Consider the following 72,089-nt stretch of genomic DNA (forward strand, 5'->3'; position numbering starts at 1 on the left):
TTGGAAAAAAAAATTATCCTCGTTTTTCATCATTTTTGAATCATGGGCTATAGCCCATATCGTATGGCATACTATAGCACGCCGTTTTTCATCGTTTTTGAGGATTTGAAAAAAAATCAAAATTTCAAAAAGTTGGGTTATAGCCCATCGTTTTTTGAATTTTTGAATTCATTTTTTATCCTCGTTTTTCATAATTTTTGACCATGGGCTATAGCCCATATCGTATGGCATACTATAGCACGCCGTTTTTCATCATTTTTGAGGATTTGAAAAAAAATCAAAATTTCAAAAAGTTGGGTTATAACCCATCGTTTTTTGAATTTTGTTTTAATCCTCGTTTTTCATCATTTTTGACCATGGGCTATAGCCCATATCGTATGGCATACTATAGCACGCCGTTTTTCATCGTTTTTGAGGAAATGAAAAAAAATCAAAATTTCAAAAAGTTGGGTTATAGCCCATCGTTTTTTGATTTTTTTTTTTCTTCTCGTTTTTCATCATTTTTGACCATGGGCTATAGCCCATATCGTATGGCATACTATAGCACGCCGTTTTTCATAGTTTTTGAGGAATTGAAAAAAATTCAAAATTTCAAAAAGTTGGGTTATAGCCCATCGTTTTTTGAATTTTTGAATTCATTTTTTATCCTCGTTTTTCATAATTTTTGACCATGGGCTATAGCCCATATCGTATGGCATACTATAGCATGCCGTTTTTCATCATTTTTGAGGATTTGAAAAAAAAATCAAAATTTCAAAAAGTTGGGTTATAACCCATCGTTTTTTGATTTTTTTTTAAATCCTCGTTTTTCATCATTTTTGACCATGGGCTATAGCCCATATCGTATGGCATACTATAGCACGCCGTTTTTCATCGTTTTTGAGGAAATGAAAAAAAATCAAAATTTCAAAAAGTTGGGTTATAGCCCATCGTTTTATTTATTTTTATTTTTATTTTTATCCTCGTTTTTCATCATTTTTGACCATGGGCTATAGCCCATATCGTATGGCATACTATAGCACGCCGTTTTTCATCGTTTTTGAGGAATTGAAAAAAATTCACAATTTAAAAAAGTTGTGTTATAGCCCATCGTTTTTTGAGTTTTTGATTATTATTTTTTATCCTCGTTTTTCATCATTTTTGACCATGGGCTATAGCCCATATCGTATGGCATACTATAGCACGCAGTTTTTCATCGTTTTTGAGGAATTGAAAAAAAATCTAAATTTCAAAAAGTTGGGTTATAGCCCATCGTTTTTTGAATTTTTGGAAAAAAAAATTATCCTCGTTTTTCATCATTTTTGAATCATGGGCTATAGCCCATATCGTATGGCATACTATAGCACGCCGTTTTTCATCGTTTTTGAGGATTTGAAAAAAAATCTAAATTTCAAAAAGTTGGGTTATAGCCCATCGTTTTTTGAATTCATTTTTTATCCTCGTTTTTCATAATTTTTGACCATGGGCTATAGCCCATATCGTATGGCATACTATAGCACGCCGTTTTTCATCATTTTTGAGGATTTGAAAAAAAATCAAAATTTCAAAAAGTTGGGTTATAACCCATCGTTTTTTGAATTTTTTTTTAATCCTCGTTTTTCATCATTTTTGACCATGGGCTATAGCCCATATCGTATGGCATACTATAGCACGCCGTTTTTCATCGTTTTTGAGGAATTGAAAAAAATTCTAAATTTCAAAAAGTTGGGTTATAGCCCATCGTTTTTTTTATTTTTATTTTTATTTTTATCCTCGTTTTTCATCATTTTTGACCATGGGCTATAGCCCATATCGTATGGCATACTATAGCACACAGTTTTTCATCGTTGTTGAGGAATTGAAAAAAAATCAAAATTTCAAAAAGTTGGGTTATAACCCATCGTTTTTTGAATTTTTTTTTAATCCTCGTTTTTCATCATTTTTGACCATGGGCTATAGCCCATATCGTATGGCATACTATAGCACGCCGTTTTTCATCGTTTTTGAGGAAATGAAAAAAAATCAAAATTTCAAAAAGTTGGGTTATAGCCCATCGTTTTTTGAATTCATTTTTTATCCTCGTTTTTCATAATTTTTGACCATGGGCTATAGCCCATATCGTATGGCATACTATAGCACGCCGTTTTTCATCATTTTTGAGGATTTGAAAAAAAATCAAAATTTCAAAAAGTTGGGTTATAACCCATCGTTTTTTGAATTTTTTTTTAATCCTCGTTTTTCATCATTTTTGACCATGGGCTATAGCCCATATCGTATGGCATACTATAGCACGCCGTTTTTCATCGTTTTTGAGGAAATGAAAAAAAATCAAAATTTCAAAAAGTTGGGTTATAGCCCATCGTTTTTTGATTTTTTTTTTTCTTCTCGTTTTTCATCATTTTTGACCATGGGCTATAGCCCATATCGTATGGCATACTATAGCACGCCGTTTTTCATAGTTTTTGAGGAATTGAAAAAAATTCAAAATTTCAAAAAGTTGGGTTATAGCCCATCGTTTTTTGAATTTTTGAATTCATTTTTTATCCTCGTTTTTCATAATTTTTGACCATGGGCTATAGCCCATATCGTATGGCATACTATAGCATGCCGTTTTTCATCATTTTTGAGGATTTGAAAAAAAAATCAAAATTTCAAAAAGTTGGGTTATAACCCATCGTTTTTTGATTTTTTTTTTAATCCTCGTTTTTCATCATTTTTGACCATGGGCTATAGCCCATATCGTATGGCATACTATAGCACGCCGTTTTTCATCGTTTTTGAGGAAATGAAAAAAAATCAAAATTTCAAAAAGTTGGGTTATAGCCCATCGTTTTTTGATTTTTTTTTTCTTCTCGTTTTTCATCATTTTTGACCATGGGCTATAGCCCATATCGTATGGCATACTATAGCACGCCGTTTTTCATAGTTTTTGAGGAATTGAAAAAAATTCAAAATTTCAAAAAGTTGGGTTATAGCCCATCGTTTTTTGAATTTTTGAATTCATTTTTTATCCTCGTTTTTCATAATTTTTGACCATGGGCTATAGCCCATATCGTATGGCATACTATAGCACGCCGTTTTTCATCATTTTTGAGGATTTGAAAAAAAATCAAAATTTCAAAAAGTTGGGTTATAACCCATCGTTTTTTGAATTTTTTTTTAATCCTCGTTTTTCATCATTTTTGACCATGGGCTATAGCCCATATCGTATGGCATACTATAGCACGCCGTTTTTCATCGTTTTTGAGGAATTGAAAAAAATTCTAAATTTCAAAAAGTTGGGTTATAGCCCATCGTTTTTTTTATTTTTATTTTTATTTTTATCCTCGTTTTTCATCATTTTTGACCATGGGCTATAGCCCATATCGTATGGCATACTATAGCACGCCGTTTTTCATCGTTTTTGAGGAATTGAAAAAAATTCTAAATTTCAAAAAGTTGGGTTATAGCCCATCGTTTTTTTTATTTTTATTTTTATTTTTATCCTCGTTTTTCATCATTTTTGACCATGGGCTATAGCCCATATCGTATGGCATACTATAGCACGCCGTTTTTCATCGTTTTTGAGGAATTGAAAAAAATTCAAAATTTAAAAAAGTTGGGTTATAGCCCATCGTTTTTTGAATTTTTGAAAAAAAAACATTATCCTCGTTTTTCATCATTTTTGACCATGGGCTATAGCCCATATCATATGGCATACTATAGCACGCCGTTTTTCATCATTTTTGAGGATTTGAAAAAAAAACAAAATTTCAAAAAGTTGGGTTATAGCCCATCGTTTTTTGAATTTTTGAAAAAAAAACATTATCCTCATTTTTCATCATTTTTGACCATGGGCTATAGCCCATATCGTATGGCATACTATAGCATGCCGTTTTTCATCGTTTTTGAGGAATTGAAAAAAATTGTAAATTTCAAAAAGTTGGGTTATAGCCCATCGTTTTTTTAATTTTTGAAAAAAAAACATTATCCTCGTTTTTCATAATCTTTGACCATGGTATATAGCCCATATCATATGGCATACTATAGCACGCCGTTTTTCATCATTTTTGAGGATTTGAAAAAAAACAAAATTTCAAAAAGTTGGGTTATAGCCCATCGTTTTTTGAATTTTTGAAAAAAAAACATTATCCTCGTTTTTCATCATTTTTGACCATGGGCTATAGCCCATATCGTATGGCATACTATAGCATGCCGTTTTTCATCGTTTTTGAGGAATTGAAAAAAATTGTAAATTTCAAAAAGTTGGGTTATAGCCCATCGTTTTTTTAATTTTTGAAAAAAAGAATTATCCTCGTTTTTTATCATTTTTGACCATGGGCTATAGCCCATATCGTATGGCATACTATAGCACGCCGTTTTTCATCGTTTTTGAGGAATTGAAAAAAAATCTAAATTTCAAAAAGTTGGGTTATAGCCCATCGTTTTTTGAATTTTTGGAAAAAAAAATTATCCTCGTTTTTCATCATTTTTGAATCATGGGCTATAGCCCATATCGTATGGCATACTATAGCACGCCGTTTTTCATCGTTTTTGAGGATTTGAAAAAAAATCAAAATTTCAAAAAGTTGGGTTATAGCCCATCGTTTTTTGAATTTTTGAATTCATTTTTTATCCTCGTTTTTCATAATTTTTGACCATGGGCTATAGCCCATATCGTATGGCATACTATAGCACGCCGTTTTTCATCATTTTTGAGGATTTGAAAAAAAATCAAAATTTCAAAAAGTTGGGTTATAACCCATCGTTTTTTGAATTTTTTTTTAATCCTCGTTTTTCATCATTTTTGACCATGGGCTATAGCCCATATCGTATGGCATACTATAGCACGCCGTTTTTCATCGTTTTTGAGGAAATGAAAAAAAATCAAAATTTCAAAAAGTTGGGTTATAGCCCATCGTTTTTTGAATTCATTTTTTATCCTCGTTTTTCATAATTTTTGACCATGGGCTATAGCCCATATCGTATGGCATACTATAGCACGCCGTTTTTCATCATTTTTGAGGATTTGAAAAAAAATCAAAATTTCAAAAAGTTGGGTTATAACCCATCGTTTTTTGAATTTTTTTTTAATCCTCGTTTTTCATCATTTTTGACCATGGGCTATAGCCCATATCGTATGGCATACTATAGCACGCCGTTTTTCATCGTTTTTGAGGAAATGAAAAAAAATCAAAATTTCAAAAAGTTGGGTTATAGCCCATCGTTTTTTGATTTTTTTTTTTCTTCTCGTTTTTCATCATTTTTGACCATGGGCTATAGCCCATATCGTATGGCATACTATAGCACGCCGTTTTTCATAGTTTTTGAGGAATTGAAAAAAATTCAAAATTTCAAAAAGTTGGGTTATAGCCCATCGTTTTTTGAATTTTTGAATTCATTTTTTATCCTCGTTTTTCATAATTTTTGACCATGGGCTATAGCCCATATCGTATGGCATACTATAGCATGCCGTTTTTCATCATTTTTGAGGATTTGAAAAAAAAATCAAAATTTCAAAAAGTTGGGTTATAACCCATCGTTTTTTGATTTTTTTTTTAATCCTCGTTTTTCATCATTTTTGACCATGGGCTATAGCCCATATCGTATGGCATACTATAGCACGCCGTTTTTCATCGTTTTTGAGGAAATGAAAAAAAATCAAAATTTCAAAAAGTTGGGTTATAGCCCATCGTTTTTTGATTTTTTTTTTCTTCTCGTTTTTCATCATTTTTGACCATGGGCTATAGCCCATATCGTATGGCATACTATAGCACGCCGTTTTTCATAGTTTTTGAGGAATTGAAAAAAATTCAAAATTTCAAAAAGTTGGGTTATAGCCCATCGTTTTTTGAATTTTTGAATTCATTTTTTATCCTCGTTTTTCATAATTTTTGACCATGGGCTATAGCCCATATCGTATGGCATACTATAGCACGCCGTTTTTCATCATTTTTGAGGATTTGAAAAAAAATCAAAATTTCAAAAAGTTGGGTTATAACCCATCGTTTTTTGAATTTTTTTTTAATCCTCGTTTTTCATCATTTTTGACCATGGGCTATAGCCCATATCGTATGGCATACTATAGCACGCCGTTTTTCATCGTTTTTGAGGAATTGAAAAAAATTCTAAATTTCAAAAAGTTGGGTTATAGCCCATCGTTTTTTTTATTTTTATTTTTATTTTTATCCTCGTTTTTCATCATTTTTGACCATGGGCTATAGCCCATATCGTATGGCATACTATAGCACGCCGTTTTTCATCGTTTTTGAGGAATTGAAAAAAATTCAAAATTTAAAAAAGTTGGGTTATAGCCCATCGTTTTTTGAATTTTTGAAAAAAAAAACATTATCCTCGTTTTTCATCATTTTTGACCATGGGCTATAGCCCATATCGTATGGCATACTATAGCATGCCGTTTTTCATCGTTTTTGAGGAATTGAAAAAAATTGTAAATTTCAAAAAGTTGGGTTATAGCCCATCGTTTTTTTAATTTTTGAAAAAAAAACATTATCCTCGTTTTTCATAATCTTTGACCATGGTATATAGCCCATATCATATGGCATACTATAGCACGCCGTTTTTCATCATTTTTGAGGATTTGAAAAAAAACAAAATTTCAAAAAGTTGGGTTATAGCCCATCGTTTTTTGAATTTTTGAAAAAAAAACATTATCCTCGTTTTTCATCATTTTTGACCATGGGCTATAGCCCATATCGTATGGCATACTATAGCATGCCGTTTTTCATCGTTTTTGAGGAATTGAAAAAAATTGTAAATTTCAAAAAGTTGGGTTATAGCCCATCGTTTTTTTAATTTTTGAAAAAAAGAATTATCCTCGTTTTTTATCATTTTTGACCATGGGCTATAGCCCATATCGTATGGCATACTATAGCACGCCGTTTTTCATCGTTTTTGAGGAATTGAAAAAAAATCTAAATTTCAAAAAGTTGGGTTATAGCCCATCGTTTTTTGAATTTTTGGAAAAAAAAATTATCCTCGTTTTTCATCATTTTTGAATCATGGGCTATAGCCCATATCGTATGGCATACTATAGCACGCCGTTTTTCATCATTTTTGAGGATTTGAAAAAAAATCAAAATTTCAAAAAGTTGGGTTATAGCCCATCGTTTTTTGAATTTTTGAATTCATTTTTTATCCTCGTTTTTCATAATTTTTGACCATGGGCTATAGCCCATATCGTATGGCATACTATAGCACGCCGTTTTTCATCATTTTTGAGGATTTGAAAAAAAATCAAAATTTCAAAAAGTTGGGTTATAACCCATCGTTTTTTGAATTTTTTTTTAATCCTCGTTTTTCATCATTTTTGACCATGGGCTATAGCCCATATCGTATGGCATACTATAGCACGCCGTTTTTCATCGTTTTTGAGGAAATGAAAAAAAATCAAAATTTCAAAAAGTTGGGTTATAGCCCATCGTTTTTTGATTTTTTTTTTTCTTCTCGTTTTTCATAATTTTTGACCATGGGCTATAGCCCATATCGTATGGCATACTATAGCACGCCGTTTTTCATAGTTTTTGAGGAATTGAAAAAAATTCAAAATTTCAAAAAGTTGGGTTATAGCCCATCGTTTTTTGAATTTTTGAATTCATTTTTTATCCTCGTTTTTCATAATTTTTGACCATGGGCTATAGCCCATATCGTATGGCATACTATAGCACGCCGTTTTTCATCATTTTTGAGGATTTGAAAAAAAATCAAAATTTCAAAAAGTTGGGTTATAACCCATCGTTTTTTGAATTTTTTTTTAATCCTCGTTTTTCATCATTTTTGACCATGGGCTATAGCCCATATCGTATGGCATACTATAGCACGCCGTTTTTCATCGTTTTTGAGGAAATGAAAAAAAAATCAAAATTTCAAAAAGTTGGGTTATAGCCCATCGTTTTTTGATTTTTTTTTTCTTCTCGTTTTTCATCATTTTTGACCATGGGCTATAGCCCATATCGTATGGCATACTATAGCACGCCGTTTTTCATAGTTTTTGAGGAATTGAAAAAAATTCAAAATTTCAAAAAGTTGGGTTATAGCCCATCGTTTCTTTCTTTTTTTTTTTTTTTTTTATCCTCGTTTTTCATCATTTTTGACCATGGGCTATAGCCCATATCATATGGCATACTATAGCACGCCGTTTTTCATCATTTTTGAGGATTTGAAAAAAAATAAAAATTTCAAAAAGTTGGGTTATAGCCCATCGTTTTTGAATTTTTGAAAAAAAACATTATCCTCGTTTTTCATCATTTTTGACCATGGGCTATAGCCCATATCGTATGGCATACTATAGCACGCCGTTTTTCATCGTTTTTGAGGAATTGAAAAAAAAAATCAAAATTTCAAAAAGTTGGGTTATAGCCCATCGTTTTTTGAATTTTTGAATTATTTTTTTAGCCTCGTTTTTCATCATTTTTGACCATGGGCTATAGCCCATATCGTATGGCATACTATAGCACGCCGTTTTTCATCATTTTTGAGGATTTGAAAAAAATAAAAAAATAAAAAAAGTTGGGTTATAGCCCATAGTTTTTTTTATTTTTGAAAAAAAAAATATATCCTCGTTTTTCATCATTTTTGACCATGGGCTATAGCCCATATCGTATGGCATACTATAGCACGCCGTTTTTCATCATTTTTGAGGATTTGAAAAAAAATAAAAATAAAAAAAGTTGGGTTATAGCCCATCGTTTTTGAATTTTTGAAAAAAAACATTATCCTCGTTTTTCATCATTTTTGACCATGGGCTATAGCCCATATCGTATGGCATACTATAGCACGCCGTTTTTCATCGTTTTTGAGGAATTGAAAAAAAAATCAAAATTTCAAAAAGTTGGGTTAAAGCCCATAGTTTTTTGAATTTTTGAAAAAAAAAATTATCCTCGTTTTTCATCGTTTTTGACCATGGGCTATAGCCCATATCGTATGGCATACTATAGCACGCCGTTTTTCATCGTTTTTGAGGAATTGAAAAAAAAATCAAAATTTCAAAAAGTTGGGTTATAGCCCATCGTTTTTTGAATTTTTGAATAATTTTTTTAGCCTCGTTTTTCATCATTTTTGACCATGGGCTATAGCCCATATCGTATGGCATACTATAGCACGCCGTTTTTCATCATTTTTGAGGATTTGAAAAAAATAAAAAAATAAAAAAAGTTGGGTTATAGCCCATCGTTTTTTTATTTTTGAAAAAAAAAATATATCCTCGTTTTTCATCATTTTTGACCATGGGCTATAGCCCATATCGTATGGCATACTATAGCACGCCGTTTTTCATCATTTTTGAGGATTTGAAAAAAATAAAAAAATAAAAAAAGTTGGGTTATAGCCCATCGTTTTTTGAATTTTTGAAAAAAAAAATATATCCTCGTTTTTCATCATTTTTGACAATGGGCTATAGCCCATATCGTATGGCATACTATAGCACGCCGTTTTTCATCATTTTTGAGGAATTGAAAAAAATTCAAAATTTCAAAAAGTTGGGTTATAGCCCATCGTTTTTTTTATTTTTATTTTAATTTTTATCCTCGTTTTTCATCATTTTTGACCATGGGCTATAGCCCATATCGTATGGCATACTATAGCACGCCGTTTTTCATCGTTTTTGAGGAATTGAAAAAAATTCAAAAATTCAAAAAGTTGGGTTATAGCCCATCGTTTTTTGAATTTTTGATATTTTTTTTTATCCTCGTTTTTCATCATTTTTGACCATGGGCTATAGCCCATATCATATGGCATACTATAGCACGCCGTTTTTCTACATTTTTGAGGATTTGAAAAAAAAATCAAAATTTCAAAAAGTTGGGTTATAGCCCATCGTTTTTTGAATTTTTGAAGAAAAAAAATTATCCTCGTTTTTCATCATTTTTGACCATGGGCTATAGCCCATATCGTATGGCATACTATAGCACACAGTTTTTCATCGTTTTTGAGGAATTGAAAAAAAATCTAAATTTCAAAAAGTTGGGTTATAACCCATCGTTTTTTTTTTTTTTTTTTTTATTTTCATCCTCGTTTTTCATCATTTTTGACCATGGGCTATAGCCCATATCGTATGGCATACTATAGCACGCCGTTTTTCATCGTTTTTGAGGAATTGAAAAAAATTCTAAATTTCAAAAAGTTGGGTTATAGCCCATCGTTTTTTTATTTTTATTTTAATTTTTATCCTCGTTTTTCATCATTTTTGACCATGGGCTATAGCCCATATCATATGGCATACTATAGCACGCCGTTTTTCATCATTTTTGAGGATTTGAAAAAAAAATCAAAATTTCAAAAAGTTGGGTTATAGCCCATCGTTTTTTGAATTTTTGAAGAAAAAAAATTATCCTCGTTTTTCATCATTTTTGACCATGGGCTATAGCCCATATCGTATGGCATACTATAGCACACAGTTTTTCATCGTTTTTGAGGAATTGAAAAAAAATCTAAATTTCAAAAAGTTGGGTTATAACCCATCGTTTTTTTTTTTTTTTTAATTATTTTCATCCTCGTTTTTCATCATTTTTGACCATGGGCTATAGCCCATATCGTATGGCATACTATAGCACGCCGTTTTTCATCGTTTTTGAGGAATTGAAAAAAATTCAAAAATTCAAAAAGTTGGGTTATAGCCCATCGTTTTTTGAATTTTTGAAAAAAAACATTATCCTCGTTTTTCATCATTTTTGACCATGGGCTATAGCCCATATCGTATGGCATACTATAGCACGCCGTTTTTCATCGTTTTTGAGGAATTGAAAAAAAATCTAAATTTCAAAAAGTTGGGTTATAGCCCATCGTTTTTTGAATTTTTGGAAAAAAAAATTATCCTCGTTTTTCATCATTTTTTAATCATGGGCTATAGCCCATATCGTATGGCATACTATAGCACGCCGTTTTTCATCGTTTTTGAGGATTTGAAAAAAAAATCAAAATTTCAAAAAGTTGGGTTATAGCCCATCGTTTTTTGAATTTTTGAATTCATTTTTTATCCTCGTTTTTCATAAGTTTTGACCATGGGCTATAGCCCATATCGTATGGCATACTATAGCACGCCGTTTTTCATCGTTTTTGAGGAAATGAAAAAAAATCAAAATTTCAAAAAGTTGGGTTATAGCCCATCGTTTTTTGATTTTTTTTTTCTTCTCGTTTTTCATCATTTTTGACCATGGGCTATAGCCCATATCGTATGGCATACTATAGCACGCCGTTTTTCATAGTTTTTGAGGAATTGAAAAAAATTCAAAATTTCAAAAAGTTGGGTTATAGCCCATCGTTTGAATTTTTGAATTCATTTTTTATCCTCGTTTTTCATAATTTTTGACCATGGGCTATAGCCCATATCGTATGGCATACTATAGCACGCCGTTTTTCATCATTTTTGAGGATTTGAAAAAAAATCTAAATTTCAAAAAGTTGGGTTATAACCCATCGTTTTTTGATTTTTTTTTTAATCCTCGTTTTTCATCATTTTTGACCATGGGCTATAGCCCATATCGTATGGCATACTATAGCACGCCGTTTTTCATCGTTTTTGAGGAAATGAAAAAAAATCAAAATTTCAAAAAGTTGGGTTATAGCCCATCGTTTTTTGATTTTTTTTTTCTTCTCGTTTTTCATCATTTTTGACCATGGGCTATAGCCCATATCGTATGGCATACTATAGCACGCCGTTTTTCATAGTTTTTGAGGAATTGAAAAAAATTCAAAATTTCAAAAAGTTAGGTTATAGCCCATCGTTTTTTTTTTTTTTTTTTTTTTTTTAATCCTTGTTTTTCATCATTTTTGACCATGGGCTATAGCCCATATCATATGGCATACTATAGCACGCCGTTTTTCATCATTTTTGAGGATTTGAAAAAAAATAAAAATTTCAAAAAGTTGGGTTATAGCCCATCGTTTTTTGAACTTTTGAAAAAAAACATTATCCTCGTTTTTCATCATTTTTGACCATGGGCTATAGCCCATATCGTATGGCATACTATAGCACGCCGTTTTTCATCGTTTTTGAGGAATTGAAAATAAAATCAAAATTTCAAAAAGTTGGGTTATAGCCCATAGTTTTTTGAATTTTTGAAAAAAGAAATTATCCTCGTTTTTCATCGTTTTTGACCATGGGCTATAGCCCATATCGTATGGCATACTATAGCACGCCGTTTTTCATCGTTTTTGAGGAATTGAAAAAAAAATCAAAATTTCAAAAAGTTGGGTTATAGCCCATCGTTTTTTGAATTTTTGAATTATTTTTTTAGCCTCGTTTTTCATCATTTTTGACCATGGGCTATAGCCCATATCGTATGGCATACTATAGCACGCCGTTTTTCATCATTTTTGAGGATTTGAAAAAAATAAAAAAATTAAAAAAGTTGGGTTATAGCCCATCGTTTTTTGAATTTTTGAAAAAAAAAATATATCCTCGTTTTTCTACATTTTTGACAATGGGCTATAGCCCATATCGTATGGCATACTATAGCACGCCGTTTTTCATCATTTTTGAGGAATTGAAAAAAATTCTAAATTTCAAAAAGTTGGGTTATAGCCCATCGTTTTTTTTATTTTTATTTTAATTTTTATCCTCGTTTTTCATCATTTTTGACCATGGGCTATAGCCCATATCGTATGGCATACTATAGCACGCCGTTTTTCATCGTTTTTGAGGAATTGAAAAAAATTCAAAAATTCAAAAAGTTGGGTTATAGCCCATCGTTTTTTGAATTTTTGATATTTTTTTTTATCCTCGTTTTTCATCACTTTTGACCATGGGCTATAGCCCATATCATATGGCATACTATAGCACGCCGTTTTTCATAATTTTTGAGGATTTGAAAAAAAAAAATCAAAATTTCAAAAAGTTGGGTTATAGCCCATCGTTTTTTGAATTTTTGAAAAAAAACATTATCCTCGTTTTTCATCATTTTTGACCATGGGCTATAGCCCATATCGTATGGCATACTATAGCACGCCGTTTTTCATCGTTTTTGAGGAATTGAAAAAAAATCTAAATTTCAAAAAGTTGGGTTATAGCCCATCGTTTTTTTATTTTTATTTTTATTTTTATCCTCGTTTTTCATCATTTTTGACCATGGGCGTAGCCCATATCGTATGGCATACTATAGCACGCCGTTTTTCATCGTTTTTGAGGAATTGAAAAAAATTCAAAAATTCAAAAAGTTGGGTTATAGCCCATCGTTTTTTGCATTTTTGAAAAAAAATAATTATCCTCGTTTTTCATCATTTTTGACCATGGGCTATAGCCCATATTGTATGGCATACTATAGCACGCCGTTTTTCATCGTTTTTGAGGAATTGAAAAAAATTCAAAATTTCAAAAAGTTGGGTTATAGCCCATCGTTTTTTGAATTTTAGATTTTTTTTTTTATCCTCGTTTTTCATCATTTTTGACCATGGGCTATAGCCCATATCGTATGGCATGCTATAGCACGCCGTTTTTCATCGTTTTTGAGGAATTGAAAAAAATTGTAAATTTCAAAAAGTTGGGTTATAGCCCATCGTTTTTTGAATTTTTGAAAAAAAAAATTATCCTCGTTTTTCATCATTTTTGACCATGGGCTATAGCCCATATCGTATGGCATACTATAGCACGCCGTTTTTCATCGTTTTTGAGGAATTGAAAAAAATTCAAAAATTCAAAAAGTTGGGTTATAGCCCATCGTTTTTTGCATTTTTGAAAAAAAATAATTATCCTCGTTTTTCATCATTTTTGACCATGGGCTATAGCCCATATTGTATGGCATACTATAGCACGCCGTTTTTCATCGTTTTTGAGGAATTGAAAAAAATTCAAAATTTCAAAAAGTTGGGTTATAGCCCATCGTTTTTTGAATTTTAGATTTTTTTTTTTATCCTCGTTTTTCATCATTTTTGACCATGGGCTATAGCCCATATCGTATGGCATGCTATAGCACGCCGTTTTTCATCGTTTTTGAGGAATTGAAAAAAATTGTAAATTTCAAAAAGTTGGGTTATAGCCCATCGTTTTTTGAATTTTTGAAAAAAAAAATTATCCTCGTTTTTCATCATTTTTGACCATGGGCTATAGCCCATATCGTATGGCATACTATAGCACGCCGTTTTTCATCGTTTTTGAGGAATTGAAAAAAATTCAAAAATTCAAAAAGTTGGGTTATAGCCCATCGTTTTTTGCATTTTTGAAAAAAAATAATTATCCTCGTTTTTCATCATTTTTGACCATGGGCTATAGCCCATATTGTATGGCATACTATAGCACGCCGTTTTTCATCGTTTTTGAGGAATTGAAAAAAATTCAAAATTTCAAAAAGTTGGGTTATAGCCCATCGTTTTTTGAATTTTAGATTTTTTTTTTATCCTCGTTTTTCATCATTTTTGACCATGGGCTATAGCCCATATCGTATGGCATACTATAGCACGCCGTTTTTCATCGTTTTTGAGGAATTGAAAAAAATTGTAAATTTCAAAAAGTTGGGTTATAGCCCATCGTTTTTTGAATTTTTGAAAAAAAAAATTATCCTCGTTTTTCATCATTTTTGACCATGGGCTATAGCCCATATCGTATGGCATACTATAGCACGCCGTTTTTCATCGTTTTTGAGGAATTGAAAAAAATTCAAAATTTAAAAAAGTTGGGTTATAGCCCATCGTTTTTTGAGTTTTTGATTATTTTTTTTTATCCTCGTTTTTCATCATTTTTGACCATGCCGTTGGCATAGCGTAGCGGCGTAGCCCATATCGTATGGCATACTATAGCACGCCGTTTTTCATCGTTTTTGAGGAATTGAAAAAAAATCAAAATTTCAAAAAGTTGGGTTATAGCCCATCGTTTTTTGAATTTTTGATTTTTTTTTTATCCTCGTTTTTCATAATTTTTGACCATGGGCTATAGCCCATATCATATGGCATACTATAGCACGCCATTTTTCATCATTTTTGAGGATTTGAAAAAAAAAATCAAAATTTCAAAAAGTTGGGTTATAGCCCATCGTTTTTTGAATTTTTGAAAAAAAACATTATCCTCGTTTTTCATCATTTTTGACCATGGGCTATAGCCCATATCGTATGGCATACTATAGCATGCCGTTTTTCATCGTTTTTGAGGAATTGAAAAAAATTGTAAATTTCAAAAAGTTGGGTTATAGCCCATCGTTTTTTGAATTTTTGAAAAAAATAATTATCCTCGTTTTTTATCATTTTTGACCATGGGCTATAGCCCATATCGTATGGCATACTATAGCACGCCGTTTTTCATCGTTTTTGAGGAATTGAAAAAAAATCTAAATTTCAAAAAGTTGGGTTATAGCCCATCGTTTTTTGAATTTTTGGAAAAAAAAATTATCCTCGTTTTTCATCATTTTTGAATCATGGGCTATAGCCCATATCGTATGGCATACTATAGCACGCCGTTTTTCATAGTTTTTGAGGATTTGAAAAAAATTCAAAAAGTTGGGTTATAGCCCATCGTTTTTTGAATTTTTGAATTCATTTTTTATCCTCGTTTTTCATAATTTTTGACCATGGGCTATAGCCCATATCGTATGGCATACTATAGCACGCCGTTTTACATCATTTTTGAGGATTTGAAAAAAAATAAAAATTTCAAAAAGTTGGGTTATAGCCCATCGTTTTTTGATTTTTTTTTTTATCCTCGTTTTTCATCATTTTTGACCATGGGCTATAGCCCATATCGTATGGCATACTATAGCACGCCGTTTCTCATCGTTTTTGAGGAAATGGAAAAAAAAATCAAAATTTCAAAAAGTTGGGTTATAGCCCATCGTTTTTTGAATTTTTGAAAAAAAAGAAATCCTCGTTTTTTATCATTTTTGACCATGGGCTATAGCCCATATCGTATGGCATACTATAGCACGCCGTTTTTCATAGTTTTTGAGGAATTGAAAAAAATTGTAAATTTCAAAAAGTTGGGTTATAGCCCATCGTTTTTTGAATTTTTGAATTTTTTTTTTATCCTCGTTTTTCATCATTTTTGACCATGGGCTATAGCCCATATCATATGGCATACTATAGCACGCCGTTTTTCATCATTTTTGAGGATTTGAAAAAAAATCTAAATTTCAAAAAGTTGGGTTATAGCCCATCGTTTTTTGAATTTTTGAAATAAAACATTATCCTCGTTTTTCATCATTTTTGACCATGGGCTATAGCCCATATCGTATGGCATACTATAGCACGCCGTTTTTCATCATTTTTGAGGATTTGAAAAAAAATCAAAATTTCAAAAAGTTGGGTTATAGCCCATCGTTTTTTGAATTTTTGAAAAAAAGAATTATCCTTGTTTTTTATCATTTTTGACCATGGGCTATAGCCCATATCGTATGGCATACTATAGCACGCCGTTTTTCATCATTTTTGAGGATTTGAAAAAAAAAAAAAATTTAAAAAAGTTGGATTATAGCCCATCGTTTTTTGAATTTTTGAAAAAAAACATTATCCTCGTTTTTCATCATTTTTGACCATGGGCTATAGCCCATATCGTATGGCATACTATAGCACACCGTTTTTCATCGTTTTTGAGGAATTGAAAAAAAATCCAAATTTCAAAAAGTTGGGTTATAGCCCGTCGTTTTTTGAATTTTTGATTTAATTTTTTAGCCTCGTTTTTCATCATTTTTGACCATGAGCTATAGCCCATATCGTATGGCATACTATAGCACGCCGTTTCTCATCGTTTTTGAGGAATTGAAAAAAATTCAAAATTTCAAAAAGTTGGGTTATAGCCCATCGTTTTTTGAATTTTTGAAAAAAAACATTATCCTCGTTTTTCATCATTTTTGACCATGGGCTATAGCCCATATCGTATGGCATACTATAGCACACGGTTTTTCATAGTTTTTGAGGAATTGAAAAAAAAATCCAAATTTCTAAAAGCTATAGTATGCCATACGATATGGGCTATAGCCCATGGCCAAAAATGATGAAAAACGAGGATTTTTCTTTTTTCAAAAATTCAAAAAACGATGGGCTATAACCCATGTTTTTTGAAATTTTGAAATTTTTTCAAATCCTCAAAAATGATGAAAAACTGCGTGCTATAGTATGCCGTATGGTAGGGGCTATAGCCCATGTTTAAAAATGATGAAAAACGAGGTTTAAAAAAAAAATCAAAATTTCAAAAAAACGATGGGCTATAACCCATGTTTTTTTAAATTTAGTTTTTTTTTTTAATCCTCAAAAATGATGAAAAATGGCGTGTTATAGTATGCCGTACGGTAGGGGCTATAGCCCATGTTTAAAAATGATGAAAAACGAGGTTTAAATTTTTTTCAAAATTTAAAAAAAACGATGGGCTATAACCCATGTTTTTTGAAATTTTGAATTTTTTTCAAATCCTCAAAAATGATGAAAAACGGCGTGTTATAGTATGCCGTACGGTAGGGGCTATAGCCCATGTTTAAAAATGATGAAAAACGAGGTTTAAATTTTTTTCAAAATTTAAAAAAAACGATGGGCTATAACCCATGTTTTTTGAAATTTTGATTTTTTTTTAAATCCTCAAAAATGATGAAAAACGGCGTGTTATAGTATGCCGTGCGGTAGGGGCTATAGCCCATGTTTAAAAATGATGAAAAACGAGGTTTAAAAAAAATTAAAAATTTAAAAAAAACGATGGGCTATAACCCATGTTTTTTTTAATTTTGAATTTTTTTCACATTCTCAAAAATGATGAAAAACGGCGTGTTATAGTATGCCGTACGGTAGGGGCTATAGCCCGGGTTTAAAAATGATGAAAAACGAGGTTTAAAAAAAAAATCAAAATTTAAAAAAAAACGATGGGCTATAACCCATGTTTTTTGAAATTTTGAATTTTTTTTAAATCCTCAAAAATGATGAAAAACGGCGTCCTATAGTATGCCGTACGGTAGGGGCTATAGCCCATGTTTAAAAATGATGAAAAACGAGGTTTAAAATTTTTTTTAAATTAAAAGAAAAACGATGGGCTATAACCCATGTTTTTTTATTTTTTTTATTTTTTTTAAATCCTCAAAAATGATGAAAAACGGCGTGTTATAGTATGCCGTACGGTAGGGGCTATAGCCCATGTTCAAAAATGATGAAAAACGAGGTTTAAAAAAAATCAAAATTTCAAAAAAACGATGGGCTATAACCCATGTTTTTTGATTTTTTTTTATTTTTTTTAAATCCACAAAAATGATGAAAAACGGCGTGTTATAGTATGCCGTACGGTAGGGGCTATAGCCCATGTTCATAAATGATGAAAAACGAGGTTTAAAAAAAAATCAAAATTAAAAAAAAAACAATGGGCTATAACCCATGTTTTTTGAATTTTGAATTTTTTTTCAAATCCTCAAAAATGATGAAAAACGAGGATTTTTAAATCCTGTAATATAACTGTAGGGAGTACAAACACAGTAAGGAACCTGGGGGTTATCTATGAAAAGGCAACACAATGAGCAGAAAATAAACCATGGAAATACAACAAATTGAGCAGAGCACCGCAGGGACTTGAACCCCGTTCTGGAAAACCAGGAAGTACCACACCAGTGCCTTGGTTTTTGTTTTGTTGTAATTTACAGGTCCATCTCGAATAAAACTAAAAACTCTAATAAAACTAAAAACTCTAATAAAACTCTAATAAAACTAAAAACTCTAATAAAACTAAAAACTCCAATAAAACTAAAAACTCTAATAAAAATCCTCACTCTCTCTCCCCCTCTCCATCTCCATATCTTTCTATCTCCCCCCTCTCCGCTCTCCCTCCCTCTGTCTCTCTCTTTGCCGTATATAGTTTCCCAAACAAACGATGCCTTCAGGGACTGCAGTGGTTCATAATGATCCAAAACAGCGTGCGTGTGTCCGTGCGTGTGAGCGTGCATGCGCATTAATCTGCTGACTTGTACTGTAGTGTGTCATTATGTCTAAAAAGTAGATCTGGCCCAATAGGACTACGCTATACCAACATTTGATTCGAATTTGAACGGAAAACGGAAAACGGAAAAACGAGAAAACGGAAAATCGAGAAAAACGGAAAACGGAAAAGCGTGACGAAAAGCGTGACGAAAAAGCGAGACGAAAAAGCGAGACGAAAAAGCGAGACGAAAAAGCGAGACGAAAAAGCTTGATGAAAAAGCGAGACGAAAAAGCGTGACGAAAAAGCGAGACGAAAAAGCGAGACGAAAAAGCGAGACGAAAAAGCGAGACGAAAAAGCGAGACGAAAAAGCGATGAAAAAGCGACGAAAAGGCGATGAAAAAGCGATGAAAAAAGCGATGAAAAAGCGATGAAAAAGCGATGAAAAAGCAATGAAAAAGCGATGAAAAAAGCGATGAAAAAGCGATGAAAAAGCGATGAAAAGGCGATGGAAAAGCGAGACGAAAAAGCGAGATGAAAAGGCGACGGAAAAGCGATGAAAAAGCGATGAAAAAGCGAGATGAAAAAGCGATGGAAAAGCGATGAAAAAGCGATGAAAAAGCGATGAAAAAAGCGATGGAAAAGCGATGAAAAAGCGATGAAAAAGCGATGAAAAAGCGATGGAAAAGCGATGGAAAAGCGAGATGGAAAAGCGAGACGAAAAAGCGATGAAAAAGCGATGAAAAAGCGATGAAAAGGCGAGACGAAAAAGCGAGACGAAAAAGCGATGAAAAAGCGATGAAAAAGCGATGAAAAAGCGAGACGAAAAAGCGAGACGAAAAAGCGAGACGAAAAAGCGATGAAAAGGCGAGACGAAAAAGCGAGACGAAAAAGCGATGAAAAAGCGATGAAAAAGCGATGAAAAAGCGATGAAAAAAGCGATGAAAAAGCGATGAAAAAGCGACGAAAAAGCGACGAAAAAGCGACGAAAAAGCGACGAAAAAGCGACGAAAAAGCGAGACGAAAAAGCGAGATGAAAAAGCGATGAAAAAGCGAGACGAAAAAACGAGACGAAAAAGCGAGACGAAAAAGCGAGACGAAAAAGCGATGAAAAGGCGAGACGAAAAAGCGAGACGAAAAAGCGATGAAAAAGCGATGAAAAAGCGATGAAAAAGCGATGAAAAAAGCGATGAAAAAGCGATGAAAAAGTGATGAAAAAGCGATGAAAAAAGCGATGAAAAAGCGATGAAAAAGCGATGAAAAAGCGAGATGAAAAAGCGATGAAAAAGCGATGGAAAAGCGATGGAAAAGCGAGATGAAAAAGCGAGATGAAAAAGCGAGACGAAAAAGCGATGAAAAAGCGAGATGAAAAAGTGAGATGAAAAAGCGATGAAAAAGCGATGAAAAAGCGATGAAAAAGCGATGAAAAAGCGATGAAAAAAGCGATGAAAAAGCGACGAAAAAGCGAGACGAAAAAGCGAGACGAAAAAGCGATGAAAAGGCGAGACGAAAAAGCGAGACGAAAAAGCGATGAAAAAGCGATGAAAAAGCGATGAAAAAGCGATGAAAAAAGCGATAAAAAAGCGAGATGAAAAAGCGATGAAAAAGCGATGAAAAAGCGATGGAAAAGCGATGGAAAAGCGAGATGAATTTTTTTTTCTCATTTTTTCAAATCCTCAAAAATGATGAAAAACGGCGTGCTATAGTATGCCGTACGGTATGGGCTATTAGACGAGCGTCTAAAAATGGGATTAAAACGTCTAAAAATAGATGTCTAAAACACGTCTAAAAATTTACGTGTTTTAGACGTCTATTTTTAGACGTTTATCCCATTTTTGACCTTGGGCTATAGCCCATACCGTACGGCATACTATAGCACGCAGTTGAGGATTTGAAAAAAATCTCAAATTAAAAAAACGATGGGCTATAACCCATCGTTTTTTTTTTTTTTTTTTTAAATCCTCTAAAATGATGAAAAACGGCGTGCTATAATAGCCGGTTATTGCTCAGTGGGAAATGATGAAAAACGAGGATTTAAAAAAAATGAAAAAAAGAAATAAAACGATGGGCTATATCCCATTGTTTTTTTCATTTTTTTTCAAATCCTAAAAAATGATGTAAAACGGCGTGCTATAGTATGCCGTACGATATGGGCTATAGTGCATGGTCAAAACCCACTGAGCATTTTTTGGTCTAACAGACGTCTAAAGGGCCGTCTAAAAATGGGATGAAAAACGTCTAAAAATAGACTTCTAAAAAAACTTAAATTTCTAGACGTTTTGTATCCCATTTTTAGTCGCACGTCTAATAGCCGGCTATTGCTCAGTGGGAAATGATGAAAAACGAGGATAAAAATAAACGAAAAAAGGAAAAAAACGATGGGCAATAGCCCATCATTTTCTTTCTTTTTTTTTTTCAAATCCTCAAAATGGTCCTTCGAGCGGGATGTAATGGCATTGAAAGAGTGGTGGCACTCGGAAATAGTTCGGATAGGTGGAATGGACAGTAATGGCGAGCAGGCTGGCCACCGGCCAGGCTGACCCCAGACGAGGCAGAGGAATTCCTATTCGGGGTTTTTTATTGGTGTGTGTGCTGTACAAAGGGAATATACAATGTTTGGCATCAGTAAACATATCCAATAAACCAAATCATAAATAGCAGTTAAATCCAATAACTTCAATAGTAAATAATATTCATATCATGAAAGAATTAATATCCCAATAAGTCATGATCATCAATAATGTAGGCCTAATGTGTAGTTTGAAAGCATATATATACAATATCAAACACATACACATATATATGAATATAATATGTCGAATACACAGTATATATGTATATATACAATTATACACACACACACATATATATATATATATATACACACATACACATACATTTGTGATCAAAAGTTTACATACGTTTGTAAAGGACATACTGTCATGATAGTCCTGACTTTCCAATAATTTGTTCAACTCTTATTTTTCTGTGATAGGTTGATTGGAGCAAATAATTCTTTGTCATACAAAATGAAAATCTTGAATTTATTTGTATTTTTATGAATGTTTAATTTAAGGGTTTTCTGAAAACGTGACCGGAGTACAAACACCGTAGATACCCTTGGGGTTATCATCCTAACTGTAGGGAGTACAAACACAGTAGAGAACCTTTGGGTTATCATCCTAACTGTAGGGAGTACAAACACCGTAGATACCCTTGGGGTTATCATCCTAACTGTAGGGAGTACAAACACCGTAGATACCCTTGGGGTTATCATCCTAACTGTAGGGAGTACTAACACAGTAGAGACCCTTGGGGTTATCATCCTAACTGTAGGGAGTACAAACACAGTAGAGAACCTTGGGGTTATCATCCTAACTGTAGGGAGTACAAACACAGTAGAGAACCTTTGGGTTATCATCCTAACTGTAGGGAGTACAAACACAGTAGAGAACCTGGGGGTTATCATCCTAACTGTAGGGAGTACAAACACAGTAGAGAACCTTGGGGTTATCATCCTAACTGTAGGGAGTACAAACACAGTAGAGAACCTTGGGGTTATCATCCTAACTGTAGGGAGTACAAACACAGTAGAGAACCTTTGGGTTATCATCCTAACTGTAGGGAGTACAAACACAGTAGAGAACCTTGGGGTTATCATCCTAACTGTAGGGAGTACAAACACAGTAGAGAACCTTTGGGTTATCATGCTAACTGTAGGGAGTACAAACACAGTAGAGAACCTGGGGGTTATCATCCTAACTGTAGGGAGTACAAACACAGTAGAGAACCTGGGGGTTATCATCCTAACTGTAGGGAGTACAAACACAGTAGAGAACCTGGGGGTTATCATCCTAACTGTAGGGAGTACAAACACAGTAGAGAACCTGGGGGTTATCATCCTAACTGTAGGGAGTACAAACACAGTAGAGAACCTTGGGGTTATCATCCTAACTGTAGGGAGTACAAACACAGTAGAGAACCTTGGGGTTATCATCCTAACTGTAGGGAGTACAAACACAGTAGAGAACCTTGGGGTTATCATCCTAACTGTAGGGAGTACAAACACAGTAGAGAACCTTGGGGTTATCATCCTAACTGTAGGGAGTACAAACACAGTAGAGAACCTTGGGGTTATCATCTATGAAAAGGCAACACAATGAGCAGACAATTAAAATAAACCATGTAAATACAACAAATTGAGCAGAACATTTAAATAAACCATGTAAATACAACACATTGAGCAGAACGCTGCAGGGACTTGAACCCCGTTCTGGTAAACCAGGAGTACCACACCAGTGCCTTAGTTTTTTTTTTTTTTGTAATTTACAGGTCCATCTTCTCAAATCCTGCAAAATCATGAAAAACGGCATGGGGTCCGAAACCATGGACTATGGTAGACTATAGTTTCTCAAATAATCGATCCCTACAATCTTAACAGAACACCAGTGCAAAAATGCTTACTGTCCCAGAAATATCAAAAGTTACAATAGGAGGCAGGGCGTTTAAGTCCAAGGAACCTTCTCTAGGCGTCGGTCCGTCACGCTCTGCACAGGCAAGACTAGATTAGAACCTCTAGCTAGTCTTCAGTACTCTGTCAGCCCACAAAGTGGTCCTGCCACCAGGGAGAGTTCATTACACAACCAAACGCTGTTGTATATCGTGTACACATAATATAAGCTAGTATTTTATATAGAAGTTTTATTATGTGAAGAGAGTTTAATTGTTCAAGTGCTTTGCATATATGACATGTCTTGTCGTAGTTTATCACCGTTTTGCCTCATTCCATGTATTCAGACCTGCACACAGGCGGTGCGCATGAGTCGTCAAAATGCAATCTGCGCTGTCAATCAAGCGCCGGGAAGCGCTTCTGCGCACCAACAGCTGGGGCCGCCCAGCATGATCATTATGACCAGAATACCATGTAGTCAATTCTGTGGTGAGAGCATTTCCCACTGACTGCCACTCAAAGTAGCCACTACTGGCCAATCACAGCACATCTTTCACAAGTGCACTGGGCATTGTGGCCAATCACAGCGCGTCCTTACTCAAAGGGAGGATTCCCTGCTGCTCGCTGCTGGGAGGAGGGCGGTTGACGGGAGGCTAGCAGTTTACTACAGAGACAACCTGACAAATGGTTCGGCTACTCAGTTTCAGATGTGGAGAGAACTAAAAAGTAAAAGTTGTAAAAGGGCATGCTTTGGATTCTTTGTGCTTGTGTTTGTTTCCCGCATTGCGGACTGGCACTGCTGCTGCACAACATGAAGCTCATCAACATGACAACACCGTGTCCCGACATACTGTCCCTTATTATCGTAAAGTCGGGTAGTGTACACTGTTCATTTATGTGTGTCTTGACTGTACGTCGCCTCGGCTAAAAAGGGAAGCCTGACGTATGCTTCGCCGTACGACATGGCATCGGGAGCCCCCCCAAAAAAAGAAAAAGTGTATGGTAGAGGGCTACCATATTGCCAAGTTTCACAAACGCCTAACAGTTCAGACAGAACTGCCATTTTTGGTGGAAGGAGAGAGAAATAACGGACAAAGAGTCCCTTCGGACTTGGTCCCCAAGTAGACCGTTTGTAATTACAATTAGATTTTTACAGTCCAAGTACTAATTCCTAAGTAGACTCTTAACCCAACTGTAGGGAGTACAAACACAGTAAAGAGCCTGGGGGTTATCTATGAAAAGGAAACAACGAGCAGAAAATGAACCATGTAAATACAACAAATTGAGCAGAGCACCGCAGGGAGTTGAACCCCGTTCTGGTAAACCAGGAGTACCACACCAGTGCCTTAGTTTTATAATTTACAGGTCCAAAAATCAGTCATTAGTTTCAAATTTGCAAAATATTTTTAAAACTTACTCTTGCCGACCTCCTGCAGCAAGATCATTTTTATCCTCATTAGCCTACACGCTCAATTTGAATCGTGACTATAAATGATAGCCATGATTATGTCTTTATACAATTGAAAACCGGAAGAAGACTCCACAAATACCTTAAGGAAAACTCCTCAGACATACCAAGAAAATATTTGTATTTTTCCGTGCTCATAAAGTGTTGCAAAGTGCTAAGTGAAAAGTGCAGCAGAAAACTTTTGGGTCATAGGCCCATCGTCAATGCCTCGCCTACTGACCGGCATGAATGAACACGTTTTAGCTGCAAATGGCAGCATAAATAAATCACATCAATACACACCACATAATGTGATGTGAACTGAAGCGATGAAGCGTCACTCGCACATTATAAAAGACATGCATCACAGCAACCAACATCACATACCTACCCTAACCTAACCCTATGTTCATTATGTGATGTGGGATGACATGATGAAGCCTTACTCACAAATGTGAAATGATACGAGACAAACACACATCACATACCGGGCCTGTGTTCATATGTGATGTGGGCTTACGCTTTACTCACAAATTAGATCTGATAATATAGCACCAACAATAGTCTTATGACCTAGAGGTTTGCTGCTGCACTTTTCACTTTAAGCACTTAGAGCGCTTTATGAACATGAACAAAATAAAATAGATTTTCTTGGTCTCTGCCCAAGCAAGTTGGCCTCAAGTTTGTGGCGTGAGTTAAAAAGGTTTTCAAAATAATTGCATACATTAAAAAAAAGAGATAGAAGACTGCCATTTGTGGACAATTGACATAAATTATATGAGGTGCAAATCATGCAATGGCAGCAGCATTCTTTGCGCCCCAGTATTTGTCAGCAATACAGCAACATAGTACACAAACACTATGGATGACATTAGAACACAACAGCAATAAACAAAATGTATGGCGTGAATGACGAGCTAGCCGCAATTGCTGTGAAATAATCACTATTAAAATCACATAAATGCACATCAGATACCGGCCTGTGTTCTAATCTGATGTGAACTGACGTGATGGTGCTTTACTGGCAAATTACGTGAAACGATACACACACGTGAAGAACTAGTGTCAGATAGGCAAGAAAGAAATAAGAAATTACTTATAAAAAAATAAAGCAAAATGCGATTAAAAACTCTGAGACCACAAAAAACAACTTTATTAAAGCAAAGAATAGAGAAGAGAAAGGAGAAAAGAACTATGGAGATACAAGGTTTCTGCCCGAAAGCCAAAGATAATAACTACGACCACTTACCTTCAATATCAGCACTAAACAAAACACACACACTAACCAAGGAAGCAAATGACACAACGGGCATCATTTGCTTCCTGTTAGGACCTACAGCATAGGCTGTAAACACAGTGTTAAGGGGCTACATGCTACCATAATGAGACGACAAATCACACACCTCCACATCACATTTGTATGCACAAAAACCACTAGTGAAAAACTAGGGCAATAGATAGGCAAGAGGAAATTACGTATACAAAATAAAGCAAAATGCGATTAAAAACTCTGACAACAGAAAATAACTTTATTAAAACCAAAGCATAGAGACGAGACACTAGAAGAAAACATACATATGTGATGTGGACAGACTTTACCCGTAAATGATGTTAAACCACAAAATGGAAGGAGGTAGGGAGGGCCCGCACTCCATTTTGGTAAAGAATTACTTTGAGTTAAACGACATTTCGATCTTCATCAGTTCAGTATGTCAGTACATCCTGACCTGACAACAATCTATCAAGATCAAAACGTTGTTGTTTAACTCAATAAAGTAATTCGTTACAAGAAGTGTGCGGGCCCTACCTCCTTCCAAAATTGTCTTATTGGCCCTGCACCCACTCTCGAGGTGCGTAAATAAGTATGCTCTGAAACGACAAATAAATCACATGCCTCCACAAACGTCACATAATGGCATGTGATGTGGACTGGCATTATACACACAAATTAAGTGGAACGATACAAACGTGAAAGACAACCTACGGTATGGTAGCATGTAGCCCACTTAAACAAGCAGCAGGAATCAAAAGGTTAACTAACCTTCACTGCACTGCTAACAGCACCCAGCAGTGGCAACAGCATAGAGTTCACCCAGCAGTGGCAACAGCATAGAGTTCGTAACTCCTGTCAGCTTCACGTTCTGAAATGGCAGGGCAGAAGAGAAGAAAATAATTAGTTGTCGGCCTACAGGATGACATTTTGGAAGTCATAACAGTCACTGACAGGGCTGTGTCACCATTATTTCCCTATATAGTCACAAATTGTGATTAACGAGTCAACCCATTAAAGAGCCGCTTCACCCAATTCCAAAGACGTGGAGTGAGATATTGTCCTCTAGGTTCACATCCATGTGAAAGTTCTGGGAAAAAACATGCATTTAGTCAAACATCCGGGCAAATGGGGTACAGAATAACAGCTGGATTGAATTTACCAAATCTTCCTCTGACCACACCCCCACCCATTGACCAGGGAAGCACACAATCGGCAGGTGCGTTGAGATAGGTGTTGGGTAATTAATCACACCACCTGCCAATTGTGCCCCAAACTTGCGTTTCCCTGATGACGTTTGTGATGGTCAAAGGAAGTTGAAAAATTAAGTCCAGCTGTCATTCCGAGTGCCTTTGCCCGGAGAGAAAGCCGTCTGGGTGCAGCTTGTGAAAAAGTGGAGATATTTGACTAAAACATTTTGATAATGACTCTCACATGGATATGAAAGTTGACCATATCGGACTCCCAAGTCTTTATTTCAAAGACTTGGGAGTCAGATATGGTCCTCAACTTTCATATCTATCCATTTATTGAGCAAGTACACATTTCTGCCGCTGCAAATGCAAAGTCTACAGCAGTGATCTATGGCTCTGGTATGAAATACTGCAATGTATGTCACATCTTAGTCACATCTGCCTTGTGCAACTATTTGTTTATGAAGCCTAAAAGCCATGAAGAAATTAAAAGTTTGTATTCATATGTGACCAGATTTGACTGAGCCTGCCAGTAGAACTTTTTGTCCCCTGCAAAATGAGTTAATAGCACAGGCTGACTCCTCACATACTAGAGCATGTCTGAAATAAGTGTCAGAGCTGAAATAGACATGTATATGATATAAATGCTTAAGTGTAATGTTAGAGACCACAGAAGTGAACCTGTCAAGTCTGTTTTCTGCAAGACATTACTCTATAAGCCACATCTCCAAAACTGCTAAAATTCAAAAGAAATCCAATGGCAGTTCCTCAGTCAAATATGTTCAACATCAATCATAATTGTTAATTGCAATCATTTGTATGACAATGAATGGTCAACTTAACATGTTGTAATGGTGACACAGCCCTAGTTTCTACTACAGCCACATGTAATCCAGGTACGTACCGTGGGGGGCCTTCCGTCGCTCGGTTGAAGATAAACTGGTATTAATAGAGCCGTGAAGGTTGTATGGCACAAACGTCCCGAGCACTGTTCACTTCGTAATCTCAGGGAGAGCGTTCGTTGACACCGTTATACGTTTCAGCCCAGCCGAGTAGACACTCTATTACCAGCCATCTCCTGAAGACTGCATCCAAGGTCATCGCATGACACCAAGGTCACATGATCAACCTGTAAGACACAAACATACACCAACATTACACTTTATCCAGATTTTATACATTGTAGAAAGAAAATAATAATCATCTACATTACATTTCCCTCACAGGTTTAGTTTGTTAACTTAAAGCGGTTTGACATTTGGTCGTGGTGGTGTGGTGTGGGTGGGTGTGTGTGTGGGGGGCAACTCATACAAAAAAACATTTAATCCACAAAAGGGACGAAAATAAATAGTCCCATGTCACTGACAGGCCCTTTAACCCGTCAGTGACACAGGAAGATTTGTTTTTGCAATGATGTTTGGGAGACAGAAACACTTTCCTGGGGGTTTTTAATGGGGGTAATAAGTTGCGTTTAGATATTTCACTATTTCAAAGTGTCCATGGACTCCATGATGTCATGGACAGTAGACACTGGGCTCACTTCCTTCCTGGACTACATGTTGTCTCAGTAAGACAGCCCTCCCCCTATCCACAAGGAGGAGCAGTGCAACAAAGCATTATGGGAATTGTAGTCGAGGAAGGAAGTGAGCCCAGTGTCCATAGACATCATGGAGCCCATGGACACTTTGATATAAAATATCTAAAAAAACAAATAAAACCCCCAGGAAAGTGTTTGTCTCCCAAACATCATGAACATAAGATCTGGTTGCAAAAGGGTTGAAATGGCCCTTTAAAAGTTTAAATCAAGTTGCTCTGTATGGCAGAAATGGCTCAACAATACAAAGAACTAGAGAGTGCTGTGGATTAATTTAGTTTTAAAGTGTGTGGCACCCAGACTTTAATAGAAACACAAAGCAACACATTTTGAGCTTGTAGATCTGCTACTTTCAAATTCGAATTCTGAAAAGTACGTTTGTACATTTGAGTTTTCCACCCAGCAGAAATAGACATTTATTTTAGATGAATCTTATGAATGGAACTGCCACAGTTACTACTTGTGTTACCATTATGTATTTGAGTAAAAGAAAAAAGGTACTGGCATCTAAATGTACTCATAACTTAAACAAATGTACTCATTATACAGAATGTCCCATTTCAAATGTTTAAGAAAGAAAAAAATAGCAGATCTAAAAGCTCACAATGCGTTGCATCGCATTGCATTGCACTGTTAACTGTGAGTGGACGACCCAATTAAGCATTACACTGGTTTACAACAGGGTCCACATTGTTCAATTCATCAAAAAAAGCTTGTTTGCTTCTCAAAGGACCAACTAATTCCTCATAGTGTTGTCCATTTAGTGTCACAATAAACAACCGACAATCCTAACAACTCTAATGTTTAAACAATAGAGATAAAAACCTTACCTTGCAGCAGCTACACCCCAAACACTCTGCCACTGCAACGCATGTGTCTCCATTTTAAACCTAAAGCCCCGCCTACAATATCCGGATCTGTTGAGTCACGTCATTGGAAAGTCCGTCGGTCATTGGTTGGTGAATGGATCATCTCATCCGCTGCAGCTGTGTGTGTGGACTTATAAACGGCACGTATGCGTGCGCACACACACACACACACACACGCACGCACGCACGCACGCACGCACGCACGCACGCACACACACACACACACACACACACACACACACACAGGCGAGTGGAAGTAGGCAGCCTGCATGCAATCAAAAACGTTTTATATTAAATTAAATGAATATCATGAATAAATTAACGGTTTATTGATTAAAGAACCCTGAAAGAAGAGATATATAAACATAGCCTACTCTGTTGTAAAGTATAGGAATACATAAATAGATAAATAGACAGACAGACAGACAGACAGACAGACAGACAGACAGATAGACACAGACAGACAGACAGACAGACAGACAGACAGACAGACAGACAGATCTAGAATGGTTACACCTAGAAACCCCATTCAAACTCTAATATGTTCATCTTACGGTGGACTGCATGTTTGCCTGAAAACTAATCTCTGAAATGTTCCATAGATTTAGAATTATAGTGCTTTAACATTTGAGGATTTATAATGGGGGTCATCCCAGTCATGCTTCACACTGTCTTGCAAAATATGTAAATGATTCAAATAAAATATACACACTATACAAAACATGGGGTCAGTTTCCTTCAGCCCACATGGCCTCGGAGTGATTTTCGTCTTTTTTTCATATCCTCAAAAAATGATAAAAAAAAACGGCATGCATTATGCCGTCCGAGGCCATGGGCTGTTTAGACGTTTGCATGCTTATGAACCACAATGGAAACAAGTCTCTGGCTCTTCTATCATTATCTATTTAGCTTTCCGTACACAGCGAGCACCGGGTACAGAGCCTGCCTGGGAATCAGGAGGCCACAGGTTCAAGTCCTGGCTCTGACATAGTGTCCCACAATCATGAAAAAAATGACATACTATAGTATGCTGTCTGAAACCATGAACTATAGTATAGGCCTGTTTCATGATTTTCATCTTTTTTTTTAAATCCTCCAAAATCACAAAAAACGACATAGTATACCGTCCGAAACCAAATATGAGAAATGTATAATGGGGCTCAATGGCAGATATTGGCACCAAAAAAATCACTTTCACCTTTCATGGCAATTTAGTCTGTCAATGTTATCATTGTAGTTTAACGTGGACATGCACTGCAATATAAGTGGATGCATATACAATACAACTCAACTGTATCTTAATTCATTTCGGACAACAATTGAAAATAAACCAGTGTTGTTCCATAAAAACCATTTTATTAATTGAAACCGTTTTGAATCTCTGACCCCAAAAAGAGTCAAAACCAGGTCACTCAATGAGGAGGATCATGGGAAGCAAAATTCACAGATGTCGAGAGAGAGGCAGAGAGACGGAGAGGGAGAGAGAGAGAGGGAGAGAGAGAGAGAGAGAGAGAGAGAGAGAGAGAGAGAGAGGGAGAGGGAGAGGGAGAGGGGGAGGGAGAGGGAGAGGGAGAGGGAGAGGGAGAGGGAGAGGGAGAGGGAGAGGGAGAGGGAGAGGGAGAGGGAGAGAGAGAGAGAGAGAGAGAGGGAGAGAGAGGGAGAGGGGGAGAGAGAGAGAGAGAGAGAGAGAGAGAGAGAGAGGGAGACGGAGAGAGAGAGAGAGGGAGAGAGGTCACTCTGGTCAGTCAAAGCAGTGGGTTCTCAAAGTGGGGTCCAGGACATCCAGGGTTCCATGAGGGGCTTCCCCCCAACATGGACCCTTGAAGGTCTGTAACTCTGAGTGTGTACAAACACATGGAACCAAAGTGACATGTGTTGGGTCCATCTGCATGGATTAATTAAGGCAAACATTCACCACGGAAAAGGTTTGTACTGCATGACAAACCTATAAGGTCCGATTCATACTCCTATTTTAGAGCCCAATAAAAGTGGGTTCGGCTCTGTAGAGCCTACAATGTGACGTCATTTAATCAGACCAGTGTGTGTCCAGTGGAAACCTCGTATGAATCCGATCTCAGGTCAGAATAGGTTAAGGTAAAATAGGAGTACACACACACACACACACACACACACACACACACACACACACACACACACACACAGGGGTCCCTGAAACAACATATTTTCAGATGGAGGTCGGTGGCCAATTACATATATTTTTTTGACATGAAAATGTTTGAGAACGACAAAAAAAAACATGTTTTTTTTTCAGAAAACAAAGACATTTGCAGAATCGTCCTCTAAGGTCTAAATGGGGTTTTTAAAGTCAGGGAAGGTTATGCAACATGGAAGACATTTTTTCACTATGAAAGATGGTCTTTACAGTCATCACAGTATACAGACTCAGAGCAGGCGCAGTCAACCCGGAAGCATATTAGACATGTAAACGTATAGACAGACGCCCTTTCCGTGGTCTCTGGAGCGTTGTGTGCTTCAAAAGGGAGGGCAAAACATTCCCGAGATTCCTTTTTCGAAGCCCCGCGGAAGGAAGGAAGCATGAGCGTGCGTCACGGAGCGCCTGTTCAAGTCCCGGAAAAGATGCGCTGTGATTGGGCCAGTAATCACTTGAGTGACAGGTGTGACGTAAACGTGACACTTCCTGTGCACTTCCGCCCCCTCTTGGACACACCTGGCTCCAACCTGGCAACACCCAAATAACTTGGCGACCCCCTGAGGGGCCGCGGGCCACATGTGGCCCTCACCTTCACTTAATGCGGCCCGCAGGTTAATATCGGAATATTGATAAATTATGATTATGATAAATGATTTTGGCTCGTCAGAAAGTTTCAGTAGCACTGAAGAGTACGGTACCCGCCCCCCCCGAACCTCAAATGACGTCACATTGTAGGCTCTACAGAGCCAAATGACGTCACATTGTAGGCTCTATAGGGCCAAATGACGTCACATTGTAGGCTCTACAGAGCCAAATGACGTCACATTGTAGGCTCTACAGAGCCGAACCGACTTTTATTCGGCTCTAAAATAGGAGTATGAATCGGCCTACATGACTACCGGCCTAGATATGTCCCCAAACCTCCCCCTCGGGTCCTCCACTGCTGGCCTGCTCGATGTGGATAAAAAAAAGGCAACTAAAAAAACACGGTGAAGCAGCTTTCTGCTTCTAGGGGCCGACGGCATGGAACAAAGTTCAACAAACTCCCACTATACCTTCGACAGGCAGCCTCTGTAGACAATTTTAAAGCACGGCTCAACTACACTCTTGCTTTTAGTCGAGCGTTTAAAATCCTTGTTGTTATTCATGTAACCTCACTGTATTATTTAAATGTTTTAGGCATTTGTTTTTTTCTCTATTGTGTATTTTCTCAAATTTGATGAAAGGTGCTATACAGATTATTATTATTATTATACATATAAAGTTGTATTATTAGATGGCGATGCCGTTGGGGCCGACAACTGTGACCAGCCGCTGTGTCAAATCTTTTTACACAATGTGTAAAATCTTTTACACGATATGTAAAATGACTGTTCCTGCTATTCTACATACATACTGCCAACGAGGTGAAGAAATTGCCAATTGATTAGCTTTTTATGTGAAATAGCAGAGACTATTAAGATGTTATGGAAGACGCTTCTGAACACATGACTAGTTTGACCACTTCAAATGCTCCAATCTTAAAAATAATAATAACCGAAAATAACCCATCTCAAAGCTCTCAATGCATCGCCATGAGAGCTTGTAGATCGGCTATTTTCTCTGGCGCAACATGCTTTCACAGAAGACACGCTGGGCTTCTATGGAAATCAAATGACCGAGAATTTTAATCCATGCATTTGGTTCCATTTTGGTACACTCTCAGAGCTGTGGGGGGGGGGGGGGGGGGGGGGGGGCTCGCAGGGCTTAACCCATTCTGGGCGGGAAGAACCCCTTTTGTTGTTAGCATTATGCTATGCTTTAGCTATTGAAAGATAGCAGATCTACAAGCTCATAGCGCACCACCGAGTGGCGCGCTATGAGCTTGTAGGTCTGCTATTTTTGAAAAATCGAAGAACGACTGACATAGAAACATAGCTTTTTCAGAAAACTGTCATTTTCAAACAGACATTTTTAGAATCTGATCTCAGGTCAAAAGCCACAAAGAAAAGACTGAAAAAGATATTTTTTCTGCACTGATCTCATTAGATGACCCCTACGAAATGAAATCCTCAGGACTGAAATCCGTCCCCAGGACTGAGAAACGTTAAGCCCTGGGCGTAAAGTCCTAATTCAAATGTTCCAGAACCATCGAGTTAAAGCGAATGTGGCTCCAGTGTTGTGCCGCGAGGGCCCGACAAACCGATCTACAAGGTCATAGCGCGCCACCGAGTGGCGCGCTATGGGCTCGTAGGTCTTGCTATTTTTGAAAAATCGAAGATAACGACTGACATTTTTTTTAATCTGATCTCAGGTCAGAATGGGTTAATCAGACCAGTGTGTGTCCAGCAGTGGAAACCTCGTATGAATCTGATCTCAGGTCAAAAGAATGGGTTAAGGACGGTCCTCCTAACACTGGTCGTCCACGGCGGCCGTCATCAGCACGGCGTCCAGCGCGTTCTGGGCGTCCTCGACCTGCTTTCGCAGCCTCTCCTTCAGCCCCTCGTTCCCCTGGTTCTGCGCCTTCCTCAGCATGTCCTGCATGTCCCGGATGCACGCGCGGTAGCCCGGCGCGTTGTGCAGCAGGCGGACGGCGCGGTCGCCTGTGACCGCCAGGAAGCGCCCCGTGGTGTCAAAGCGCAGGTCGGCAATCTCCTCGCCGTGCACGCCCCGTAGCTCCTCCTCCAGGCGGCCCGTGGCGCCGTCGTACATGTTGACGCCGCGGCCGGTGCTGACGGCCACCACGCGGCCGTCGGGCGACAGCGCCACCCGGCTGCCCTCGGCGGAGGCGCAGGGCGCCGTGGTGAGCACGTAGGGGTCCTGCTGCTTCTTGTACTCCACGTTGGTGTTCCACAGCTTCCACGTGCCGTCCTTGGAGATGGTGGCCATTCTGGGAGGGGGGGAGGGGGGGGGGAGGGAGGAGACAATGGAAAGCATGTGAAAGCAGTCGAACCAAACGCATTAACCCATTTTGACCTGGGAACGATTCTACAAAAGGGTCTTCTAAATCCTGACAGTTTTCTGAAAAACCCTCATGTTTCTATATGTCAGTGGTGCTCAATATTTAATCTCAAGGACCCCCAGAATTATATGTAATTGGCCATCTGAAAATATGTTGTTCCATGGGGACCCCCCCAGAAGCAAATATTTGAGTTAAAAACGTTGGCTCTGAAAGAATATATATTCAAAGTTTTGCGACACATATTCACGATTTAAAAAAAATAGCAGACCTACAAGCTCGTAGCACGGCACTCGGTGGCACGCTATGAGCTTGTAGATCTGCTATTTTTCAATAGCTTTGATTGATTGATTGAAATATTTATTAACAGTTTGCAGAATTTACAGTACATTTCAAGCACAAACTCAATACAAAGACTGTTAACTGTGAGTGGACGACCCAATTAAGCATTACACTTGTTTACAACAGGGTCCACATTGTTCAATTCATCAAAACATTTAGAGACATACAAATAGACATTTCTATGTAGCTAAAGAACAGAACAGGAATTCATCATATAGGAAGCAAAAAGGGAAAAGATACATATACAGTGAGGGGAGATGGGGGGGGGGGTGGGGGGATTCAGATTTTACAGAGGCCAGTTTCGAATTGCAGCCATCCGTAGGTGCCCTTTGAGAGCGGTTTTGAAGGAGTCAAGGGATTCACATGTCTTAATGACTGTTGGTAGGGCGTTCCACATTTTGGTGGCATAGGAGCGAAAATAATTTAGTCCCTTGTTTGTGCCGAATCTGGGTTGTACATGGTTTGTTGCACTCCCTCTGGTGTTGTGGGTGTGGACTTCGTTTACATTAAGGAAGTATTTAGACAGGTACATGGGTATCTTGGTGGTGTATCGAATCTTGTGGACCAGACCCATTGCAAGATGCTAAAGTATAACATAACGCTTAGTTAAAACACCAAAAGGGGATCCCGCCCAGAATGGGTTAAGACCAGAGACCAGATTCTACAAATGTCGTCTAAAATCATGACAGTTTTCAGAAATAAATATCAGTGTCAGTGGTTCTCAAAAATGTTCATGTCAAAGACGCCAAAACAATGATATGTATTTGGCCCCTTTCATGACGACGCCAGGCCCAGGAAATAATTCCCAATGCATTTTTTCCCCTAGGACATTTCAAAAAGTATTTATTTAAAGACCTTTTAAGCGTCGTACGAAGTTGTGACAAATCATAACAAACATATGAAAAGAGAAGTGATGTGCGTATTTTACTATAGTTTCGAAATCATAACAAACAAACACAATATTTTGGACCAAACAAATAATTACAAAGAAGAAAAACAAAAAAGAAAGTGTTGTAACCTGCCTTTTGTTTCCTACTTTCTAATTATTTGTTCGGCCCAAAACATTGTGTTTGTTGTCATGATATGTCACGACAAGAGTTGGCTTTGTCCGCGGCGTAAACGCCTTTAAATATATACACTTTCTGAAAAGTCTAATGGTGGTGCTAAATATTAACATACAATATATGGCAAGTAATGCAGAATATAGCCTATGCTGCATATATTATGCTATATTCAGGTTCATATATGTGTCTAAAAAGGAAATATATGTCTCTATATAGCTTATGCAATTTATATTTCCATGTGGGGGGGTGCCTCAGCTGGGTCGGGAGGTAACATGGGGTGCATGGCCAAAAAGGTTTGGGAACCACTGCTTTAAAACACCGAAAGTGGTTCATGCCCTTCACGGGTAAGCGTAACCGTACCTGTGTGAGTCGTTGGAGAAGGAGAAGCTGTGGACTCCGGCCTGGTGGCCCTTCAGGTCGAAGGCTCGCGTCACCTCCTTGAACTCGCCGCTCTTCCCGAAGCACACCTCCCACACCTTCACGTCGGGGGTGAAGCCGCAGGACGCCACGAACCTGAGGACGCACCAAACAGAGACAAGAGCTTCAATCACTGACACTGATCTGAGGACGCACCAAACAGCGACCACGCAATCTTTTAACATTTGTTCAAACCACTTCAGACACTTTATACATCCACGTATGATAACAGCATCCTAAGGTTAGCAAGGAATATCACCTCTAATACTAAGCATGTGTTGTATGGAGAATACAAGAGGCCAGTGAGGCACTCCAATGTTGAAGCGCTGGGCCCTAAGTGGTAAGAGGAAGGACTGCAGGCGGACCCGTGGATTCTTGACGAGGAAACCCCGTGCAACCGAGCGCCCAATGTTAAAGCCCAGCTGCACTTCAACCGAGCGCTCAATGTTAAAGTCCAGCTGCACTTCAACCGAGCGCTCAATGTTAAAGTCCAGCTGCACTTCAACCGAGCGCTCAATGTTAAAGTCCAGCTGCACTTCAACCGAGCGCTCAATGTTAAAGTCCAGCTGCACTTCAACCGAGCGCTCAATGTTAAAGTCCAGCTGCACTTCCGCATTTGGGCACCAAAATTTGGTGCCCAAATGCTGAATCGGCGAAAAAAGGCGGAAATAGACGGTCCTTCCGGGTGCTTCAAAACGCCACTGAGCAACTTCGCGCCAGATCAGTCTCTATCCTTTTAATACTCTATGGGAGAATATAGGTTGCTACCTTCAGGAAGGAGATATGGTGTACCAGCATACAATAAGGTCAGACTAAAGAGGTCCTTTGTCCACCAGTCGACCTTGAGGCTTAATCAGGAGTTGTAGTAGCCACGGGGTAATCTAAGCGGTGGATATTGCTCTTGTCTTCATGTCTTTATGTATGTAAATTATCTTGTTCTTTGTGTTATGTCAAATGTGTGTCTATGTGTTCTGCTTACTTGGCTGCTGTGTCGCAAGACAAATTTCAGTGTGAACTGACAATAAACTACTATATCAGGGGTCCTCAACTGGCGGACCGCGGTCCACGACCGGACCGCAGACCACCACTCTGCGGACCCTAGGCAAAAAAAAAAAAAAGAAAAAAGAAATCTCTCCTAAGCTCAGGCCAGGCCAGCCACAGTTAATTTCAATTCAATTCAGGCAGTGTTGCTACAGCACAACTACATTGTGTGTCTTATGTTAATGGTGGGAAGAAGTTAATAATATAAATAACATCAGATGGTACATTTCTCATGTGAAATTGCTGCAAAGGCCCCCAAAATGTCCCCCAAGGGCCCCCAAAATTCTGGCGCGCGCAGTGTGGCCTGCCAGGGCGTATAACTCCCGGCCTGATTTGGAGTTCCACTCCGGGCCTGCACTCTGCACCCCATTATTGGTTGGGTGGAAGGGGATCTGATTTGTATAAGCTTGGCTTGACCATACTAAACGGGCATAGAGCCCCGCTCTACGATGGACGCCGTACATGGGACCGGACCTCAGTCTTATTCAAAAAAAAATTTGTGGACCTTCATCATTTCTAGTTGAGGACCCCTGTACTATATCATATCATATCATATCAATAGCTTAAATCACTAACACAGAGCTGATGGGCTCCTGTTTACTGTTCTTATGTTGGGTACAGTCACTATAGTGTCCCCAATGGTACAATATTGTGCATAATATCAAAAGTTACTACCTTAAAATTCCTATCAATAGAGGGTATGCGCGTGACATCATCATACCTGGAAGTTATGCGGGAACGCCCACTGAGTGGCAAAAAACTACTTTCTGGCCTTGACAGCCCGTTCATCCAAACAGAAAAGTCCTGTCTGATTGCATTAAACAATGTTAAACTCACCAACATTGCTGCTGTACGAAAAGCTTGAATTATCCTCTTTCTGTCTGCAAAGCTTTTGTTTCATAAAAATCCACCATAGAAACGTTATGAGCTACTTTCTGTCAAGAAATGCCCTGCATTTGATTATGTTTCCAAGTGTCAGAGTTTGGAAGTGCTTGTTTTCAACAACACAACATTTTGCTGTCTCCTGCATTATGTGACATTTAGAAACAGGTGGTATGCAGGACGGTTGAGTTATTTCCAACGAGCGCTCCCAAACTCCAACACTCCATGCTGCTCAATGTTTTGCCACTCAGTCTAGATGAGGGGGGCGCTTTCATACCACCATTTTGTGCCTTTTACTAGTATCATGATTCAGCAACAACAGTATATAACCCCCCCCCCCCCAAAAAAAATGTTTTACCCAACCTAATGCCCAAAAGATCTTGTTATAACTCATCGATTTGTCTTGATGGTGACCTAGAACCTTTTTAACCGTACCGTTCACTTATTCGTTGTAAAATATGAATGAATGAATGAAAAGTGATATATTATAGAGCGTTGCAGTCCCGCCCCCTCAAAACTTTTCAGAAATTATTTATTTAAAGACGTTTACGCCGCGGACAAAGCCAACTCTTGTCGTGACAAATCATGGCAATAAACACAATGTTTTGGGCCAAACAGAGAATTAGAAAGTAGAAAAAAAAAACAGCAGGTTACAACACTTTTTTTGTTCTTTTTCTTCTTTGTAATTATTTGTTTCGTCCAAAATATTGTGTTTGTTGTCATGATTTGTCACAATTCGAGTTGGCTTCGTACGACGCTTAAAAGGTCTTTAAATAAATACTTTTTTTGAAATGTCAATGAGAAAAATGCATTGGGATTCATTTCCTGGGCCTGGCGTCGTCATGAAAGGGGGCGGGACTGGGCCTGGCGTCGTCATGAAAGGGGGCGGGACTGGGCCTGGCGTCGTCATGAAAGGGGGCGGGACTGGGCCTGGCGTCGTCATGAAAGGGGGCGGGACTGGGCCTGGCGTCGTCATGAAAGGGGGCGGGACTGGGCCTGGCGTCGTCATGAAAGGGGGCGGGACTGGGCCTGGCGTCGTCATGAAAGGGGGCGGGACTGGGCCTGGCGTCGTCATGAAAGGGGGCGGGACTGCGACGCTCTATATGCTGAAGCACAGCGAACTGAGTACAGACCTTCTACATGGGGAGATAGCAGCGAATTAAAGTAATATATTACATGCTGAAGCACAGCGAACAGACCTTCCACATGGGGAGATAGCAGCGTAGGAGTTGTTCATCTGGTTGGTGTTGATGGTGGCCAGAACATCTCCTTTAAGGTCCCAGATGTAGATGGTGGTGTCAGTGGAGGCGCTCATGATGAACTTGCCTGAGAGACAGGAGACAAACGGTTTACAGCCATTTCAATTATTAACCCATTTAGGCCTGACGTCGAAATAAAATGTATTTTTAAAATGTATTTCTTTCTGAAAAACCTCATGTTTCTATATCCGTGGTAATCAATATTTCATGTCAAGGATCCCAAAAGTTATATTGTAATATATGTAATATGCCTGCGGCCCCCCCCATCTGAAAATATGTTGTTCCAGGGACCCCACCGGAGGCAAAGATTTGATTTAAAAAACATGAATTCCGAATTTGTATTAAAAAAAAGGCTTCTAAATCCTGACAGTTTTCGGGAAAAAAAAACAATGTTTTTATGTCAGTGGCGCTCAACCTTTGCATGTGAAGGACTCCCAGAATTATCTGTATTTCGCTGCGGACCCCCATCTGAAAATATGTTGTTCCAGGGACCCCCCCCCCCCCCCAGAAGCAAAGATTTGAGTTAAAAACATTCACTCTGAATGAATATATATTTGAAGATTTGCGACACTTTTTTCCTCCAAAAATAGCAGATCTACAAGCTCGAGTGCCGCGCTATGAGCTTGTAGATCTGCCATTTTTTTCCAACAGCTAAAGTATAACATAACACTTCAAACACCAAAAGGGGTTCCCGTCCTGAATGGGTTACTACAATGTCAAATAATCTCACAAGCACAACAACGTTAACCCATTCTGGGCGGGAACCCCTTTTGGTGTTTTAACTAAGCATTATGTTATACTTTAGCTATTGAAAAATAGCAGATCTACAAGCTCATAACGGGCCACAGAGTGGCGCGCTACGAGCTTGTAGGTCTGCTATTTTTTGAAAAACAATCATAAAAATGCGGCAACAAATATTTGAATATTCAGTATTTTAGCTGTGATGTGAGCGCCCCCTCCTGAGATACTTCCGGGTCCTACTTTTGTGTCGCTTTTGTGTCCCCATAGAGTTATACTGTGACGCTCCGTCTGACTAAATCTGAGACGAAAACAACCACGAAAGTCTCATTTTACCGCTTTCCTCGCAACAACAAAGCTGCGCTGCTCTCCCAAATCTGACAGTGACAGGCCGTCTGCCCCACATGTGTCAAATAAATCCTCATAATGCAAACTAGATTCAACATACTCAAGCCTGCACACATTCTAAATATACCCAGAAATATTTTACCGATCAAATGGACTGTTGCCACCTTCAATAATAATGATAATAATAGTCTTTATTGTCTCCACATCATATATTTTTGTTGTCATGGACACTTGTACAAAACATTAATAATTCCACTTTGTACAAAACATTAATAATTCCACTCGAGTTGGAAGCATTAAGACCCATTTTAACCCTCAATGGCTTCCTTTCTGAAAAATAACGTCACTGTAAAAAGATTCACGCGTTTAGATATTCAATTTACTATGAGATGCGGACGGGAGCTGGTGCCACTTGGACCCGGACGTAACGTAGCACTACAAAATGACGTCGGACTTAAATACTGAATATATTCTTTCAGACTCAAACTGGACTCTCCCCTTCGGTGAATCATTCCGTACCCGTCTCTGCGATGCCGATGTTGAGGATGGGCGCCTTGTGCTTCAGTGGGAAGTCGTCGGGAGCGGCTCTGAAGGAGAAGGAATCGTCCTTCTTCACCATCTTGAAGACTCGAATGGTGTCGGCGTTGGCCAGCCACGTGATGAAGGCCCTGTGATGTCCAGAGCAAAGGAGAGCCATCAGTAACAGCATCAAGACAAACCCAGGTAATGAAGGCCCTGTAATGTCCAGTGATAAGGAGAGCCATCATCAATAACAGCAAGATAAACCCAGGAGTAGCCTCGATACCCAGACTTTCATTTTGTCTGCGCGAAAAATTTACCCATTCTGACCCGAGATCAGATTCATACGAGGTTTCCACTGGACACACGCTGGTCTGATTAACCCATTCTGACCCGAGTTCAGATTCTAAAAATGTCAGTCGTTCTTCGATTTAAAAAAAAATAGCAGACCTACAAGCTCGTATCGCGCCACTCGGTGGCGCGATATGAGCTTGTAGATCTGCTATTTTTCAATAGCTAAAGCATAACATGATGCGAACACCAAAATGGGTTCCCGGTCAGAATGGGTGAAAGCCTGGATTTACACATGGGCTGAACTGGTCTAAAAGTGGGAGTCAACCCTTCCGCGTAGGCGTCTACATTTGACTGAGGGACTGCCAATTTCTTTTTTTAGATATGGCTTATAGAGTAATTAAAGGTATATTCAGTGATTTCACTTAATTCAAATATCACTTATTTTTTTGTTTTGTTGTGATAATCCTCCCTACTATAGAGTGTGCTGGCCATATAAGGAGTTCCTCCCTGTCCCCAGTTAACCCCTGGGGGTCAAAAAACCTTAGGTTTCGTTTTTGACTCTCTTTCCTGATTGGACGAAAGGCTGGGTCCCACAGCCAAAAAGGAAACCTAAGGTTTTTTGAGTGAAATCACTGAATATACCTTTAATGTCTTGCAGAGAAACAGCGAGTTGAGAAAACAGCCCTGAAAGGTTCACTTCTGTGGTCTCTAACATTACACCTATAGCTACATGTTTAAGCATTTATTTCATATTTACATGACATTTATTTAAGACATGCTCTAGTATGTGAAGAGTCTGCCTGTGCTATCAACTCATTTTGAAAAGCTGGTGAAAAGCTGGAATTTGCGGATGGCAGTCTCTCAGTCAAATCAGGTCACATAATTATGAAGATTTGTGTACTGGATAAAACATTAAACTCTGAAAGCTGCTGCCGGTTTATATAAACACATTAATTATACGTTTTGTCGCCGTTAATCTTGGGACCCGTTTTCCTCAATGCAAATATTCTCTACTTTGCTTTTGTATTGTTCACTCTCTGACTGAAGCAAAGCGAGCCAACATTCACCGTGAACTCAAGGCTCCAACATTCACCATGAACTCAAGGCTCCAACATTCACCGTGAACTCAAGGCTCCAACATTCACCGTGAACTCAAGGCTCCAACATTCACCATGAACTCAAGGCTCCAACATTCACCATGAACTCAAGGCTCCAACATTCACCATGAACTCAAGGCTCCAACATTCACCATGAACTCAAGGCTCCAACATTCACCATGAACTCAAGGCTCCAACATTCACCGTGAACTCAAGGCTCCAACATTCACCATGAACTCAAGGCTCCAACATTCACCATGAACTCAAGACTCCAACATTCACCATGAACTCAAGGCTCCAACATTCACCGTGAACTCAAGGCTCCAACATTCACCATGAACTCAAGGCTCCAACATTCACCGTGAACTCAAGGCTCCAACATTCACCGTGAACTCAAGGCTCCAACATTCACCATGAACTCAAGGCTCCAACATTCACCGTGAACTCAAGGCTCCAACATTCACCGTGAACTCAAGGCTCCAACATTCACCATGAACTCAAGGCTCCAACATTCACCATGAACTCAAGGCTCCAACATTCACCATGAACTCAAGGCTCCAACATTCACCATGAACTCAAGGCTCCAACATTCACCGTGAACTCAAGGCTCCAACATTCACCATGAACTCAAGGCTCCAACATTCACCATGAACTCAAGGCTCCAACATTCACCATGAACTCAAGGCTCCAACATTCACCATGAACTCAAGGCTCCAACATTCACCGTGAACTCAAGGCTCCAACATTCACCGTGAACTCAAGGCTCCAACATTCACCATGAACTCAAGGCTCCAACATTCACCATGAACTCAAGGCTCCAACATTCACCATGAACTCAAGGCTCCAACATTCACCATGAACTCAAGGCTCCAACATTCACCATGAACTCAAGGCTCCAACATTCACCATGAACTCAAGGCTCCAACATTCACCATGAACTCAAGACTCCAACATTCACCATGAACTCAAGGCTCCAACATTCACCATGAACTCAAGGCTCCAACATTCACCATGAACTCAAGGCTCCAACATTCACCATGAACTCAAGGCTCCAACATTCACCATGAACTCAAGGCTCCAACATTCACCATGAACTCAAGGCTCCAACATTCACCATGAACTCAAGGTTTCAACATTCACCATGAACTCAAGGTTTCAACATTCACCGTGAACTCAAGGTTTCAACATTCACCATGAACTCAAGGCTCCACAGGGAAAAAAGGCCTCGTTATCTCTTGTCTTTGGTTGTGTGTGTGTTGTGAGTTCAGTGTGACATAATGGGCCAAACACATTATCTCCAATGTGTGAATGGAGGTTACTTTATACATAACTATGGGTGGAGTTGGGTTATCCTTGAATAGAGATAACTTACCCAAGCCTCTATAGATAGAACTTTATATAGACTTAGATAGCATTTTATACAGACTCATACAGACTAGCTCATAGCTCAGAGTATATATGTATAGTATAGTGTGTATAGTTTATATGTATAGTTTCATTATATAGATATTCCACTGTTACATGGTTAGCTTACGCTTGTTTCATGATAACTACTTTTTATGTATGTGATGCATTGCCATGCTTTTTGTTTTGTTGCTTATTGTAAATCACTCTGGATTAAGAGCGTCTGCTAAATGCCTAAATTGTAAATTGTAAATCACTCTGGATTAAGAGCGTCTGCTAAATGCCTACATTGACATTTGTAATTGTAATAGAGCGTATGCGCATGCATAAAGTGAATGGCAGATCGTCTTTTAATGAAATTAATCAAATATATGACTTTTCTGTTTGCCACTCAGGCGTTCCCGGATAACTTCCGGGTATGATGATGATGTCACGCAGAGACTGTCTATACTTCTGTAAACCATGCTAGCTAGTGTTTGTTGTCTTTGGCACATAGAGTATAACCCATTCTGACCTGAGATCAGATTCTAAAAATGTCTATTACATCCTGACAGTTTCATTATTAACCCATTCTGACCTGAGATCAGATTCTAAAAGTGTCTTTGATTTTTCAAAAATAGCAGACCTACAAGCTCATATCGCGCCACCGAGTGGCGCGATATGAGCTTGTAGGTCTGCTATTTTTCAATAGCTAAAGCATAACATGATGCTAACACCAAAATGGGTGCCCGGTCAGAATGGGATAAAATAGTGCTGCCAGAATTGGCCAAAAATGATATTCGAATATTCCTTTTAAAACACCACATGTATTCGAACACTTTTCGAATGATTTCGAATGTCGAATGTATATGATTTTAATATGAATATGATATGAATATTATTGCAGAATAATATGCTGTAAAACTTTCTCTTTCTCTATCTATATGGTTCGGTCCTGTATGGGCTCAGAAATGCACTCTCTTGAGTCTTGCTAGATCAAATTAATGATTAATAATTATCTTAATAGCCTAATCTTTGTATAATGTTTTAGTTTACGTGGCACAGAGTCTCTCGCCAGAACTCACACAGCAATTGTATTGTTATTTTTCTTAATTTAAAATATTTGATTATTCTTTAGTTTTTTTACATTCGAATATTCATTCGAATATGGAGTAATCGTCGGCAGCACTACTGTAGCCTCGGCCGGGAGGCGAACCCGGGTTCCCCATTCCAATGGCACGTACGTTAACCAGTCGACTAAAGAGTCATGGCACGATAGCCAAGTAGCAACGCAGCACCGTATAGCCTACACTACTATGAAATGGTTGTAGGCGTTGTTGGCGAGGAGGAGGAGGAGGAGAACCTTGAGTCGGGGCTGAAGCGGACCATGGCCCAGTTACCCTGGGTAAACATAGTACCTTTCCTTACCCTGGGTAAACATAGTACCTTCCCTTACCCTGGGTAAACATAGTACCTTCCCTTACCCTGGGTAAACATAGTACCTTCCCTTACCCTGGGTAAACATAGTACCTTCCCTTACCCTGGGTAAACATAGTACCTTTCCTTACCCTGGGTAAACATAGTACCTTCCCTTACCCTGGGTAAACATAGTACCTTCCCTTACCCTGGGTAAACATAGTACCTTTCCTTACCCTGGGTAAACATAGTACCTTCCCTTACCCTGGGTAAACATAGTACCTTCCCTTACCCTGGGTAAACATAGTACCTTTCCTTACCCTGGGTAAACATAGTACCTTCCCTTACCCTGGGTAAACATAGTACCTTTCCTTACCCTGGGTAAACATAGTACCTTTCCTTACCCTGGGTAAACATAGTACCTTTCCTTACCCTGGGTAAACATAGTACCTTCCCTTACCCTGGGTAAACATAGTACCTTCCCTTACCCTGGGTAAACATAGTACCTTTCCTTACCCTGGGTAAACATAGTACCTTCCCTTACCCTGGGTAAACATAGTACCTTCCCTTACCCTGGGTAAACATAGTACCTTTCCTTACCCTGGGTAAACATAGTACCTTCCCTTACCCTGGGTAAACATAGTACCTTCCCTTACCCTGGGTAAACATAGTACCTTTCCTTACCCTGGGTAAACATAGTACCTTCCCTTACCCTGGGTAAACATAGTACCTTTCCTTACCCTGGGTAAACATAGTACCTTTCCTTACCCTGGGTAAACATAGTACCTTCCCTTACCCTGGGTAAACATAGTACCTTCCCTTACCCTGGGTAAACATAGTACCTTTCCTTACCCTGGGTAAACATAGTACCTTCCCTTACCCTGGGTAAACATAGTACCTTCCCTTACCCTGGGTAAACATAGTACCTTTCCTTACCCTGGGTAAACATAGTACCTTCCCTTACCCTGGGTAAACATAGTACCTTCCCTTACCCTGGGTAAACATAGTACCTTTCCTTACCCTGGGTAAACATAGTACCTTCCCTTACCCTGGGTAAACATAGTACCTTTCCTTACCCTGGGTAAACATAGTACCTTTCCTTACCCTGGGTAAACATAGTACCTTTCCTTACCCTGGGTAAACATAGTACCTTCCCTTACCCTGGGTAAACATAGTACCTTCCCTTACCCTGGGTAAACATAGTACCTTTCCTTACCCTGGGTAAACATAGTACCTTCCCTTACCCTGGGTAAACATAGTACCTTTCCTTACCCTGGGTAAACATAGTACCTTCCCTTACCCTGGGTAAACATAGTACCTTCCCTTACCCTGGGTAAACATAGTACCTTCCCTTACCCTGGGTAAACATAGTACCTTCCCTTACCCTGGGTAAACATAGTACCTTCCCTTACCCTGGGTAAACATAGTACCTTTCCTTACCCTGGGTAAACATAGTACCTTCCCTTACCCTGGGTAAACATAGTACCTTCCCTTACCCTGGGTAAACATAGTACCTTCCCTTACCCTGGGTAAACATAGTACCTTTCCTTACCCTGGGTAAACATAGTACCTTCCCTTACCCTGGGTAAACATAGTACCTTCCCTTACCGTGAGTCGGGGCTGAAGCGGACCATGGTGGCCCAGTTACCCTGGGTAAACATAATACCTTTCCTTCCCTTACCGTGAGTCGGGGCTGAAGCGGACCATGGCCCAGTTACCCTGCAGGGTAAACATAGTACCTTCCCTTACCGTGAGTCGGGGCTGAAGCGGACCATGGTGGCGTGGTCCAGTTACCCTGCAGGGTAAACATAGTACCTTTTCTTTACCGTGAGTCGGGGCTGAAGCGGACCATGGTGGCGTGGTCCAGTTACCCTGCAGGGTAAACATAGTACCTTTTCTTTACCGTGAGTCGGGGCTGAAGCGGACCATGGTGGCGTGGTCCAGCTCCACGTTGGCCCGGAGACACTTGTGTTCTCGGTCCAGGAAGTCCTTGGTGCTCCAGATCCGTATCGTGCGGTCGTCAGAACACGAGGCCAGATACTTCCCGTTGCTGCTGAAGTCCAGGCACGTCACGTTACCACTGTGGCCCTAGGAAACACACACACACACACACACACACACACACACACACGGATTAACCCAGGGTTCCCCAATTAGCGGCCCGCGGGACGTCTGTGGGCCGCGGAGCCACAAAAATAAAAATTGAATAGGGGTCAGTAGCCTCTGCATGTCAAACTGGGGGTCCTTTTCAAATGGGGTCTTGCCCTGAAAATGTATTTTCAGGGCAAGACTTCGACCTCGCGCGTGACGACTCGGCCCCCAGCCTGGTACCCTAGTCAAAATATGGCCCTTGAGGAAAATGTATTGGGGACCCCTGGATTAACCCATTTAGGCCTGACGTTTTCTGAAAAACCTTATGTTTCTGTATCAGTGGTGCTCAATATTTCATGCCAAAAAATTATAATTATGTAATATGCCTCCGTCCCCCCCATCTGAAAATATATTGTTCCAGGGACCTCCCCAGAAGCAAAGATTTGAGTTAAAATGTTCACTCTGTAATAATATTTAAAGATTTGAGGCACATTTTCACAATTTTTCAAAAAATAGCAGACCTACAAGCTCGTAGTGCGCCACTCGGTGGCGCGCTATGAGATTGTAGATCTGCTATTTTTAAATAGCTAAAGTATAACAAAATGCTTAAAACACCAAAAGGGGTTCCCGCCCAAAATGGATTAAAGCCAAAGTAAAATCTCACAACTGAAAATGTTTGTATGACCAAGTCCCATTTGTGAAACAGTAGGAAAAGGAATCCCGCCACACTAGTGCGGATTCCTAAACAATAATGAACACAAATACGTGACAAAATGTGACTTCTTCACCTGGTTAGAAGAACAGCAGCAGGAACAATATTACTAAATCATAACGTTACTTACATACTATTGTGTTAATTGTTTAGGGGTCACAGAATGAGGCTTTATTAACCATTGCTTCATTTATACAAAAGTATGAATGAAATATAATGCTAGTTTGACCCGTACGAAATGTTTAAAATAATAACGGAAAACAGCACATCTATTGAATGCTTGTAGATAGTTAGGCGAAATGTAACGCGCACGCACGCACACACGCACGCAGCGCTTTTATCATCGACAGTGTGAACACAGCCATCAGTGTAGTTCGATAAGGGTTTCTTCTATTCTGTACTAAAGGTCAAGGCTAGTGATGCACCGAATATTCGGCTGAAGAAAATATTCTGCAGAAAATGGCTAAAAAATGCATTCTCGGCCTATTCGGTTTCGGCCCAAATAGGCCGAAAATATATCACTGAATAGTGTATGCAATTAATGCATTCAAAAGAGCTGAATAAATGTTTTATGGCCCGATAATAGTGATTATTATTTAAGTTAAGTTTTGCCAAAACCATTTATTTTGCCATAAATCAGGTAGCTTTAAGATACGGCCATGACAGCAATGGTAGGAAAAAAGATATATAATATCAATCATTTGGATATTAGGTATTCGGTTTTCGGCCATCCGTTTCCTATATTCGGTCTTCGGTTTCGGCCAAGAATTTCCCTTTCGGTGCAATGTTGTAATCCTCAGGACTACCTTCAAGGCTGCAGCCAACAGTACAGCGGGTGGCTAAAGGTGTGTTACCTTCAAGGCTGCAGCCAACAGTACAGCGGGTGGCTAAAGGTGTGCTACCTTCAAGGCTGCAGCCAACAGTACAGCGGGTGGCTAAAGGCGTGTTACCTTCAAGGCTGCAGCCAACAGTACAGCGGGTGGCTAAAGGTGCGTTACCTTCAAGGCTGCTGCCAGCAGCGGGTGGCTAAAGGTGTGTTACCTTCAAGGCTGCGGCGAACAGTACAGCGGGTGGCTAAAGGTGTGTTACCTTCAAGGCTGCAGCCAACAGTACAGCGGGTGGCTAAAGGTGTGCTACCTTCAAGGCTGCAGCGAACAGTACAGCGGGTGGCTAAAGGTGTGTTACCTTCAAGGCTGCAGCCAACAGTACAGCGGGTGGCTAAAGGTGTGCTACCTTCAAGGCTGCAGCCAACAGTACAGCGGGTGGCTAAAGGTGTGCTACCTTCAAGGCTGCAGCCAACAGTACAGCGGGTGGCTAAAGGTGTGCTACCTTCAAGGCTGCAGCCAACAGTACAGCGGGTGGCTAAAGGTGTGCTACCTTCAAGGCTGCAGCCAACAGTACAGCGGGTGGCTAAAGGTGTGCTACCTTCAAGGCTGCAGCCAACAGTACAGCGGGTGGCTAAAGGTGTGTTACCTTCAAGGCTGCAGCCAACAGTACAGCGGGTGGCTAAAGGTGTGCTACCTTCAAGGCTGCAGCCAACAGTACAGCGGGTGGCTAAAGGTGTGCTACCTTCAAGGCTGCAGCCAACAGTACAGCGGGTGGCTAAAGGTGTGTTACCTTCAAGGCTGCAGCCAACAGTACAGCGGGTGGCTAAAGGTGTGTTACCTTCAAGGCTGCTGCCAACAGCGGGTGGCTAAAGGTGTGTTGCTGGGCTCTCTCTTTACGCGGCCTCTGCTTTTCCTGTTTCCCTTTCTTGGAGGCGGGGGACTTGGTGACGCCGTCTTCAGCTGTAAGGGAAAACACAACATGCCGGTAAACAAACAATGCCTGGCAATTGTACAGTAAGTACACTACGTTGTGTGACACGGGAGAAAACACAGAGGGAGCGGCATGTTGGCTCAGGGATAGAGCGGCCGGACGGGAACCGTGAGGTTGCCAGTTCAATCCCTGTGGGCTCCCCCAGAGTTAGTGTCGAAGGGTCATTGAGCAAGACGCTGAACCCCTAATTGCTCCCGATGTGCAGGTTGGGGCCTGCCTTGCATGGTTTCCTCCACCATCGGGGTGTGAATGGGTGTGTGAATGGGTGAACTGTAATGCACATGCTCCAAAGTTTTAAATGTATTAGTTCTTAACTTCCTTTGTTTACACCAGGGGTCTTCAACATTGTTCAGGCCAAGGCTAGCCCTAGAATGTCTCTGATGGATACAAGTGCAAGTATTCCACAATACTGAGCCATAGAACACTGCTGTCGACTGACGGTCAGCTAAATGACAAAAGCGGTCAGCTAAATGACAAAAGCGGTCAGCTAAATGACAAAAGCAGATCTACAAGCTCACACCGCGTCGCTCTGAGACGCGTTGTAAGCTTGTATATCGGCTATTTTCAGCATGCAACAGAGTGTAAAATGACTTATACTGGATCTTTTGTCCACTAGTCCCTTCCTAACATTTAGTCTAGTTTTTATTTGTTGACGAAATCGTCAGTATATTTAGTCTTAGATTTAGTCATCATAGCTTAGTTTTCATGTAGTTTCCATTTAGTTTGTCAGTTTTAGTCGACTAAAGAAACACTGCTGAGGACCCCCCCCCCCCCCCCCCCCCCCCCCCCCCCCCGTTGAAGACCTCTGCTTTAAACATTTGACCGGACGTGACATTTCACGACACACAACACTTACCGGCTCCTCCTCAGACAATGGAGCGCGGTCAGCTGACCAGCAGCAGCCCAGCTGGCACCCATGACATGACACCCATCACACACACCATCAATTATGCAGCGATGCCCATCGTGAAACTGACAATAGTTGAATAACGCATTTATTCAAGTTCAGGCCTCAGGAATGAAAGCTACATGGACCCATCATGCACACAGCCACGTTTGTTATCCAAAGTACACTCACATAATCAAAGTGCAGATCAAGAGGGACTCTTGAGGGATTATTTGGGGGCCTAGTTAGTTAGTTAGAACATTCTCAGAGGTTGAGAACCAGTGCAACAGGACACCTGGCAGTTACCACCAATGTAAGGGATTGGTGTCAATTTGGGGGTCCTTGTCTTGACATGAAATAGTTTGGAAACCCACTGACTGCCATAGTGTGAAATAGTAACTATGGAGATACTCCATAGTTAGCAGTCAGTGGTAAACCCACTGACTGCCATAGAGTGTGTATTAGTAACTATGGAGTACTTATATATAAACCCACTGACTGCCATAGAGTGTGTATTAGTAACTATGGAGTACTTATATATAAACCCACTGACTGCCATAGAGTGTGTATTAGTAACTATGGAGTACTTATATATAAACCCACTGACTGCCATAGAGTGTGTATTAGTAACTATGGAGTATATATAAATAAACCCACTGACTGCCATAGAGTGTGTATTAGTAACTATGGAGTATATATAAATAAACCCACTGACTGCCATAGAGTGTGTATTAGTAACTATGGAGTACTTATATATAAACCCACTGACTGCCATAGAGTGTGTATTAGTAACTATGGAGTACTTATATATAAACCCACTGACTGCCATAGAGTGTGTATTAGTAACTATGGAGTACTTATATATAAACCCACTGACTGCCATAGAGTGTGTATTAGTAACTATGGAGTACATATAAATAAACCCACTGACTGCCATAGAGTGTGTATTAGTAACTATGGAGTACATATATATAAACCCACTGACTGCCATAGAGTGTGTATTAGTAACTATGGAGTACTTATATATAAACCCACTGACTGCCATAGAGTGTGTATTAGTAACTATGGAGTACTTCTATATAAACCCACTGACTGCCATAGAGTGTGTATTAGTAACTATGGAGTACTTATATATAAACCCACTGACTGCCATAGAGTGTGTATTAGTAACTATGGAGTACTTATATATAAACCCACTGACTGCCATAGAGTGTGTATTAGTAACTATGGAGTACATATAAATAAATTATACCCATGGCATCATCATTCATTCATTCAGTTCTTTCCGTCTGGTTCCATTTGTACACTCTCAGAGTTACAGACCCATAAGGGTCCATTTGGTTCCTAAGTAACTATCATTTAGCTGGTGGTGGCCTGGGGACCCCCTGGAACTCCCTCAAGGACCCCTAGACTAGAGAGTCTATGGAGTTATATATGGAGTGTATAAATAAATGACACCCATGATGGAGTTATCGTCATTCATTCTGTCTTTCCATTTGGTTCAATGTGTACTCTCTCTCAGGGTCCATTCATTTGGTTCCTATAACTATCATTAAGCTGGGGACCCCCTGGAACTCCCTCAAGGACCCCTAGGAGAGCCTATGGACTGTATGAATACATGATACCCTAGCCCCTTTCGGGACCCTACGTAAAACCTTTCTGATATATTGTTGAGTTTTACGTTGGGTCCCTGCTCACTACTGTATTTTCGTATGGAAATTCCTATATGCGGAAGTGGAGATTCTCTCTAAAATAGGACCCGCGGCATGTGACGCCATTATTTTCCTTGAGTTATTCTGAATTCGGTAACTTTAAGTAGCTATACATCCAGCTGCGAATATCTCCTGTGGCGCGGAAGCCGTTAAGTATTTTTAATCTTTGTTTGACCGATTTGGTCGCTTTATTTCTTCTTGTTTGTTTACCGTTTATTGTACCGCCTCCCGGTGTGCGGTTGGCTTGTGAGGCTACGTCCCTGCCTCTGATCTGCTGTGTCATAGCTATAGCGCCACTAGCTAGCCAGATAGGCGGTACAATGAGGTGTCAATAAACAAGGAAGGAAAAGAAGAATCCAAGCTTCCAAATCGGGCAAACATATATTAAAAATACTTAACGGCTTCCGCGCCACAGGAGATATTCGCAGCGGCATGTATGGGTACTTATACTTTACATATTCAGAAAGCCTCATACTGAAGAATATCGTCAAAGAGCGCGGGGAGGCGGTAAACATGTAAACATGAGCCAGTAAATGTTTTAATCAGGTGGCATGGACGACGTGGAACAGGACCCAATGCACTGGGTCGAACAAATGTCAGAAACTTCAGTAGCATTTGGGTTCTGCTTGGAGGGCTAGGAACCCCCTCTGGGGACCCCTAGGAGGGCTCCTTGAAGGGAGCCTATGGACTGTATGAATACATGATACCCATGATGGAGGCATCATCATCATTCATTCATCCATCCATCGATTGATTGATTGAAATAATGTATTAACAGAATTACAGTACATCTCAAGCACAAACTCAATACAAAGACTTATAAGTTAACTGTGAGTGGATATCGACGACCCAATGAAGCATTATTACACTTTGTTTACAAGAGGGTCCACCTTGTTCAATTCATCCCAAACGGGTCTTGATTGAATGAATCCTCACCCTTGGTCGCGGCAGTGTTGTCAGCTGCTGTCATGTCGCTGCTGTGTTGTGTCTGCGGTGTCTCTGTCTGGGTCCTGCTGGCCACCACGGTGCTGGCCACCAGCACCACCAGGGCTCCTATGATGACGGTCAGCGTGATGAGGGCCACTATCTCCATGTTTGGTTCACTTCACTTCTTCTTCACACACACGGTGACACACGGGGGGGGAGTATTTTAGTGCCACGTTGCTGTTTGAAAGGCTCGATGCTAACACCTGCTAAGTGCTAACTACTACTAGTCCCTCTGTGTCTGTAGACTCTATAGCCTAGCAGCACTGACTGTACCTTAGCTCCCATGGAATGTAAAAAAAAAAAAAAAAAAGTGATCGACTGCGCATGCTCATGGTGTTGCGCGTGCGCGCGTGTGTGTGTGTGGCAGAGGAATCTAGTAGAGCGCTACTATAGTTCCAAGCATTTGGAACTATCCCCCATTAAGATAGAACGAGCACTTCCGCATTCCATTGTTACAACAACGCTAGTAGTGTGTCGTCACTCTCTTACTAGATTTACTCTGGTGTGTGTGTGTGTGGGAAAGGAAGCCGTGTTTGTGATTGGCGCAGATAAAGAAACTACCCTACCCAGAAGACAACGCTGCCTTGCAATGGTTGTTGTGGGAACACTGCCCCCTATTGGTGAAGAGTTTCATTTAAATAAATAAATAAATAAAGAACAATTAGCTCATTTTCTGCCAGAGTAAATTAATACATAATGCAGTCCCTGCCAGCGATTTTCCATACCTTTTAAAGGTAGTCACAGTCACAGAATATTTATCTACGATTGAGCCCCGACCGTTGATAAACAACAGAATGAGCCCCAGACCGCTGATAAACAACAGAATGAGCCCCAGACCGTTGATAAACAACAGAATGAGCCCCAGACCGTTGATAAACAACAGAATGAGCCCCCAGACCGTTGATAAACAACAGAATGAGCCCCAGACCGTTGATAAACAACAGAATGAGCCCCAGACCGTTGATAAACAACAGAATGAGACCCAGACCGCTGATAAACAACAGAATGCTGGCCAGTGCGGAAGAGGAAAGACACAGTTAATACTTGACTGAAACATGATGTGGGGCCTGCCTGATAGTGATAGTAAATATAAAAATCACACACGTGTGAAGTGAGGGGCGCTCTTATGATTATGCTTCATCATACATCATCTCATGAACAACTGGATTTATGTGATTGGTTCGCCGATTTGATTTTCTCGTCTACATGTGACGTAAAGTTTCCCTTCACTTAATGTTTGTGTTGCCAAAATAATTACGTCATATTTAACGGACATATACATGACCTAATTTCTCCTTGCATTGCCAATGTATGTAGCAGTGTTGTTTTTGGCGAAATATCATAAGATCTTAGTCGACTATAAATCTACAGTTGATTTAGTCGACTAAAATGTGTTTTGGCGGGCCTTGATGCCGTCATAATTGGCAGATCGGCTATTTTCAGCATTCAAACCAAGTGTAAAATGACTCATAGTGGATCTCTTGTCCACTAGTCCCTTCCTAACATTTAGTCTAGTTTTTATTTGTTGACAAATTTAGTGGAAAATCAGTGGAAAAAGTTAGTCGGCGAACCTTTTTCGTCGTAGTTTTAGTCGACGAAAACAACACACCGCTATGTAGAATAGAGCTAAAGTGATGAAAAACATTTTTATGCTATATTAAAGGACCACTTCACCACTTTTCAACCTATCTTCATATAATTGGTCCTCACTATTAAATGTTCATAATAATAAAATACCACACTGTGGGCAGTTCAGAAACCCGTCCACCAGTGACATCATCGATGGGGAATCCAAGCTAATAGAAACCGCATGGCTTTCTAGTCCTGAAAAGTTGCAATGAAACGAAAATGGAAGCCATCGTTCTCAGTAAAATAAATATTTGTACATTTAAAAACTGTGTAGGCCTACTATAACTATAATCTACCTGATCTTGAGGCCTACAAAATCGGGGGGAAAAAAATAATATATATATTTTTTTTTTTTCTTATCAACTAGTCAACTAGTACCAACAAGGTCGACTAGTGGATTTACTCGTCGACTAGTCGACTAGTTGCTTAATGCCCTACTCTGTATATATTCAAGTGGGAACGTAGCCTCGTGGGTTCCAGCCTGAATCGTTGCGTTCTGTGACCAGACAGTGGCCTTGTGGTTAGAGTGTCCGCCCCTGAAACTGGGAATCTGAACATTTCAATTCTGATTCACGGAACACAGCAATTCAGGCTGGAACCCGCAGGCTATAGTGGGAACGCACAGATGAATGATTCTCTCTCTCACTCATGGGATGTTCTCCTTATTTAACAATGAAAAAGAAATCAAATGACATAATGATTTTTTTTCCTTCCTTTTATTAATCCTGATACTTACTGTAGTACCCCAAATAAAACACTGCGGGTTGGAGTATAATAATAATAATAACAATAACAACAATAATAACAATAGCAATAACAATAACAATAACAATAATAATAATAATAATAATAATACTAATACTAATACTAATAATAATAATAATAATAATAATAATAATAATAATAATAATGATAATAATAATAGTTGAAGTGACTGTTGTTTTAGTATTAGCAACCGAATGTAAACACACTAAACAGCTTTAGTTTTTATGTTAAAAACAAAACTAAAGCTTTCTCACAGTACAGGCACACTGCCGCGTGCAGACGCGTCTTCTTCGTGGGGTTTTTAGACAGCTGGTGGATGGAAAAGAAGCTCCGCCCCCGCGGCTGACTGACGCGGAGGAGAGCGTTTCCTGGGAATCTGTCTGTGGCGTCAGTCAGCCGCGGAGGTGGAGCTTCTTTTCCATCCACCAGCCAGTGTTGTTTTTGGCAGCAAATTTCAATTTTAGTTTAGTCATATAGTCTTTGGACTGAAACTTAATTTAGTTTTAGTCACATTTTAGTCACCTGGAATGTCTTAGTGTTAGTCTAGTTTTAGTCGACTAAATGTCATAAAATTTTAGTCGACTGAATCTGCAGTTGATTTAGTCGACTAAAATGTATTTTGGCGGGTCTTGATGCCGTCATAATGAGTGTTGTTTCTTATATTATTTTACAATTTGGCCAATGTTTGACAGTTTTTATAGTATAGTTTGTTGATGCAGTAACTATCTTTTTTTTACTATATTATTGGTATAACATTTCGGGCGGGAACACCTTTTGGTGTTTGAAGCATTATGTTGTACTTTATAGCTATTGAAAAATAGCAGATCTACAAGCTCATAGCACGGCACCGAGTGCCACGCTATGAGCTTGTATAGGTCTGCTATTTCTGAAAAATCTGAATTATTTCACAGCGAACATTTTTAACTCAAATCTTTGCTTCTGGAGGGTCCCTGGAACCACATATTTTCAGGTGGGGGTCGGCGGCCAATTACATATATTTTTGGGGGTCCTTGACATGAAAATGTATATGAGAACGACATAGAAACAGAGGGTTTATCAGAAAACTGTCAGGATTTAGAAGACATTTGTAGAATCGTCCTCAGGTCTAAATGGGTTCAAAGGGTTAGTATGTCGGTCCCAAACACATTTAAGAGTCCTTAAATTAAAGTATTTTGTTGGACCCACAGCAAAACAGAAAGACCCCATCGATGATGAAAGCTTGCTTGTCCAACATTTCAACTGTTTATGTTTTTTCCGTAGACTAATTCATGCCCTGTACTTCATCGTAAACAAACGCGGCAAAAAATAGCAGATCTATACCCAAGCTCACAACATGCCCCATCGCCATGTGTTGTGACCTTGTAGATCTGCTATTTTCGCAACATTTCTTTAAGGTATAGAGCTCAGGACTAATAATAACTATACATTAGATCAGTGGTTCCCAAACGTTGTCACTAATTTGACATTAATTGGCCCGCGGACCCCCATTTGAAGAGATAATTGCCAGGGACCCCCATTTGAAGAGATAATTGCCAGGGACCCCCATTTGAAGAGATAATTGCCAGGGACCCCCATTTGAAGAGATAATTGCCAGGGACCCCCATAAGAGAAGATTTTGAGGACTAGCAGTGGCTCTAGCAGTGATTTTCAATCATTTTCATTTCAAGGATCATCAGTTTGATACGCAATAGGCTACGGACGGACCCCCATTTAATGGCATTTCTATTTCTGGGACCTCATATTTAACTAGCTGGGGACCCCCTGGAACTCCCCCATGGACCCCCATGGGAGTCCTCGTGGACCCCACTTTGGGAACCACCGCGTTAGATCAATTGGAACAGAGCAGGTTCCCTTTAGTTTTTCTCCATTGCCTGAAAAGTCAACCGTTTTTGGACATACGAGGTTTCCACCATAGCCGACAGCGACGCTATGTAATAATATTATGCAGACATTAACCAGCTGACACCAACATGTCCGAACACGGAGGCAGAGACCTGGCATGTCCGTGGGAAATCTTTCAGATTTTCTGTTTCACACTCCATTACACCCACTTTACTGAATGCCAAAAGTCTCCAAGGTTTCTCCAGAATATAGTATGACACTTATTTATTATGACACATACAGTATGGCAGATTAGGAGTCCAACTAGTAGGCCTACTAGTGGTTATCAAAGGTTTCATTTGAAGAGACCCCCCTTAACACTGAGAGTGTTCAAACGGACCCGTAAGGGTCCGTTTGGTTCCATTTGAACACTCTCAGAGTTACAGACCCCTGGACAACATTACTGATGCTGATATGATACACATTTCAAAAGGCAGGTTAAAAAGAAAGAGGCCTTCATGTATACTTATACAGCTGCACAGAAACATGAACACCTTGAAGAAGACATCGTCTCAGCCAGGCTGAAGACATTAATGTCTCAGCCAGGCTGAAGACATCAATGTCTCAGCCAGGCTGAAGACATTAATGTCTCAGACAGGCTGAAGACATTATTGTCTCAGCCAGGCTGAAGACATTAATGTCTCAGCCAGGCTGAAAACATTTGTCTCAGCCAGGCCGAAGGCCTCAGGCAAACGACCAGATAATGTTTTCATCCCTGTTGTGTGTCTGTCTGTGTTTGTTTGTCCACAGCACTGTGTTTCTGTGTTTGTGTGCATGCGTGCGTGCTGCGTATATATACATACAGTACATGAATGATACAGTCAGTCATATACAGTTCCTGGCAGAGATACAGTTATCTGTTCCAACTGAACTCACGCCCGCCAGGGAACCCAAATGGACCCTTACGGATCTGTATACCGTCTACAGAACCCAAATGGACCCTTACAGATCTGTATACCGACCGCCAGGGAACCCAAATGGACCCTTACGGGTCTGTATAACGACCGCCAGGGAACCCAAATGGACCCTTACGGATCTGTATACCGTCTACAGAACCCAAATGGACCCTTACGGGTCTGTATACAGTCTACAGAACCCAAATGGACCCTTACGGATCTGTATACCGTCTACAGAACCCAAATGGACCCTTACGGATCTGTATACCGTCTACAGAACCCAAATGGACCCTTAGGGGTCTGTATACCGACGGCCAGGGAACCCAAATGGACCCTTACGGGTCTCTGTATACCGTCTACAGAACCCAAATGGACCCTTACGGGTCTCTGTATACCGTCTACAGAGTTCAATTCTCACAGAGAATTGCTATGGCGTTTATTAGGTTGGGATCCCACAGATAAGAACATTGTTCCATTTGAGTCACAGACCCGTCAAGGGGTCCATTTGGACCTCTGGCGGGCCCCGGGGAGTGTATCTAGTTTTGGAATGTTGTGACTTTGGGCCCAGAGTGGTTAATTAATAATAACGCAAGATAACGATGTTTTCCTACTCCCTGAAAGTTCCATTTGGTCATTCTTAACACTTAAGTAATCAAATAACGCATTGATTATTAATGGGTTGATTGGGATTTTCATTACACATACTTTTTTTTTCTTCTTTTCTATAATTATACTCACTGATATATTCTCAAAAGTAGAGATTTACAAAAGGCACACATACTATGCAAACACAGAATTAAACACTATCAATAGAGTCATAAAACTATAAGTTAAAAAAACAAAAAACGAAAATAAAGAAGTTAAATAAGTTAGGTGTGAGCCAGTGTTCCATTTGGGTTGGAGTTACAGTATGTTAGCGCACCAATATTCGGCATCTGAGATCGCTAGAGGGTACTGTACGAGCATGACATCATCATCATCATCATAACCGGAAGTAATGCATTCTGAGTGGCCAAAAGAACAACTACTTCCTGGCCTCGACAGCCCATATACATCCACACAGAAAAGTCCTATCTGATTGTATTAAACAATGTTAAAACAACGTTAAACTCACTTTGCCACTCGATTTGAATCATGATAAGAAGAATTGGTTTGCAGTTGGCTAACTGACACCTCACTGGAAACATCCACTTTTTAACATTCGGTCAGTAACTAGTAAATCAGTTCTCAACCTCTCTATGTATCTATATCTCGTATATCTATGTCTCTCTCTCTATGTCTCTATGGGCTGTATTTTGCGTGTCTTAAGTACCAGGTCTTATTCCCTAACTTGAGTAAACTAAAGACCTGGAGGCGTGGTCAATGCTCTTTGGCCATTCAGAATAGTCAAATGGCATTGATCACGCCTCCAGGTCTTTAGTTTACTCAAGTTAGGGAATAAGGGCCGATTCATACTCCTATTTTAGAGCCGAATAAAAGTCGGTTCGGCGCTGTAAAGCTTACAATTTGACGTCATTTGAGGTTCGGGGGGGGGGGTACCGTCCTAAAGTCGGCTCTTCGGTGCTACTGAAAATTTCTGACGAGGCGAAATCATTTCGGCACTACAGCGCCGAAACAGCGGTAAAATAGGAGTATGAATCGGCCCTAAGACCTGGTCCTTAAGACACGCAAAATACAGCCCTATGTCTCTATATATATATATATATATATATATATATATATATCTCTCTCTCTCTCTCTCTCTCTGGAAACATGAGGCAAGAGTGTGTAAATCAATAACACCATAAAAATGGCCTCCATGTTTTCCTCATGTTAATCCGATTACATAATTATAATTATTATACTAAATATGCAAGTTTAATGATCACAGATATGGTGCCGTGATGAAATACATTATCTTTGCACTGGATGATAACAATGGCCTTCTCAATTAAAACAATGGCCTTCTCAATTAAATTAATGTTAGTTTGTTCGAGGTATTAAAAACATTTATTGTATCACTGAAAACTTCCTTTAAGGGCCCTTTTCTGACCACACCCTGCTCTGACCACATCCTGCTCTGACCACATCCTGCTCATGCAACATCTGTAGTTCCTTCACATTGCAAGTTGCGTCTTCAAAATCGAGCCGAATTGACCTCTAATACAAGAACAGCAACATCGCAGAGCATGCAGCTACAGTATACAGTTTCCTTGCATAGGCAACCAACACGTGCACGTGACTTCAGACAAGTTGACAGCAACTGCTTCTCCCAACAATGTGCACAAGTTAGAGAATGCAGTCCTTAATTAAAGGGCTTTCTTCCCCTGAAATCAATAGCAATGAAAAGTGGCTATAACATTGTTGTCATTGTATTTGTCGTGTACGTCGCTGCCTCATTCAGTCAAATTCTCCTAAACGTCTTTGTTACACAGCTCCTGTGTTGTTGTTGTTGTTGTGGCAGTAGTGATTATCGAGAATATAAGATATGTTCACCAACAACTTGTCAACGTACGACACCATAAGGCTAACAGGAGAGCAGCAGGTCATCTCTTTCCAGGGAAACGGGTTTATGTACTGCAGTGTTGGAGAAACTGTGTCCGGGATTTGGGGACACGAATCTCAAAACGCCATTTGGTTCATGTTTGACTTCCGTCAGTCACTGTTGTCTTATAACTAGGGCCGGGACTAATTGCGATTAATTTAGATGAATTAACTACAGAAAAATTAATCGCGATTAACTACAGATAAATTAATCGCACCTTTTTTTTCACCGCGGAACGTTTCTCACTGGGCGCTTTTCTATAGTACTGAAAACTGGAAATAATAAAAAGTCACCCCATTTTGTGTTGCCTAGAACTGGAGGTCTGACAAAAAACAGTAACAATATGAAGTAAGTACAGCTTTGTGATGTCACTGAGATGTACTTGTTACTGTTACTATTTTTTTTTCAGACCTCCAGTTCTAGGCAACACAGAATGGGGTGACTTTTATTATTATTTCCACAACAGGTATATTAATGACAGTAAAATGTTGAAAATGAGTGGTATCCTGTAGTCACTATTCGTTGATTCACTGGGATACCAAAAAACATAAAAAAAAAAGGTTTCTCGCTGTTCTCGGGTTGAATATTGATATGCGATTAAAATGCGATTAATCTAGATGAATTAATCGCAAAGCCTCTGATTAATTAGATAAATTTTTTTAATCGAGTCCCAGCTCTACTTATAACTAACTGTCGACGGTTGTTTTTTGTCTATACACAATACTGAACAAATGAAACGCAGCCTATATATATATATATATTGTGTTCATACAAAGCTTACACATTTGTGAAAAGTCCTAACAAAGACGGCTGCAAACATAAGGCCTAGAAACATGAGAACATTATGTACAATACGGCAGATCTAAGTATCAAACAGCTGTCAAACATTCACTCTCCTGCAACACATTTGGTTCTATATGTACAAAAATACAAATGGCAGTTGTCATTATAGTACATACATTATGTACTGTGTGTGTGTGTGTGTGTGTGTGTGTGTGTGTGTGTGTGTGTGTGTGTGTGTGTGTGTGTGTGTGTGTGTGTGCGTTTGTATGTATCGCACACAATATACAGACACTGTATACAGTATTTATCTTGAATTAAAAAAAACAACGATATGGATTTGTATCATCAAGAGGATTATTTTGGAACGTGCAGTTGCATGTCTACTGTATCTAAGTGGTGATTTATTTATTATTTATGTATTTGTTTTTGTTGTTTTTGCAGGCCATCTTGGACTTAGACTGTACTCCGAGTCTCAGAATGAACCTGTACCCGTGTCCTCATATGGACCGTGGGACCTGTGTCCTCATATGGACCGTGGGACCTGTGTCCTCACGGACCGTGGGACCTGTGTCCTCATATGGACCGTGGGACCGGTGTCCTCATATGGACCGTGGGACCTGTGTCCTCATATGGACCGTGGGACCTGTGTCCTCATATGGACCGTGGGACCTGTGTCCTCATATGGACCGTGGGACCTGTGTCCTCATATGGACCGTGGGACCTGTGTCCTCATATGGACCGTGGGACCTGTGTCCTCATATGGACCGTGGGACCTGTGTCCTCATATGGACCGTGGGACCTGTGTCCTCATATGGACCGTGGGACCCGAAAAACTCGTCTCGGCGTACCTGAAGAAGACACATAAACTCGGTGTCTCGCAATGTTCCACAAAACCTTGCCTTCGATTCGCTCAGTGGTTCTCAACCTTTTCAGGACCCACAAGAAAATAATTATATTTGAACCACCTAACAAGGAGTTGAGGCAGTCAATTTAGTTTCAATTGAATTGTGAAAATAGCAGATCGACAAGCTCACAACGCCTCGCAGTGTGAGGCGTTGTGAGCTTGTAGTAGATAAGCTATTTTCAAAATGTTGTGCATATTTCTTATGCAATTTGACAACTTGGCCAATGTTTGACCAGTTTTTATATAGTTTGTTGATGCCTTTTGATGCAGTGATGACCTGGTCTCAAAAGCCCTTAAATTGTCACTTCAATGTCATCTGGGGACAATTTATTTAAAAATAACCCACCGGCTGAGGACCACTCCTCCTATACCAGTGGGGTCCGGGGACCCCCAGGGGTCCTTGAGGGAGTTCCAGGGGGTCCCCAGCTAAATGATAGTTTGGAACCAAATGAACCCCTCATGCGGGTCTGTAACTCTGAGAGTGTATACGAATGGAACCAAATTAACCCTAATCTTCTTCAAATGAACCCTCAAATGTGAGGGTTGGGGGTCCTTGACATGAAGAAGGTTTGAGAACCACTGCTCCTAATCCTACACTTTGGACTCGCTCTCCATGTTGGCGATGTCTCCGTTCCTCTCGCTCTGCTCCTCGGCGATGACCACGACGGGGGGGCGGGGGGCCACCTCCTCCTCGCCGCCCGGCGGGACAGTGGCGGCGACAGGGACCTTCGTTTCCTCCTTTAGCTCCTCCTCCTCCTCCTCCTTCTTCTTCTTCTCCTTCTCCGGCGGGAGGCCCTGCTGGCTCAGCCGGCTGGCCAGCGACCAGGTGAGGGGCAGGCGGGCGCGGTGGTGCATGTCGTGGAGCTCGCGGGCGCTGCAGCTGGGCGTGTTGGTCTGGTAGACGTCGTGGAAGCTGTTGTAGTCCACCTCGTAGAAGCCGTCCTCCAGCGTGAGCACGGGCGTGAAGCGGTGGCCCCACTTGATCTCGCTGGTCACGTAGGAGCTCCGGGCCTGGCACGTCATGCCTGCAGAATGACATGAGGAGTATATGAGGTATAAGGAGAGTTGGGCTGTTGATTTATGGTATACAATCCAAAACTAAGAACATAATATTAAAAATAATTATGGCCCTGAACCTTATGTTACACAAAATATATCCAAAAGTCAGAGATCTTTTTGTGCACAGCTGCATTCATACCATTAGCTTTAGAAACAGGTAGATTCATTCTGGGACCTCACCATTAGCTTTAGAAACGGGTAGATGCATTCTGGGACCTCACCATTAGCTTTAGAAACAGGTAGATTCATTCTGGGACCTTATACCATTAGCTTTAGAAACAGGTAGATTCATTCTGGGACCTTACCATTAGCTTTAGAAACAGGTAGATTCATTCTAGTCCAGTAATAATGTAATTTGACCTCAAACTAATTGCAACAAAAACAAACTCAGCTGATTTTGTATCTTACATATGTCCTGAATAACATACAAAAAGTCCCCTGAAATTGTCTGAGGGGAAAGGGTTGAAAATGACCTGTACAGTATGGCCACCATAGACATCCAATATAAGGCAAATAATTTCAAGATTTCCTTTTGCTTTAAGTAGCATGTGACATGTCAAACTAGGGTGTTTTCACGATGCTGAGTCCATTCCAAGCATTAGTTTTGCATAAAAACACTCCTTGGGCTAATAACGGTCATAGCCGTCATCACAAATGTGAAATGTGATGAGGTCAGCACATTTGGGCAAGTGGCTATGGCCGGTATTAGCCCAAGGACTAATACCAGCATCGTGAAAACACCCTAGTTTGACATGTCACATGCTACTTAAAGCAAAAGGACATTTTGAAATGATTTGCCTTATATTGGATGTCTATGGTGGCCATACTGTATAGGTCATTTTCAACACTTTCCCCTCAGACAATTTCAGGGGACTTTTTGTATGTTATTCAGGACATATGTAAGATACAAAATCAGCTGAGTTTGTTTTTGTTGCAATTAGTTGGAGGTTGACCCCTTTTTTCCCATATAATGCCTGTACTATTCTGGGACCTCACCATTAGCTTTAGAAACGGGTAGCTTCATGCTGGGACCTCACCATTAGCTTTAGAAACGGGTAGATGCATTCTGGGACCTCACCATTAGCTTTAGAAACAGGTAGATTCATTCTGGGACCTTATACCATTAGCTTTAGAAACAGGTAGATTCATTCTGGGACCTTACCATTAGCTTTAGAAACAGGTAGATTCATTCTGGGACCTCACCATTAGCTTTAGAAACGGGTAGATTCATGCTGGGACCTCACCATTAGCTTTAGAAACGGGTAGATGCATTCTGGGACCTTATACCATTAGCTTTAGAAACGGGTAGATTCATGCTGGGACCTCACCATTAGCTTTAGAAACGGGTAGATTCATTCTGGGACCTTTATACCATTAGCTTTAGAAACAGGTAGATTAATTCTGGGACCTCACCATTAGCTTTAGAAACAGGTAGATTAATTCTGGGACCTCACCATTAGCTTTAGAAACAGGTAGATTAATTCTGGGACCTCACCATTAGCTTTAGAAACGGGTAGATTCATTCTGGGACCTCACCATTAGCTTTAGAAACAGGTAGATTCATTCTGGGACCTCACCATTAGCTTTAGAAACAGGTAGATTCATTCTGGGACCTTATACCATTAGCTTTAGAAACAGGTAGATTCATTCTGGGACCTTACCATTAGCTTTAGAAACAGGTAGATTCATTCTGGGACCTTACCATTAGCTTTAGAAACAGGTAGATTCATTCTGGGACCTTACCATTAGCTTTAGAAACAGGTAGATTCATTCTGGGACCTTACCATTAGCTTTAGAAACAGGTAGATTCATTCTGGGACCTTACCATTAGCTTTAGAAACAGGTAGATTCATTGGTACCCCTGAGGAGGACAGAGTGTGTCTAGTGTGTGATTTGAAATAAATTGAAAATGAAATTATTTTTTTGTTTTACGGCCCATTATATGAAGAATTAAGACATGTATTATTTTGTAAAATGACAACCATCTGTGCTAACTTTTTTCTGGTTAGAGGACTATGAAAAACTGGAATTTTGTTTTAGGAAAGGTATTTTTGCTTTAGCAGACTTTTTATGCAAAGCGTGGGAAAAAAGGCAGAATGTTTTGTTTGTGTAAAAACAAAACAAAAAAACAACAACAAAACAAACCTGTTTCTTGTACACAATGCAATATTGAAGCAATGATATGGTGTGTCCTATAAGTCCATGTGGGCTGGGCACCTTTGGTGCATGACACAAAAATAAAGAATCTATCTATCTATCTATCTATCTATCTATCTATACACCACAACAACAAGCTAGACATCACACAAAAGGTACACACAAAGTCTAAACTATATACTAGAGCAGGGGTTCTCAACGTTTTTGGCCCGGGGACCCCCGTAAATGCTTTGGCAATGTCTCGGGACCCCCGAGACATTTCATACCCCCGAGACAGTTCATACTGCTTTGGCAATGTCTCGGACCCCCGAGACAGTTCATCTTTGAATATATATTCTTTCAGAGCGAACGTTTTTAACTCAAATCTTTGCTTCTGGGGGGGGGGGGGGAACTACATATTTTCAGATGGGGGTCGGTGGCCAAATTCATATATTTTTGGGGGACCTTGACATGAAAATGTTTGAGAACCACTGATATAGAAACATCCTTGTCCTCAGGTCAAAAGTGATTTAATCTGCCGAATAAGCGGTTGGAGTTGGCTCACAATGAGCAGCAAGTGAGCTGCAGGAACCAGACAGCCTCATCTGCAACCGACCGCGATGTCCCATTTAATCTCGCAGAGTGATTAGAGCTAATTGATTGAACCATTTCCACGTCGATAAAACATTCTGAAGTCAATCGGGCAATCTTTGAACGATTTCAGCATAAGAGTCAGCATCCACACACACACACACACACACACACACACACACACACAATTCCCCTATTTTACACTCCTAATCATGAATTGGCCACAATGTGGTGGCTACGCTACATCAACCCAATTATCCTCTTGACTCCCACTCATTTTGAAGTGCTCTCTTTGCATTCCATTCTTCTCGTAATCCATTTGTTGTGAAATCGTATACATGCAATAATAATAATAATAGCGTGTCCTCATGGTCAACCTGCCGACCTGCAGCGTAACTGGCATCAAGCCTCTCATCCTCTGTCTGTGCTGCTGAGTCACTCACATGAACATCACCAGTTGAAAAACTCAACACGCAACTGAAAAGACTGGCCTCTGTTTAGTCCGTTTGGAACCGAGCTCCAGTCTACAAAATGTCCTCTCAATTCTGACAGTTTTCTGAAAAAAAACCCCCCATCATTCTATTTCAGTCGTTTTCATGTCATTTTCACGTCAAGGACCCCCGAGAATATAATGTAACCCCATCTGAAAATATGCTGTTCCAGGCAGGAACCCCACCCAGAAGCAAAGATTTGAGTTAAAAAACGTTCGCTCTGAAAGAATATACATATATTCAAAGATTTGCGTCACATTATTTCAAATATAGCAGATCTACAAGCTTGTAGCACGGCACTCGGTGCCGTGCTACAAGCTTGTAGATCTGCCATTTTTCTATAGCTAAAGCGTAACATAATGCTTAAAACACCAAAAGGGGTTCTCGCCAAGAATGGGTTAAGAGTGCAGGCCTAGCTACAGTACCTCCGTAGAGTACAGTAGAGTGCAGGCCTACAGTACCTCCGTAGAGTACAGTAGAGTACAGTAGAGGCCTACAGTACCTCTGTAGAGTACAGTAGAGTGCAGGCCTACAGTACCTCCGTAGAGTACAGTAGAGCACAGTAGAGGCCTACAGTACCTCTGTAGAGTACAGTAGAGTGCAGGCCTACAGTACCTCCGTAGAGTACAGTAGAGTACAGTAGAAGCCTACAGTACCTCTGTAGAGTACAGTAGAGAGCAGGCCTACAGTACCTACGCCAACACAATGCGCTTGTCAAGATATATGCCATATTTACGACTGTATAGATGTGAGTTATGTAATTTTGGTGCATGCGAGAGTTAACCCATTCAAACCGTGAAATCGTATTGTGTGTCATTTTAGATTTCTTTGGCTATTAAAAAGAAAAAAACAACAGATCTACAAGCTCAATGACCTGGTGGAGCCCTAATTTAACGTTTGCAAATGTGTGCAAATCTTGAATCTGAATACCTGTATATTTGTGTGATAAAAGTGATTATGTTTTATTTTTATTTATTTTTACTCAAACCTTTGCTTCTGTGGGTCCCTGCTACTACATATTTTGAGATGGGGTTCCACAATCAAATTCATATCATTTTGACATGACAAGTTCAAATATAGCATAGCAATATGTGGATCTGCTTCGGATCTTAAATGCTTAAGCCACAGGTGTATGGTGAGAGTGACTTTGGTGAAACAGGTGAACCGCACCATATAAATATGAAATATGCCTAACCATCCTCACATGACTATTGACTATTATAGTGAATGGGGATATTTCAGAGTATTCCTCCTCGGAGTGCGTTAAAGTCGGGTTACACATCCCCTGCGCGCCAAAGTTGGCGTTTTATTTATTTATTTGTTCTATTTTAGCCTAGTCCCGGACAAAGTCCGTTCCCAGGTAGGCATGGCATGCTACGGCGAGGCATAAATGGCACAGTCGCCGGTTCAATCAATCTTAAATGGGCCAATAGGCTTTCAGTAGTATAGATGGAACGGGGGGTTCACGTACATAGGGTGGATTTTTTTCCATGTTTTTTTTTTCCGGAATTCCTTGAAGGGTCTATTTTAAGATTCTGCCAGGTAACATGAAAACATTATGTCCCAAGGGGTTCATTGTTAACCCTTTCTTACACATATCCTACCTAAATATGCAAATGAAGCATAACTATTGACATAAACAACCTACAGGGACAAATGTTTCCACACAATTAAAAAATATATATTTTGAAGATTCAAGCACATCTTGACTCTATTTCGGGGGAAAGACTGCACCAAAATAGCTGAAAATGTTCTATTTCTCTGTTTACTAAATTCTTAGGTGGATATTTATGTTCCAACAGTTAAGAAACAGAAAAATGTCCCATGATAGAGCACCGAAGTCCTGACGTAACTCGCTCATCCCGACGATTCCCCTGGTTCGCGGAAGTGATTTCTCTATGGAGAATAACATGGGGTGATCTTAATATCGTCTACTATAAGCGTTGTGGTCCAAAAATAAACAAGCTGTCTCTGCGTTATTGTCAGGGAGGTGTCTCTGTATCGTTTGCAACAGTCAGTCACTCATATATGATACAGTCTGCTTCTAGCGAAAATCTAACTAATTCAGCAGCAGTAACATTAGCGTTTTCTCTCAGTCAGTTGATTCTTCATATCCATGTGAGTGAAGCGGCCGGGATGACATGTTTATTTTTCAAACACAGTTCTTATATGAATCAATCTAAAACTCCTCCTATGGTGATTTCAATGCAACTAAACAAATACATGAACCTGGGGACTGACGCCCTCTACTGAAAGTGACGTCAGACTTCGGTGCTCTATGGGGTTCATTTTTAACATTTTCTTACACAATCCTACCCAAAACCCGTAAAGTGGTTATTAGTAAGATTCAAGCACATCTTGACTCTATTGTAGGACAAAAACTACAGAAATATTGCTGAAAAGGTTCAGATCACATCTACACTTTTAGAGTGGATTTTTTTTTGTGGATCAGCTGTTTTTTCTTAATCCTTGAAGCGTGTATTTTAAGATTCTGTCAGGTAACAGGCTAAAAAAGATCCCATGGGGTTCATTTTTAACCCTTTGTTACCCAAATCCGAAAATGGAGAAAACAGCATAACTATTGAATTAAACAACCTGTCCTACAGGGACAAATTTACACATGTTTCGATACAATTAGGATCCATTAATACATAAAAATGGTTATTATGAAGATTCAAGCACATCTTGACAGTACAGTTGTCTAGTACAGTAGTCTATAGATGCAGTACACCGGTCCCCTGTCCCTTTCACAACTTGTATATACTGTACCACATTCCAGGATAACAAAGGGTTAAAAATGAAGTAGCAGGCTTTATGAAAGCAATGACGCACAATGAATTAAGCAGCCTATAATAAAACAGTGAAACATCCGACAGTAACAAATCAACAATTCTTAACCCATTCTGACCTGAGATCAGATTCAAAAAAATGTCTTCTACATCCTGACAGTTTTCTGAAAAAGCTATGTTTCTATGTCAGTCAAAAAATAGCAGACCTACAAGCTCGCTATGAGCTTGTAGATCTGCTATTTTTCAATAGCTAAAGCATATAACATAATGCGAACACCAAAAGGGGTTCCCGCCCTGAATGGGTTTTAAACAGCCCCTGACACAGCTGGCATTATACCTCTCCATCAGATAAAAACATATAATCCAAAGCAGCACAGCACAATTTTGCATTTATGACTGAAATTAACTCAGAGGCTTCGACATGGAAAAGGCACACGCAAGTGTAAAGGAACGGGATTTTTGCTTCTCTTGCCGTAAAAAATAACAGAAATAAAGCGTTTATTTAATCGAGGCTTCATGACGGCAGCGAGACGAGCGCTTGCTGCGAGGCGCACGCATGGCTGGCTCGCGGACCAAAAGCGGACGCTGTTTGAGGAGAATGAAACGCAATAATAGACTTATCAGCGCAATGAATCGGAGCCGCCTGGGAGAAATGCGAGGCCCTGTGCTTTAATAATTAATTAATTAATTAATATCCAAAACTATACAAAAATGATCACATTTCTATCTATATGGTCAAACCATAATTAGAAAAAATTAGTGTGTGTGTGTGTGTGTGTGTGTGTGTGTGCGCGCGTGTGTGCGTGCGCGTGTGAGTGTGAGTGTGAGTGTGAGTGTGAGTTGAGATTACAAGGAAAGACTGCATGTCTTCCTGCTGCGGACCATTCTGTCACTCTGTGTTAAAAAATGTTGCCATTGATGAGTGCATTGTTGTTTTGACTTTGAAAGCCAGATCACAGGTTCTACCGTCTAAACTTAATCTCTCCATCTGATTACAGGTTCTACCGTCTAAACTTAATCTCTCCATCTGGTTTCCAGGCAATCCTGCTCCTCACTGTATCCATCATGGCCACGAACAGATAGCTGAAACCATGTCCCACATCTTAAATGGTTGCCATGTTTACAGGGGCCATTACATAATGTAGGCATGACAGAATAGTGGATTTTTGCGAACGCAGTGAGCCACTTACTATGACAGCAAGGGCTGAATGTCTGTGTGTGTGTGTGTGTCTGTGTGTCTGTCTGTCCCGCTGTTACACCACCCGCCCGCCACCAGAGGGCGCAGCTGTAGCACACACACACACACACACACAGGGCGCAGCTGTAGCACACACACACACACACACACACACACACACACACACACAACCACACACACACGAGCTGCTTTCGCTTCCCGCGTTTGCACGTCTTACTTGTATATCGAAAGACATCTCTTCCATTTTCAGGTCCTCCATCATGCTTTATAAGCATTCTACTGTGAAGCCGCGGATGTTTAACCTGTGTAATGATGATTCTGTGTTCTCTAACATTTCAGCTAACACCCCTGATGTCATTGTTGTAAATGAAAACCATAGAGAGGTGCTCATTCTCGAGGTCGGCTGTACCTTTGACTACAGCCTGGAAGAAGCCTTTCTAACCAAACTGCTGAAGTATCAGCAGCTAGTGCAGACCATCTCACAGCTAGGCTACAGATGGAAACTTTTAGTTTATATCTTTGGCAGCCTAGGGCATGTGCATAAGTTGGTTGTGAGGGGCTTACAAATGGCCGGCCTTTCCAAAAGGAGAGCCAAGCAGTTAGCGAGGTACTGCTCTGTTTCAGCCATTATAGGAAGCCGCTCAATTTGGAGGAGGCGTTGTTTCCTTTATCCATGATTTATGTCTGCTGTCCTGTGTCTGACATGTCAGCTGTACTGTAT

The 72,089-nt window shown here is 39.7% G+C and overlaps 2 protein-coding genes across 2 annotated transcripts in view; both read right to left on the minus strand.

The window, feature by feature from the left end:
* Positions 1-34,166: 34,166 nt before the first annotated feature.
* On the minus strand, positions 34,167-53,858 carry tbl2 (transducin beta like 2; the record flags this gene model as incomplete). Its single annotated transcript, XM_083761356.1, has 7 exons — positions 53,672-53,858; positions 49,985-50,106; positions 47,420-47,604; positions 41,327-41,475; positions 39,662-39,788; positions 36,483-36,635; positions 34,167-34,647 (listed from the first exon to the last, which is right to left on the minus strand). The coding sequence occupies exons 1-7, from the start codon at positions 53,826-53,828 to the stop codon at positions 34,167-34,169; spliced, it is 1,374 nt and encodes a 457-aa protein (XP_083617482.1). The 5' UTR covers positions 53,829-53,858.
* A 9,837-nt stretch (positions 53,859-63,695) lies between these two features.
* LOC310856130 (G protein-activated inward rectifier potassium channel 2-like) overlaps positions 63,696-72,089 on the minus strand; it is a gene marked incomplete at its 3' end in the record, with an annotated part of 51,060 nt that continues 42,666 nt past the window's right edge. Inside the window, 1 exon segment of the mRNA XM_083761369.1 lies at positions 63,696-64,129. Within this exon segment, the coding sequence (XP_083617495.1) occupies positions 63,696-64,129 (434 nt within the window).

The sequence above is a fragment of the Protomyctophum parallelum genome (assembly GCF_964188405.1).
Source record: "Protomyctophum parallelum genome assembly, chromosome: 1".
NCBI lineage: Eukaryota > Metazoa > Chordata > Actinopteri > Myctophiformes > Myctophidae > Protomyctophum > Protomyctophum parallelum.